The sequence below is a fragment of the Heteronotia binoei genome, chromosome 4 (genome assembly GCF_032191835.1).
Source record: "Heteronotia binoei isolate CCM8104 ecotype False Entrance Well chromosome 4, APGP_CSIRO_Hbin_v1, whole genome shotgun sequence".
In the NCBI taxonomy this organism is placed as follows: Eukaryota; Metazoa; Chordata; class Lepidosauria; order Squamata; family Gekkonidae; genus Heteronotia; species Heteronotia binoei.
The window spans coordinates 18,849,543-18,920,694 of NC_083226.1; the positions used below are offsets into that span (position 1 = coordinate 18,849,543).

The 71,152-nt window shown below is 46.6% G+C and overlaps 2 protein-coding genes across 4 annotated transcripts in view; one reads left to right on the top strand and one right to left on the bottom strand.

The window, feature by feature from the left end:
* The window catches only part of CASR (calcium sensing receptor), an 81,922-nt gene extending 65,381 nt beyond the window's left edge, over positions 1 to 16,541 (top strand). The window contains exons 5-7 of the mRNA XM_060236860.1: positions 3,616 to 3,846; positions 9,811 to 9,934; positions 14,980 to 16,541. Of these exons, the coding sequence (XP_060092843.1) occupies positions 3,616 to 3,846; positions 9,811 to 9,934; positions 14,980 to 16,421 (1,797 nt within the window). The 3' untranslated portion in view covers positions 16,422 to 16,541. The remainder of the gene's footprint in view (positions 1 to 3,615; positions 3,847 to 9,810; positions 9,935 to 14,979) is intronic.
* A 9,055-nt stretch (positions 16,542 to 25,596) lies between these two features.
* On the bottom strand, positions 25,597 to 55,696 carry PEX5 (peroxisomal biogenesis factor 5). 3 transcript variants are annotated; one of them, XM_060236882.1, is made up of 15 exons: positions 55,544 to 55,696; positions 53,117 to 53,152; positions 49,880 to 50,012; positions 49,536 to 49,670; positions 48,230 to 48,335; positions 43,972 to 44,062; positions 42,170 to 42,292; positions 41,770 to 41,862; positions 40,726 to 40,845; positions 39,397 to 39,540; positions 38,684 to 38,754; positions 35,862 to 36,077; positions 34,823 to 34,988; positions 32,320 to 32,477; positions 25,597 to 28,884 (listed from the first exon to the last, which is right to left on the bottom strand). In XM_060236882.1, exons 1-15 carry the CDS (start codon positions 55,691 to 55,693, stop codon positions 28,683 to 28,685), a joined length of 1,944 nt encoding a protein of 647 aa, XP_060092865.1. In that variant the 5' UTR covers positions 55,694 to 55,696; the 3' UTR covers positions 25,597 to 28,682. The 3 variants fall into 3 exon arrangements, with proteins under 3 accessions (XP_060092865.1, XP_060092867.1, XP_060092866.1); XM_060236884.1 differs by lacking the exon at positions 42,170 to 42,292; XM_060236883.1 differs by lacking the exon at positions 41,770 to 41,862.
* Between the last annotated feature and the right edge of the window lie 15,456 nt (positions 55,697 to 71,152).

The following is a 71,152-nucleotide window of genomic DNA, read 5'->3' on the forward strand; positions in this document are numbered from 1 at the left end:
AGTTGTTCTAGTTTTTGTGCACTGCAAGTACATTGCGAATCAGAACCGTAACTGCTGCATTAGCTGCGCTCTGATGGCAGAGTGAATCTGAACCCCATGTCCAATAAGCCACAGAAAGGAAGGTCTCTCCACTTCTACAAACATCATGTAAAATGTGCTATATAGAAATCTCCAGTTACACGAAAAAGCCATAACGATTTCTGCATTTGCTATGTTGGCATGTCATTGCTCTTTTTTTTTTTAAATCTGAATAACTGTCATAAGAGTTTACTGCATTATTTGACTCTTTGCCCTCTTCGTTTCCCATGCCTTAAATTGCAGCCGTTGATGTTTTCCCAGCCGTGAAGTGATGGGAAAATCACTCCCTACTTCATTTCTACCAGGCGGATAGCTCTTTAAGGAGCCAGTAACAAAACAAACCTGGCAAGGCTTATTGGTGGTAGTGCTCCTTAGAGGGCTGTCTTGCTGTAGTGAAGGAAGGTGTTTGCCAGATTGGGGGAGAACTCAGGAGGCCTTTTGTCTCCTAGGCTGCCTTGTCAGAGGAGTACAGCTGGAGAGAGAGAGAGCTGCTTCTACTGAACGCATTCAGGCACCTGAATTTGCTTGTACACTAGCCAGTCAGAATGGACATCCTTGATTCATTGAATTTTTTTAAAATGGAGAGTCCAAAAGATATGTTTGCCAGCCTCTTACCTACCATTGTTTTTTTGCATTGCTTTTCTGTCAGTGAATAGCTAAGTTTAAAACACACACACATATAGGGCGTGTTCACATTACACTAAGCGATGTGTTTTGCAACTGGATTTTTGCTATTCTTACACAGTAAGAATCTTTATTTAATGTAGTGTGAATGTACCCATAGTAGCGACCTGTCTTGTGGGGTTTGGCAGGATGCTCAAAAGGCATCTCAGGGCTTCTCTCCATTCAGTTTGGCTTCTTTCTCTGTGTTGTCCAGCAGCATGTGCTTCTCATTGGGTTGCCAGTCCCCAGTCCCAATGGTGGTTCCCACACTTTTGGGGCTGTGATCTGCCACCCCACCCCACTTCCAAACAGAGCTGTTGCTGTCCAATGACCCTGATTTGATGATATCACTTTCAGGTGATGTCATCACATCAGGGACATCATGTGGTAATGCTCTGGTTTTGGGGCAAACTCTTATCGTTACGAAGGAAAAAAAACACTGTAGAGTTTTGCTGAAAACTGAGAGCATCATATGATGTCATCATGTCCCACCCACTCCCAGAACGCCCCCAAACCCCCCATCACAACAGTGAGGGACGCTGGCAATCCTAGCTTCTTGGCATAGTTCTGTCCAGTTCACATTCCTGAACCTGTCCTTAGTACAGGTGATTCTTTCCCCCAGGAAGTGGGGGAGGCAACTTTGATTACTGGTTTCACTTTGCAGCCAAAGTGATAGCTCATTAATTTTCCCTTTTTTAAAATCATCACATTAGTAGAATTAAAAATCCCAGTCATGAAAAAATAAAAAGGCAACAGATAATAGCCAATGTCTTTCGTGGCAAAGAGTGTTGGGCTACTCCAGTTCTAATCCCAGGCGGAGGATGCAAAATTTGCCTACTCCGCTGCAAAGGGCTCTTCTGAATCAACAAAGCAGCTAATTGGCAGGAATGTTAAGTTTGCCTCCATCTTCAATATCACACTGAGTATTTAGTGCAGCTTTCTCACTCCGTCAGCTTTTCTCTCTCTCCTTTTCTCTTCTTAAAACAAACAATCTTTTAAAAAGAAAATGGCCCTGGTGAAATTCACCTGAAACTGAGTTATAATTGTGGCATGGCATAAATGAAATAATTAGCATGTTCCTGTGATGTGATGTTTTACAAAGATATGTAACACTAATGTCGGTAAGTTGCAAACTTTATTGTGCATTGTTGATTTTTTTAAAGAAAAGAATGTGCCTCAGTGCTCTGAAGATCCCATATCTTACATACTATCACGAGATTTCTAAAGGAAGTTGCAGAAGCCAGTGCTTGGAAAGGAGCACCATCAATGTAGTCAGGGCTCTTTTTCTGTAGCAGGAACTCCTTTTGCATATTAGGCCACTCCCCAACCCCCCGATTTAGCCAATCTTTCAAGATCTTACAGGACTCTTAGTACGGGGCCTACTGTAAGCTCCAGGAGGATTGGCTACATCAGAGGGGTGTGGCCTAATATGCAAAGGAGTTCTTGCTACAAAAAAGAAGCCCTGAACATAGTCCACATTCTTTCAGACAGTTTGGAATCAAGACTCTGTGGCTAGCAGATAGGGGATGGCCATGAATTCACTTATGAACTTAAGTTCATGACAAACTGAGCCAGTTTGTTGGTTCATGAACTGCAATTCAGGTTGTTTACAAACCACATACGTACTGCCATGGTTTTGCAGCAGTTCAGGTCTCTTTAAATGCCTTCCCTTCACTCCCTCCGCAAACCACCATGAACCTCCATTTTCCCAGTTGGTGCCTATCCCTAATAACAGATAACTGAAAGCTTCCTTTCCTGCCAATGTTCTAATCACAGTGGGCTAGAAATATCAGAGGAAACCATTATAGAATTGATTAAGTGAGGCAAATTGTCAACACAATACATGTGGTAAGTCTTTTAAACTAACAGAGACGTTATATGGAAACAGAAGTGTCCAAGTAATGACCAAGTATCTTCTAGACTGGATCTCAGATGTGGAAGACTAGTAATTCAAAAGATCTCTGCACAGTACTCCAAATGAAGATTATTATACAGTGGATTCCAAAAGGAAGTGTCATGATTTCTGAGAAGTGATCACTGTAGCAGGAGCAGCAAGTAATCTCATGTTATTCTTTTACTTCAAGTATTTTATAGCTCTTCTTCTTGGCACAGAAAGGTTTGGGATTTCCAGGAGACACAAATATCAATGATAAAAGGAAGTCCTTCTTCACCCAAAGGGTGATTAACACGTGGAATTCACTGCCACAGGAGATGGCGGCAGTTGCAAGCTTAGACAGTTTCAAGAAGGGATTGGATCAACATATGGAGCAGAGGTCCATCAGTGGCTATTAGCCACAGTGTGTTGACGGAACTCTCTGTCTGGGGCAGTGATGCTCTGTATTCTTGGTGCTTGGGGCGGGCACAGTGGGAGGGCTTCACTGGTCCCACTGATGGACCTCCTGAGGGTGCCTGGGTTTTTTTTGGCCACTGTTTGACACAGAGTGTTGGACTGGATGGGCCACTGGCCTGATCCAACATGGCTTCTCTTATGTTCTTCTGTGACACAAGAGTGTTGGACTGGATGGGCCACTGGCCTGATCCAACATGGCTTCTCTTATGTTCTTCTGTGACACAGAGTGTTGGACTGGATGGGCCACTGGCCTGATCCAACATGGCTTCTCTTATGTTCTTATGTGACACAGAGTGTTGGACTGGATGGGCCACTGGCCTGATCCAACATGGCTTCTCTTATGTTCTTCTGTGACACAGAGTGTTGGACTGGATGGGCCACTGGCCTGATCCAACATGGCTTCTCTTATGTTCTTCTGTGACACAGAGTGTTGGACTGGATGGGCCACTGGCCTGATCCAACATGGCTTCTCTTATGTTCTTATGATGGCAGGTTACAGCATGTCTGTGTCTCCTTCTCTCCAGGTACTGAAGCATCTGCGGCACTTGAACTTCACAAATAATATGGGGGAGCAAGTAGATTTTGATGAATCCGGGGGCCTGATAGGGAATTACTCCATTATCAATTGGCACCTGTCCCCAGAAGATGGTTCCATTGTCTTTGAGGAGGTCGGACACTACAATGTTTACGCCAAGAAGGGAGAAAGGCTCTTTATCAGTGAAAACAAGATCCTGTGGAGTGGATTCTCCAAGGAGGTGAGAGGTGCCTTATTGCCCTGAATTTACATTTACTGTCCTTTTCCAGAGAGGTTAGGATTGAAAAATTCTTGAAATTTGGGAATGTAGCCTGGGGAGGGCAGAATTTAGGAAGGGGAAGACATTTTTTTTTTTGGGGGGGGGGAGTCGAATGTCATAGATTCTTCCCTCCAAAGCAGCCATTTTCTCCAGGGGTAAATACGAATTCTAGCAGGAGCTCCTTTGCATATTAGGCCACACACCCCTGATGCAGCCAGTCCTCCAAGAGCTTGCAAGGCTCTTTTTTGCAAGCTCTTGGGGGGACTGGCTACATAAGGGCTGTGTGGCCTAATATGCAAAGGAGCTCTTGCTAGAATTCCACCCTTGGGAAAGTATATGAAGGGTTGCATCCCATAAACCATGAAATTACATAGAAAAATTTGCCAAGAGGGCTCTGCTTTCTTACTTCCTGACCTGTGGGAGTCAAGCAAATGCAGTCCTTTTGTGACAGTGTTTGATTAAAGTGTAGCAGCTAACAAGGCGCATGTATGTATGTGTTTGGTAAGTAGTAAAATGTAGTGGTGGGAAGGGAGAGGTCTTTGGGAGCAAAAACTGCACTGCCTACTCAGTTGTTAGATACTCCCTCAGTATCTTCCCTCACATTTCAGGATGCGAGAGATCCAAATGTCTTGACTCGAGTTGATGCTGATATTGCTGGGAAACAATATTCCCCCAGTATTCCAATGCCAGTGTGCTGTTGTTGGGAGAAACATCTATTTTCTAGGTAGCTGGTCTTTCTGTTTCTGTTACAAATGCTTTGTAGACCTGGGATTCAGGTGCCTACTGGACTTAATGTATTACCTCATTAAATACTGGTAACACAACCTTACCCTGATCTGGATGGACCAGCTTGGTGCTGTTTCATCAGATCTCACAAGCTAAGCAGGGTTTCATTTGCATAGTAAGCCACACTCCCTAACATTCCCATTGTTTCACGTGGAGCTTTTTGTCGAAAAGGCCCACCCGGAACTCATTTGCATTTTAGACCCCACCCCTTGACGACAAGCCAGCCGGAACTGCGTTCCTGCTCAATAAAGCCCTGCACACACACATACTATATTGCATGACAAATATACAGGTAATAAAACAAAGCAAAAAAAATAATAAAGTTGAATCTTCTCTGGTACTACATGTAAAAACATATAATACATAAAAAGAGTTGTCATCCTTTTGAAAGATTCTGCCAAATGGCATTTTGTAGCCTGGGCATTATGCATTCCTATGTAATGATATAATGTGAAGCACAGTTGGTTGTCACTGGTATATTTTTAATCTGAATTTGCTTTATGATTTCTCCTTCTCTAAAATCGTTTACATTACTCTTTCAGAGAAGAGGACTTTTGTTTAAAATGCACTGAGATGGTTTCATCAAAGTCTTTATTGTGCCGTTTTGGACCTCCCCCTTTCTTTGTTACCACATTTATCTATCTGTAGCCCCATGGCACAGAGTGGTAAAGCTGCAGTACTACAGTCCTAACCTCTGCTCAGAACTTGAGTTCGATCCCAGCGAAAGCTGGGTTCAGGTAGCCAGTTCAAGGTTGACTCAGCCTTCCATCCTTCTGAGGTCAGTAAAGTGAGTACCCAGCTTGCTGGGGGGAAAGTGTAGATGACTGGGGAAGGCAATGGCAAACCACCCCATAAAAAGTCTGCCGTAAAAATATTGTGAAAGCGACATCACCCCAGAGTCGGAAACAACTGGTGCTTGCACAGGGGACTACCTTTACCTTTGGCAGAGCATCTGATTTATATTTTGACTAGTGGGCAGGGCTTATTAGCTATTTTAAAACTGATAATAGCAACGCAATTATTAGGTATTTACACAATTATGTATTAGGTATTTAAAACCCAAAGCATCTAAACTAGGAAACAATCTTGATAGTGAATCTAGTTGTTGCATCTGCAGGAATGTAATTTAATCTGCCGGTATATTCTGAAACGGCACCATGGTGCGTAGTGATAACAACACTTGGTGGGCACCAAGAAAGGTAGCAGGGCTTTTTTTGTATCGGGAACTCCTTTGCATATTAGGCCACACACCCCTGATGTAGCCAATCCTCCAAGAGCTTACACGGTTCTTAGTACAGGGCCTACTGTAAACTCTTGGAGGACTGGCTACATCAGGGGTGTGTGGCCTAATATGCAAAGGAGTGCCTGCTACAAAATAAAAGCCCTGGTTGTTAGAAAGTAGGCAGGGCAAGGTGGGGCTTTTGCACAGCAAGGCTTTTGATTGGCTGTGCCAGACTTTTAAAAACATTGCTTTGGCAGCAACATTTTGAGACATTTTATAGCTGTGCCCACCTCACTGTGTCAGGATTCCAGGGGTGCCCACAGGCTCCAAAGGGTTGGGGACCTCCTTATCTAAAAGGTGTGTAAAGTCTACATTTATTTCTTGGGCATCCCACAAAAAAAAATGAACGAAAGAGAACCCAAGGATGCCAATTTAAGACTCTGTTTTGAGTGCTTCACAATCATAGTAATCCTTTCAAAGGAAGAAAGCAACATACCTTGCTCTTTGCTGATCAATGAAATGGCTTCGTTTTGTTGTACTCAGTTAATAAATTTCCACAACTTCAATCTCTTTTTGACAGCGCTAAGAATCATAGACCGCTAATTCAAGCCTGCAGCTTTGTCCTCTACTGCCACCTTGTGACGATTCAGTGTACACTCAAGATCTCACAGTAATTTTCTGGTGTCTCTTCCCTGTAAACCACAGCAGGTTTCCTAGAATAGGGCACTCCGGAGATTTTGAATGTTAGGCAGTCATTCTTTATTACAGTCATTTGACCAATCACATACAACATTTACATGTAAACAATTCAAGGTATAACAAAACCAGATAAAACAATTTAAAATTAAGATCTAATTACAATACGGTTTCTGAAACCTAAAAGCCACCGAACAGAATTTAGCTATTTGATGATGAGTAGACTTGGCATTCTTCTCAGATTAAGTCCAACTTTTTCAGTGAGATTTTGTCAAACAGTGGAGTAATAATCTCGTAATGTGCTTCTTTATAAAATGGGCATTAAAAAACTTGTGCTCAGTTGTTTCAACTTCTCTTAGCGGACAGGAGCAGAGCCTTTCCTGGTAGGGAGTTTTGTTATATCTGCCTTCCAGTACCGCAGAAGGGAGGACAAGGCACCTTGCGAGGGTGAACGCCCCCTCTGAATCCATTTAATTTAGATGTTAAATAAGCTGCCAACTTCACAATTCTTTGGAAGTTCAGCCACACACCCATTTTGTAGACTGGCAATATCAGTTTGGCATTCCATGTCCTCAGTCCTCTGTTCAGCTAATCTCTTTGCCTGATCGTAACCACAGGACAGGAGAACATGAGGAGAGAAGCCCACCCTGACGATATGGCTCTGGGCAAACTGAAGCCAATTAGATTGAAAGTTATCTCTGATTATAAATAGGAATAAACCCTGGGGGATTAAAGTGTCCCTTTAGAGAGAGAGAGAGATGATAGACAGACAGACTGACCCATGCTCCAGCTTTTTCAAACACAATAAAAATATTGTATGGATTAGTAATAGAATAGGTTGACTATTGCAGAAATAAACTATCAGGGTCCTTGCAGATCTAAAGTGACATTGGTGGTAAAGAACAATTTGTTCTTTATTTTTGCTGCAAAAATTGGAAATAGCTAACTCTCTGGAATTAAGTTACTATAGTTCCTTATTGACAGAGAGTCCGTACCCACAGCGCCAAGTCCTCATAAGTACCAAGACCACAGTTGCATTGATTCACTCAGATCCATTCAGGATTCTGAGGGGTCATTTCTGCATTGTGTGGTGAAATGACAGTGCCCCAACCCATATACAACATGTGGGGTGAAGGCTTGGCACATAAGGATCTATAGGTACACCAACTCACTTGCTATGGCCTTCATCTTTCTCCCTTCCTCTCCTTTTTTGGGGGAGAGAGAAAAACCATGGGTATCCACCCCTCGTGAGAAAGACCTCCATATGGAACTTCTTGCCTCACTGAGGACAGGGCTTTTTTTTGTAGCAGGAACTCCTTTGCATATTAGGCCACACACCGCTGATGTAGTCAATCTTCCAAGAGCTTACAGTAGGTCCTGTAATAAAAGCCCTGTAAGCTTTTGGAGGATTGGCTACATAAAAGGGGTGTGGCCTTATTAGGCCAAAGGAGTTCCTGCTACAGAAAAGCCTTGGATTCACGGAAGGAAGGGCAAAATTCCTGTCCCTCTAATGTGTGAGGAGGATCACCGTCTGGCAAACCCACATATTGAAAGTGATGCTAGAGAATAATTGAATAGTTTGCCTAGGATTGACAGTCTCTGGGTGGGCTGAAGATCTCCTGAAATCACAATGGATCCCCAGATGACAGAGATCAGCTCACTTGGAGAAAATGGCCGCTTTGGTGGGTGGAGTCTATGGCAGTATCCGTAGCTGAGGTCTCGGGGATTTCCCAAGCTAGAGGTTGGCAGCTGTAACTCTGCTTGTTTGTCATGCCCCTCCCAAGTTAACCAGGTTATTCACCTTTTTGGGGTAGTGGTTAAGTGCACGGACTCTTATCTGTAAGAATCGGGTTTGATTCTTCACTCCTCCACGTGCGCCTGCCAATGTGACCTTGAACCCGTCACAGGTTCTCGCAGAACTGTTCCTCTCAAGAGCCATTTCTGTCAGAGCTCTCTCAGCTCCACCTACCTCACAGGGTGTCTGTTGTGGAGTGATTGCAAGCCACTCTGAGACTCCTTCAGGTAGTGAACGGCAGGCTATTAATCCAATCTCTTTTCTTCCTTTCTCACAGTACAAGAACTTGTGGGTACTCAATGAAATTGCTGAGCAGTTGGGTTAGAACTGATAAAAGGAAGTACTTCAGGTTAGAACTGATAAAAGGAAGAACTGATAAAAGGAAGTACTTCTTCATCCAAAGGGTGATTAATGCATGGAATTCACTGCCAGAGGAGGTGGTGGCAGCTTCAAGCATAGATAGCTTCATAAGAACATAAGAGTAGCCATGTTAGATCAGGCCAATGGCCCATCTAGTCCAACACTCTGTGTCACACAGTGGCAAAAAAAAAATTATATATATATACACACACACACACACAGTGGCTAATAGCCACTAATGGACCTCTGCTCCATATTTTTATCTAAACCCCTCTTGAAGCTGGCTATGCTTGTGGCCGCCACCACCTCCTGTGGCAGTGAATTCCACATGTTAATCACCCTTTGGGTGAAGAAGTACTTCCTTTTATCCATTTTAACCTGTCTGCTCAGCAATTTCATCAAATGACCACGAGTTCTTGCATTGTGAGAAAGGGAGAAAAGGACTTTTCTCTCCTTTCTCCATTCCATGCATTATCTTGTAAACCTCTATCAGATCACCCTGCAGTCAACATTTCTCCAAGCTAAAGAGTCCCAAGCGTTTCAACCTTTCTTCACAGGGAAAGTGTTCCAGCCCTTTAATCATTCTAGTTGCCCTTTTCTGGACTTTCTCCAATGCTATGATATCCTTTTAGAGGTGCGGCGACCAGAACTGCACACAGTACTCCAAATGAGACCGCACCATCGATTTATACAGGGGCATTATGATACTGGCTGATTTGTTTTCAATTCCCTTCCTAATAATTCCCAGCATGGCGTTGGCCTTTTTTATTGCAAACGCACACTGTCTTGACATTTTCAGTGAGTTATCTACCACGACCCCAAGTATCCAGCTTGCTGAGGGGATTGGATAAACCTATGGAGCAGAGGTCCATCAGTAGTTATTAGCCACAGCATATTGAGGGAACTCTCTGTCTGGGGCAAGTGATGCTCTGTATTCCTGGTACTTGGGAGGGACAACAGTGTGAGGACTTCTAGTGTCCTAACCCCACTGATGGACCTCCTGATGGCATGGGCTATTGGCCTAATCCAACATGTCATCTCTTACGTTCTTATGTTCTTCTTGCAGGTGCCCTTTTCTAACTGCAGCAGAGATTGCCAGCCGGGCACGAGGAAAGGCATAATCGAGGGAGAGCCCACCTGTTGCTTTGAATGTGTAGAATGTACTGATGGGGAGATCAGCGATGAGACAGGTAATGTGGCAATGCAGGCAGAGGAAACAGCTCTGCCTTTTGCTGAGAGATGTTCCCTGAGATGGGAGACATGAATTTGTGTTCTGAGATGAGTCTGTGTTTTAAACCATTATAAATGGTGTGTGCTCTGCTCCCTCCAATACGTCATATAACAAATTCCAAACCTTGTAGATCAAAATTCTGCATAATGGGGCTGTGTATGGCTAGGAGTGTTTGCTTCTTGGGACGACAGCTATGGCAAACCTAGGCAGTATAATAAAAAGTAGAGACATCACCCTGCCAACAAAAGTCCATATAATCAAAGTGATGGTATTCCCAGTAGTAATGTATGGCTGTGAGAGCTGGACCATAAGGAAGGCCGAGCGCAGAAGAATAGATGCTTTCGAGCTGTGGTGCTGGAGAAGAACCTTGGGAGTCCCCTGGACTGCAAGAAGATCAAATCAGTCAGTCCTAAGGGAAATCAAAGTGAGCCCTGTGGTGGTAAAGCTGTGGTGGTAAAGCTGTGGTGCAGAGTGGTAAAGCTGCAGTACTGCAGTCCGAGCTCTCTGCTCACGACCTGAGTTCGATCCTGGTGGAAGCTGAGTTCAGATAGCCAGCTCAAGGTTGACTCAGTCTTCCATCCTTTCGAGGCCAGTTAAATAAGTATCCAGCTTGCTGGGGGGAAAGTGTAGATTTATTTATTTATTTATATTTATATCCTGCCCTCCCCGCCGAAGCAGGCTCAGGGCGGCTCACAGCATAAAATCCCAACAACAATTAAAACTAGTAAGTATTAAAATGACACATACAACAATAAAACAAGATATACAATAGTTAAAACAGTTAAGAACAGAATATTAGTTTGGTGCTGTATTCAGTGGCGATGACCTTCTTCCACTTCCCTTAAATACAGGCGCCGTGTCAGTTAAACGCCAGCCGAACGAGGACAGTCTTGCAGGCCCTGTGGAACTGCACGAGGTTCCGCAAGGCCCTCACTTCGTCTGGCAGATGACTGGGGAAGACAATGGCAAACCACCCCGTAAAAAAGTCTGTCATGAAAACATCGTGTTGCAATGTCACCCCAGAGTTGGAAATGACTGGTGCTTGCACAGGGGACTACCTTTAAGGGAAATCAACCCTGACTGTTCCCTGGAAGGTCAGATGCTGAAGCTGAAGCTCAGATACTTTGGCCACCAAATGAGAAGGGAGCACTCACTGGAGAAGACCCTGATGTTGGGAAAGACAGCTGGCAAAAGAAGAAGGGGATGGCAAAAGATGAGATGGCTGGGCAGCATTACTTATGTAACCAACACGAATTTGAGCAGACTTTGGAGGATGGTGGAAGACAGGAGGGCTTGGCATTACTTGGTCCATGGGGTCGCAAAGAGTTGGACTCAGCTGTGCAACTGAAGAATAAAAATGGCTAGGGGAGTTTCTGGGGGAGGGGGAGATGTAAACCTATAAAAAAAAGAATTGGGGTGGGGGTTAATTCTCCTCCAAAAGTAATGGTGCAGTCATGGGTGTGTAAATGTTGCAAGGAGGGGGGGGGGGGGGAACCCTGAAAAACAGTTTTAAAAAAGGGCGAGGAGGTAAGAAAAATTGGCCAAATTTCTGATTAGAGGATGGGGCTCAAAATAGAAGGTTGGGAGGCTGAACATGGGTGGGGAGGAAAGGAGAAACTAAAGTGGAAGAAGCAGGGACTGCCTGGGGGGATGGTTTTTTTTTCTCCTCCAGGAAGTCCTTGCAGTTCCACTCCTCTTTGATTTTTAATATTTATTGGAGTTAATTTGCAGGTTTGTCACCCAAGAAAAAAAAAACCTCTTGAAGAATCAGCCCCAGGGCAATCTCAGCCAGGCAGTCACCCTGTTTCCGAGTAGACCCATCGGAAGGACTAGAGTGTATATACAAAGCCAAAGGTAATAACCAAAACCACTGTAATGAAGCGCTAAAACTCAGATAAATTATATAAAATGCATATATTCTTTCTTTCTGTTCTATGTATGCTTATCCAGTCTACTATGAAAACCATGTGCCAGGTATAAAAATGTGTAAACTCCTACTTATAAGCATGCAGACAAAATTACATCATAATCCTCAAAAAAAAAAATCAGTTCATAGGAATCCTTTAAAAAGCCATAATCCTTAAAAACAAAAAAAAGAATCACATTAAAGAATCACTTCATAGGAAATTGTAGGGAAATAAATAATGTATAAACTCCTGCTTGTAAGCATGCAGACAAAATTACAACATAATCCTCAAAAAAAAAAGAATCAGTTCATAGGAATCCTTAAAAAGCCATAATCCTATTAAAAAAGTATCACATTAAAGAATCACTTCATAGGAAATCATAGGAATATATATAATAAAATAGAACTATAATCAATTATTCCTAACACACACATGTGATAAGAATAATTTATTATAATTACAATAATATCTATATGGTAGGAATAAAAGGAATAACAATATTATTATTATATATTATTCCTATTAGGAAAAATAGGAATAATTCCTATCATAATTGGAATTATTTCTTGTGATTCTCTGATGTGATGATTTTCCTCTTTTTTGAGGATTGTGTAATTTTGTCTGCAGACTTATAAGTCGGAGTTTATCTGTTTTTATACCTGGTACGTATGGTTTTCATAATAGACTGGATAAGCATATATACAATAGAAAGAAAAAAATACTATGCACAATATACATTTTATATAATTTATTTGAGTGTTTAGTGCTTCGTTAGAGTGGTGTTGGTTGTTACCATTTCAGATCGCAGGCTGGGGCTCCTTGCACAGAATTCTCCATATTGGGGGGAGGGGGGGATTCCCTGAAGATAGGAAACTACCATGACTGGGAGAAGAGTTATTGCTGCATCTCATCTTCTCACCAACAGGCCTGTTTTCTGTGCAGGGTGTCCTATCATATGAAACCCGCCCTGCAGATTGAACTGGTGGAACCCCATGGAACTGGAAATGTGTCTATTAAGCTGAAGCCAGCCGGCCAGTTTGGGGTGGGTGGCAGCCACCTCAAACACAGCTGGTCGGAAATAGAGCGCCCCGGAGCTTCAGGATGGCGCTTGAGGAAAGGGGTGGGCTGTGGACGGGCGGGAAGCGTCTGGAATGCTCGCACATCCTGCTTGTGGCTCCCCAGGCGCTCTTCTGGCACTCTCCGGCCTTCCAGACAGCCGGGAGCCGCCCCAGTGAAAAGGGACCACTTTTGCAGTGGTCCCTTTTTGAGCCAGGTGGATTGTCTTTGAGGACGGGGTAAGTTTGGGACAGGGGTGGCGGCAGATGTTGCCGTGTGCACGGATTTTTTTGGGTAGATTTCAGAGGTGTCTGAGTTGACCCAAAGTGCTGGTCTGTAATCAGCCTTAGAGACTCAGACTCCACCTTTGTGACCCAGAATGAGGGATCCAAACAATGATGGCATGAATGGCCTATAAAAGCTTTGAATCAGAGAAAAAAAAAATCAGCTACTCTTAAAGGTGCCGCTATCTGCATAATGAGACCATTTGCTAATTAGGGAACTCCAGCATTTGATGAAAAATCTAAAACCTATTAATATCAACTGGGGAGGGCCCTCAGTCTGAACCCCAAGCTGTAGAAGTGACGTCATGCTACGTACACAAAAAGAAATGTCAACTGAGATCTCATGATACTAGGTTGTGAGGTCGCCGGTGCCATTTTGGGGGTTGCTAGGCATCTCCAGCCACTGATGGAGGCTTGAGGATGAAGGCATATTTGTGGGGAGCCAGGATAAGAATGGGGAACTGCAAAGTCCATGGGAACAACCTTACATGTTGCTTCAGAAGAGAAGCACAGTTCCAGGCGTATTTATGAGATGGGAGTTTGTATAAAAGGGGACAAAATGGCTCTGTGTGGGTGGAAGTAGAGGTTAAAGGTGAGATGTTGTTTGCTTCTGTGAACAGGCAGGTCGTGTGGGGGAAGTGATCTGGTTCTATTAAGATCTTATAAGTTGGGGTATATATTAAATAACTGAATTATCATTTCTGGGAATCTAGGTCAGCAGGTAAGAGAATATAAGAGAAGCCATGTTGGATCAGGCCAATGGCCCATCCAGTCCAACACTCTGTGTCACAGAAGAACATAAGAGAGGCCATGTTGGATCAGGCCAGTGGCCCATCCAGTCCAACACTCTGTATCACAGAAGAACATAAGAGAGGCCATGTTGGATCAGGCCAATGGCCCATCCAGTCCAACACTCTGTATCACAGAAGAACATAAGAGAGGCCATGTTGGATCAGGCCAATGGCCCATCCAGTCCAACACTCTGTATCACATAGGAACATAAGAGAAGCCATGTTGGATCAGGCCAATGGCCCATCCAGTCCAACACTCTGTGTCACAGAAGAACATAAGAGAGGCCATGTTGGATCAGGCCAATGGCCCATCCAGTCCAACACTCTGTGTCACAGAAGAACATAAGAGAAGCCATGTTGGATCAGGCCAATGGCCCATCCAGTCCAACACTCTGTCACACAGTGGCCAAAAAACCCAGGTCTCATCAGGAGGTCCACCAGTGGGGCCAGAACACTAAAAGCCCTCCCCCTGTTGCCCCCCCAAGCACCAAGACCATCACTGCCCCAGACCATAACCATCCAGTGTTTCCCAGAGGGGACACCACAGATCCATAGCAATGGGCCCAGGAAAGTTCTGCTCTATTTTTCCTGGCATTTCAGTTCCCCATAGGAAACTTTTAACATTCCAGCCTACACTAGAAGTGCCCCTCTTATCTTAAATAATCAAATTCGCGTTGAGTAACTCAGTCATTCCAATCTGTAATTCATGTTGAGCAACATTGGCCCATTCTCCTATGTAAGCCCTATGGAAATGAATAGCTGAGCAAGGGCACTGCCTCTTGTGCAGGAGAATCCCTGGTGGATTCTTTGTGTTTACTGCCTGGCTGCTGACTGAACCCTGCTGGCTTGCATCTTTAAAATCAGTCAGTCCAGAACACATTGTATGCAGAAGGGTGCTGAAAGAGACATGTCGCCCTCCAGACCTCACCTTCTCCTCCTCTGACCAAATGTCTTGTCTCCTTGCAGATGCCAGCGCTTGTGAGAAGTGTCCTGAAAACTTCTGGTCCAATGAAAACCACACATTTTGCACTCCCAAGCAAATAGAGTTCCTGTCTTGGACAGAACCGTTCGGGATAGCCCTCACCCTGTTCGCTGTGCTCGGCATCTTCCTGACCTCCTTCGTCCTGGGCGTCTTCACCAGATTCCGCAACACCCCCATCGTCAAGGCCACGAACCGCGAACTCTCTTACCTCCTCCTCTTCTCCTTGTTGTGCTGCTTCTCCAGCTCCCTTTTCTTCATCGGCGAGCCCCAGGACTGGAACTGCCGCTTGCGGCAACCCGCCTTCGGCATCAGTTTTGTCCTCTGCATCTCCTGTATCCTGGTCAAGACCAATCGCGTCCTCCTGGTCTTTGAGGCCAAGATCCCCACCAGCCTCCATCGCAAATGGTGGGGCCTCAACCTCCAGTTCCTCCTGGTCTTCTTGAGCACGTTTGTTCAGATCGTCATCTGCGTCATTTGGCTCTACACGGCTCCCCCGTCCAGCTTTCGGAACCACGAGCTGGAGGATGAGATCATCTTCATCACCTGCAACGAAGGCTCCCTGATGGCTCTGGGCTTCCTGATTGGCTACACCTGCCTCCTGGCTGCCATCTGCTTTTTCTTCGCTTTCAAATCCCGCAAGCTGCCTGAGAACTTCAACGAAGCCAAATTCATCACCTTCAGCATGCTGATCTTCTTCATCGTCTGGATCTCTTTCATCCCAGCCTACGCCAGCACTTACGGCAAGTTTGTCTCGGCCGTGGAGGTGATAGCCATCCTGGCAGCCAGCTTCGGCCTTTTGGCTTGCATCTTCTTCAACAAGGTCTACATCATCCTCTTCAAGCCCTCCCGCAACACCATTGAGGAGGTGCGTTGCAGCACCGCCGCCCATGCCTTCAAGGTGGCGGCCAGAGCCACCCTGCGGCGCAGCAACGTGTCCCGCAAGCGGTCCAACAGTCTCGGAGGCTCCACAGGCTCCACCCCCTCCTCGTCCATCAGCAGCAAAAGCAACCACGAAGAGCCCTTTGCCCTAGCGGCTCCCGCTGAGCAGTCACAGCAACACGGGTGCAAGCAGAAAATGAGTTTCGGTGGCGGGACTGTCACCTTCTCCCTGAGCTTTGAGGAGCACCAGAAGAACGCGGTGGCCAGCCGAAACGCAAAGCACAGGAACTCCTTGGAAGCCCAGAACAGCGATGACAGCCTCATGAGACACAAGGCTCTGCTTCCGCTCCGGTCCAACGACCCACTAGTCCTCGAGCCCAACGCCCAGACCCTCTCTGGTCCAGATGCCAATGCACAGGAGTCAGTTGTGGAAGAAACCCAACAAGAACCACCAGGCTTAGAAGAGGGGCAGCCTCCTTTGTCGGCGACATATTTGCGGGATTTTGTAGGCAGTGACTCCGTCATAGAGAACACCATCCATTCATAATCAAAGAAAGAGGACTCTGTCCCCCCTGCTTTTCTCCTGAGCAGGGGAAAGAACTGGAGACATCCATCCATGAAAACAGCCCTCCGCTTTCTAAAATCAGCAGGGTAAAGTCACCTCCAAAGAAATGCTGGTGGTGGTGTGGGGGGAAGGTTTCTAGAAGCATCTGTCTAGCGATCCTTCTAGTGAAACTCTGTGGTGGTCATCAACAAATGGAAAGAGAAGACCATCTCTGGACTTTTTCCCAGCTGGGCTTTAGCAGAAACGGTGTGCTGTTGCCATCCCACGATCAGGGTCCAGACCTCCAGTTCCCCGGTGAAGGAACGTACCAGGATGGTTCCCATAAACTTGCTCTGCTCTTACGTTGATGTATAGTACCCCTTTTCTTTTGTGATGTATAATAGTTCCCCTTGAAACGTAAAACTGCTTATCCACACATTACAACGAGGGAAAAAAAAGAAAACTTGCTGCTTTACTGCAAACCCTCCCCCCCCCACACACACGCAAAAGCCAGAAAACCAGGATATGTGGTTTGACTTGTGGGAGGCTGATCGTCCAGTCCCCATGGAAACTTGCGCAATAAATAGCACTTGTACAGCTAGTGCCCTGAACTTGTAAAGTATTTAAAGCGACAGGTACTGCGCCCTGTATATACATGAAAAAGTAGACCAGAGCTTTGCTGCTCCCGATGCCCCCTGATAGGAGGAATAATAAAGACGACGAACGCTGCAGTCTTCGAGTCACTTCTATACTACACCGAGCACCTTTTTTTCTACCGCAGATTGGCCTGTGCTAATTCCCTTTGTAGGCAGGAAGGAAAGGCAATTTGCACTCAGTGAGGTGTGCCCAAGATTTCCGTTCCTAGCTATGTCTGCTCTTGTGGCTGCTGTGCCCAAAATGGCTCACATCTGACCAAGTTAAAACAAATGTTTGCTAATAAAAAAAAATGTCTTCAGTTGGCCGGGGGACGAGAATCAGCCATGTTTGCGCGTTCAGTATCATCTTGGAGAAGAGAACCTGGGAAGCTGCTGCAGGTTATACATATTTTAATGATTAAATACGTTCTTGTCTGCACTGAAAGCTACTAATACGAAAGCAATTTGTATTTATTTACTTCATTTATATCCAAATGAAGAAGAAGAAGAAGAAGATATTGGATTTATACCCCGCCCTCCACTCCGAAGAGTCTCAGAGCGGCTCACAATCTCCTTTACCTTCCTCCCCCACAACAGACACCCTGTGAGGTGGGTGGGGCTGGAGAGGGCTCTCACAGCAGCTGCCCTTTCAAGGACAACCTCTGCCAGAGCTATGGCTGACCCAAGGCCATTCCAGCAGGTGCAGGTGCAGTGGAGAAATGGGGAATCAAACCCGGTTCTCCCAGATAAGAGTCCGCACACTTAACCATTACACCAAACTGGCTCTCCAGATGCTTTTTTGGGGACCCACAATGGTAGCTCTCCAGATGCTTTTTTGCCTACAACTCCCATCAACCCCAGGCAGCATGGCCAATGGCTGGGGCTGATGGGAGTTGTAGGCAAAAAACATCTGAAGAGCTACCGTTGGCCACTCCTGGCTTATACCCTTCTCCATTCTGTACTCACAACAACCCTGTGAGGTAGCATAGACAGAGAGTATGTGACTGGCACAAGTGAACTTCAGTGGCAGAGGATTTGATTATGCTGGGACGATTCAGTGCTTAGTTCTTGTGGCCTTTCCTTGCACACTCAGGGAAATGCTGACCATCACATTGGGGTCGGGAAGCAATTTTTCTTCAGGCCAGTTTGGACAGGAATCCTGGACAGTGTTCCCTCTAAGCGGAGTTTCCTAGCTGCCAGCTCACACATTTTTGTCTTCGCTCGGGAACAGTGGCTCCAGAGCAAACTAATTGATGCAGTCGCTCACAACTTTAATGTCGCCAGTAGCTCACAAAGTAGAATTTTTGCTCACAAGACTCCACAGCTTAGAGGGAGTATTAATCCTGGAGGGTTTTTTGGCCATCTTCCAGGCATGGAACATGGGGCCACTGGCGGTGCGTGAGGGGGAGGTATTTGTGAATTTCTTGCATTGTGCAGGGAGTTGGACTAGAAAACCCTGGAGGTCCCTTCCAACTCTATGATTCTATGATCCTGGGTCCTCCCAGATCTTAGTAAACAGTACACCACTCGGGCTCTCTAAATATAGCCAGTTTCCCAAAGAACAGGTGTCATGTCTTTAATGCAACCGGACAGATGGATAATCTGGAACGCACAACTGGAAACTCTTCGGTATTTAGAAAGGAAGTGACTAGTAAATGAGAGGCGTGGCTAATGTGATGGGCTGTCCATTTATGTTCCCATGAATCGGTTGAGTTGGAATGGAGGTCACAAATCTCACTTGTAGCAACCACTGCGATTGCTGGAGCTCCAAAATGCACCTTCCAGGTTGCAGAACTTGTGGAAGTTGAGAGCCACGGGCTCTCCCCACAGAAAGGGGACCCCTGCAAGTGTAAAGATAAAACCAGGAGAAATTATGGCACGGGCCCGATGAGATAATTCTGACGAGTGGGACCTTAAAAAGGTCCCTATATTTGCAGAGCCTTAAAGGCAAAATAGTTGTACCTGAAACATCATTCTATGTGGCAGTTGAGAGCGACAGTTCATCAAGTCATTGGTAGTCCCGAAAACATGGCACTGAAGGAATGAGATAAAGAACAGATCTTGAATAGCTGCTGAGAGATGCAACGGAAAATGCATGCTGCTATGCCTCTCTGTCCAACGTAATAACAGGAGACTATGTTAAAGTCTGTTGTGTTGTAAGCACGGATAGGAAGGCCATCTCTCTGCTCAATAAACTTGTTTCATCCACCTGGAATGGGTGGCCTGTGATAGCTCTGAGGTCAAACAGGTGATGAAGGCTACTGACCGTTGTGGAATAACCCTCTGTAACAGGTTTCTTACAGAGTGTGCTTTAATGCTTTGGAACTCCCTGACAACTTCATTACTCAGGTTGGACCGTCTGCAGTTCTTCTAAACCCACCATTTGCTGTTGGATGTGAATTTCCATTTAAGCCAGGGGTGTCAAACATGCACCCCGGGGGCCGAATCAAGTCCCCAGAGGACTCCTATCAGCCCCTGAGCAACTGGCTGTCCTCTGCTTCCTTCTCTCTCTTCCTTGCTTTGCAAGGCTTTCTCAATTGCACAGCAGCTACAGAGCAAAACCTCTATTTTCTCAATTGGCCGAGGCTCCTCCCTTGGGGAGGAAGGGTGGGGGAGGCAAGACTTACTTTGCCAGATTCTCTCAATTGCATAGCAGAGCTACTGAGCAAGGCTCTCTTCATTCTATTGGCTGAGGCTCCTCCCCTTCCTGGTCCCCTAGGGAAGGAAGGAAAGAGCCAGAGCTTCCTTTGCCCAGCTCCCTGGATCACACAGGAGAGATACAAAGAAAGCACCTTTAAGACCAATGAATGCTAATACTTCAAGGGTTTTTTAAATCTTTAATTGTATATCTGTGTCCTTTATATCTCTGCTACCTAATCTTGAATAGGTACACGCATGGCCCTGCCCGACAAGGTCTCATTTATGTCAGATCCGTCCCTCATAGCAAATGAGTTTGGCATCCCTGATTTAAGCCAAGGGCTGACTTGGAGTCCATGACAATGGCAAGACTTTTGAGAAAATGAGAGTAGAGACAGTGGGACTGATTTTAGGGATATCTCATAGCACCGGCTATCATTGTTAAGAAGGAAGCAAAAATTATCATCTTCTCGAGAGAAGGTGTATCCACCCAGCATAGTTCTTCATGGAGCAAAGATTTACCTGATCATACCAAGTTGCAATGTTTCAAGCGGAGAAGTGCAAGTGATACACAGAATCTATTACACGCTGACAGCATTATCGGAAGTATACATTTCTTTTCCTCCCCATTTCATTACCCTGAAACAGTGCACTCTCCTGCCTATTGAGCGGACCATGTCACTTAGAAGTGATGCCTCATATTGAGGCTAAAGAATATCACAAAACTGAACCGAGCACTCTTACCTTTAAATTCTTGCCCTAATTCTCCATTTCTTCACCAGGGTACTCGAGGTTCCAAATTTGATTTTGGAAATAATTTTATGCCAGGATGGCTCTGACAACTTGCAGTATTACACATAATGTGTGAGGAGAATATACCTGATCCACTGGGAATAGCAGTGGAAAGTTATTTGAAAATTCATCAATTCAGTTGTCTGTACACAAGTGACGCTCTGAAAGATGGCAGACACGGTGCCTTTGAACCTAATAGTCTCTGTTTGAAGGATGCCCACCCTCTATTGCTGACACTAAACCATGAGAAAGGATTTATTCCAATACATGAAAGCTGAAGCCCAATATTACTCTCCCCTGCACAGCTTAATTCAAGGGTGTCAAACTCATTTGTTATGAGGGCCGGATTTGACATAAATGAGACCTTGCTGGGCAGGGCCATGCGTGTCATGAAATGTAATGCCAGGTAGCAGAGAGATAAACTTTTTAAAGGACAGAAACACTAAGATTTTTTAAAAAATTTAAAATAAAACATGCTTAAAACATTAGCACTTGTTGGTCTTAAAGGTGCTTCCTTTGTATCTCTTCTGTTCAATCCAGGCTCTCTCAATCGCACAGCAGAGCTACTGAGCCCAGCCTCTCTTCTTTTTATTGGCTGAGACTCCTTCCCCTTCTGGTCCCCTGGGGAAGGATGGAAAAAGCCAGAGCTTCCTTTGAAGAAAGCTATCGCTCCCCCCCCCTTTTCCCTGGGGGAGGAGCCTCAGCCAATGGAGAAAATAAAGGCTTTGCTCTGTAGCTCCTGTGCTATTGAGCAAGCTTGGCAAAGCAAGCTGTGATTCAAGAGGAAGCAAGAAGACGACTACAGATTTATACCCTGCCCTTCTCTCTGAATCAGAGTCTCAGAGTGGCTCACAATCTCCTTTATCTTCTTCCCCCACACAGACACCCTGTGAGGAAGGTGGGGTTGAGATGGCTCTCCCAGAAGCTGCCCTTTCAAGGACAACTCTTGTGAGAGCTATGGCTGACCCAAGGCTATTCCAGCAACTGCAGGTGGAGGAGTGGGGAATCAAACCCCATATAAAGAGTCCACACACGTAACCACTACACCAAACTGGCTGAGAAAGAAGAGGGGGAAGGAAGCAGGTGACATCCAGTTGCTTGGGGGGCTGTTCAGAGCCCTCTGGGGGCTCCAGGCCACGTTTGACACCTCTGGCTTAATCAGTACCCTCATCCATTAGGTTCATTAGCAGCAAACAAGATGATCAAAGGGGCTGACAGCTGATTATTCACGTAGATAGGAAGTTGGCAGAATGGATCCAGTCACTGTGAAGCACTTGCAGTCTTTTTGCCCATGTGGCCAACTTTTTTGGCAACTCGAGTGATTGCGGGGTAAATTAAGAGATTACGCCGCCACATACGGAACACCCCGCAGATTTGCTCAGCTTGTATGCTCACCAGGCCCATTAGTATCACGCCCTTGGCAGCAGGAAGCCCACGGAGAAAGACAGGCAGAGACTGAATGGTTTGTCTTCGCTTTTATGCACAGCTTCAAATCTCCCTTTGCCTAATCGCTTAACCCCGCTTCGTCGGCATCCCCTAATTCAAGAACGGCTGGACTTGCAGGCAAGGCCGGCTTCGTGTTTTCCCAGGTACTCATTAGCAAGAGCCCAGGGTGTGTGCCCCAGGAGGTCTTGGGGTCTTTTGGTTTTATGCTGCAAATCAGCATCTGCCTGCAGCGGTTGCGTCTCTGCCAGCCGTTATTGGTGTACGGTTAAATGTATATATGCAGGCTAGCTTACCATTATATGGTCCAGCGCAGCACTATATTGGTGTAATCGTCGCAGCTTCTCTGTTCTCCCAATAGTCTCCGTAATAAAGTTGTCACCGGCTAGCAGTACCAGTTCCTGGGTTTGCAGCATTTGTGTGTCACAGCCAGATCGCCCTCACACCCGCATTTTTGTGTTCAGGTTGAAACGCTTGGGGCTCTTTAGCTTGGAGAAACGTCGACTGCGGGGGTGACATGATAGAGGTTTACAAGATAATGCATGGGATGGAGAAAGTAGAGAAAGAGGTACTTTTCTCCCTTTCTCACAATACAAGAACTCGTGGGCATTCGATGAAATTGCTGAGCAGACAGGTTAAAACGGATAAAAGGAACTACTTCTTCACCCAAAGGGTGATTAACATGTGGAATTCACTGCCACAGGAGGTGGCGGCGGCCACAAGTATAGCCACCTTCAAGAGGGGTTTAGATAAAACTATGGAGCACAGGTCCATCAGTGACTATTAGCCACAGTGTGTGTGTATATATAAATTTTTTTGCTACTGTGTGACACAGAGTGTTGGACTGGATGGGCCGTTGGCCTGATCCAACATGGCTTCTCTTATGTTCTTATTGATCAATGTCCGTGTACCTTGTGACATACAAAATCCAAGGAGATTATTTCAAGTGTCTATTTCAGCACCTCTAACAGGAATAAACATAAGAGAAGCCATGTTGGATCAGGCCAGTGACCCATCCAGTCCACTACTGTCACACAGGGGCCAAAACAAAAATATGCAGTCCACCAATGAGGCCAGGACCCTGGAAGCCCTCCCACTGTTGCCCCCCACCAAGCACCCAGAATACAGAGCATCACTGCCCAGAGAAGTGTTCCATCTATATGGAATAGCCACTGATGGACCTCTGCTCCATGTTTATCCTATCCCCTCTTGAAGCCTCTGCTGAATGCCTCTAGTGCAGGGGTGGCCAACGGTAGCTCTCCAGATGTTTTTTGCCTACAACTCCCATCAGCCCCAGCCAGCTTGGCCAATGGCTGGGGCTGATGGGAGTTGTAGGCAAAAAACACCTGGAGAACTACCGTTGGCCATCCCTGCCTAGTGAATAGGTTTTGCCTTGGTAGATCAAAGTCCCAATTAACTTGATGGTCTCAGCAGTGGCCATCTCACATCATGAACAGTATTCTTCTAGCTAATATGTGGATGACCTTATCTCTAGGCCAAGGGTGGCCAACGGTAGCTCCCCAGATGTTCTTTTGCCTACAACTCCCATCAGCCCCAGCCAGCATGGCCAATGGCTGGGGCTGATGGGAGTTGTAGGCAAAAAAACATCCGGAGAGCTACGGTTGGCCACTCCTGCTCTAGACCATGAACAGCGCAGAACCTCTGGGACATGTATTCATCCTACAGGTCCTCTATATCCACAGGTCCATGGTTTCACCAGAAGGGCATCATCCATCTGAGGATGTCAATCCTGCCCCTTCCCCCCAAAAAATCACTTCAGTTTCAGGGCAGCAATAACAATGTAAGAGAAGCCCTGTTGGATCAAGCCAATGACCTGTCCATGGTGTCACACAGTGGTCCATCAGGAGGCCCATCAGCAGGGCCAGAACTCTAGAAGCCCTCCCATTTACCCCCAAGCACCAAGAATACAAAGCATTGCTGCCCCAGACAGAGGCTAATAGCTACAGATGGACCTCTGCTTCCCCCTTGAAGCTGCCTATGCTTGTAGCTGCCTGGCACCGTTTCTTGTGGCAGTGAATTCCCCGTGTTAATTGCTCGTTGGGTGTAGAAGTACTCCCCTCTGACATGTGATATCTGAAGATGTGATGGCCCTGGTGCAAGTACTGGGGTTTCATGATCTGCCCAGTAACTGTGCCATGCTTCCGATTACACTCCTCTCACCTTTAATGGCCCCAGAAACGTTTTTATGGGACGACCTTCAGCACCACCAGAGGGAACACAACTATTATTTCCTAACGCATGCTGCTCCGTAAGTCAGCAGCTCCAGGACTTCTGGATGCTAAGAGGTGCCCCCGAAACCTTTTGAGTAGAAACCACCATGGATTCCAGTCTGTGTATGCTGCCATCACCTAGTCAACCCCCCCAAAAGGGCTCATAGAAAGAAGGCAGAGAGAGAGATCTCACTTGTGCTACTCTCTTGCCGTCATCCTCACCAATGAGTGATAAACATCCAGTCAGCCATCAGGAAGCCATGAGGTCTTTCCCCCAACAGAAAGCAGCTCTTCCACTTCAGTGGGCCAAAGGCCCCATCTTCCCATCAGTGAACTCAACATTTTACAACAGGGGTGTCAAAACTCATTTGCTATGAGAACCGGATCTTGACCTTGTCAGCCAGGTCACGTGTGTCCTAAAATGTAAAATAAAGGACATACACAAACACACACTCAGCCTAATCCATCTCACTGGCTTGGTGAGCTTCGGCCAACAGAAGGAAGAGAGGCTTGGCTCAGTAGCTCTGCTGTGCAATTGAGAGCCTGGCAAAGCTAGCTCTCCTTCCCCCACTTCCTCCCCAAGGGAGGACCTTTGCTCTGCAGCTCCTGTGTGATTGAGCAAGCTTGAAAAAGAAAGCAGCGATGCAGAAGGAAGCAAGAGAGAGAGGGCAAAGGAAGCAGATGACAGTGAGTTACTCGCAGGCCTGACAGGAGCCCTCCTGGGGCCTGATGCAGCCCCTGGGCCGTATGTTTGACACCCCTGTTTTAAAGTGCCAGAAAACTCCCCAAAAGGAGAACAAAGCCATAAGAAACATATTCTGAGCTCCAAAATGGGGTAGTTTTTTCCCTAAAAAGAACACTTAAAACCCCCAACAGGGGTCACCCATGGGCAGAGAGAGTTTTAAATGAAACATTCACCCAGCCTAAGCAGGTCAGGGGGTAGCTGTGTCACCCTTCAGCAACCAGCCCTGAAAAGCTGGTGCAAAGATTTGCAAAGAGAGAGAAAAGGGGTGGGCAGCATATGCTGGTGTCCAACTTCTGCCACAGAGTAGTCCAGAGTAGCATTTCCCAACAGGAGGGTCCCCACCACAAATGGGTCACAATATACTGGCCACAGGCTGTTAATAAATCTAAATGGGTCACGTGACCCCTGTGGAAGTAGGTCTGAAGTATTTGCAGTTTTATTGCTGTGTGCATGCTCTCCCTCCCCAAGGGGGATGCCATACCAAAGAGTTTGAAAACTGCTGGTTCAGACTGCAAAGGTTGCCATTGAATAGAAAGAGCAGATCAGAAGGATGCCAAAATCAATGGCAAACAGGGTATATTTGAAGCCGCCTGGAGGGGAGGGGGTTTGAGGGAGAGCCCCCAAATTTGCAGGGGACTCTCCCCTACAACCCCCCCAAGAGCAGATCAGAAGGATGCCAACACTTGAGCAACATCGATGCACCAAGTGAAACGTTTATTTTGGCAGGTTTTAATTCTTTTATACAAAATATTTTACAATTTAAAAACATTTCCCCCCCCCCCAAACGACAAAAAAAAATCATATACATATATTTATAAGAGCCAATTACACAAGAGGGGCAATCATATGCACAGAGAAACCCCGACCCACCTCCCCTCTTTACAAGAACAAAATGGCCAAAGGATCATTAATTAGGGGGGTACCTTCAGCTACCTCTGAACTACATTTTCACAGATCTCAGGGGGGAGGCTGCAGGGGGAACCGGGCAGGGAGCAAGCACCAATAATGGGGCGTTTACCCTGTTCTCAGCTACTGACACGGATCAGTCATTTACAACCACTCAGCTGGTGCGGTGCAGCAGCGCTGGAGAGATCCCCCCATCCCCCCCAAAACTGCTGCTTAGCTAAGCCCCCCCTTTGCCCGTGTCCCACACTACTTTTCTGCAACTTAAGGCTAATCAGACCGGCCTCAGAGGTAAGAACTACCAAGACCGCAGTAACGTGGAGGTGTTCCAATTACAAGGAACACGTCAACTACCTACCTATCGGAAAGAACTTTCAGCAGCTGCTTAAAAATCAGCAAAAACCACAAGAGACCACGCAAGAGGGGCTTGTTAGGAGTTAAACTAAAGAGCAGAGGGCAGGTGGCTTTCCTAAGGCCTCCTTCCTGTTGTTTATAGGGGGGGGGGGGAGAATCACACACAGGTTTAGAAAGCCAGTTACATGGAGGAAGAGAACTGTATGCAAAGGGGTGGGTGGCAGTTCCCCTTTGACTTGACAGAGCAGCCGAAAGGATTATTAGCCAGAAACACATGTGATTCACCGCTGCATCAATAACCCTAAACCAAAGTTGGGAGGTACGATCATGTTCTATGCAAGGCATCTAATTGCAATGGAAGGATTATAAGCCTAACAGGCAGCCACAGGGATCAGGTAGGAGGGGTGCAGAAATGGAACGCCTGAGGGAAGAAAACAGAACAGGCTTGGGAGAGCGGTCTTGGGTGCAGAGCAGGCCGGGCATGGGCTGAGAGGCCTACCTCCACCTGGAAGCCTCTGCACTCAGTTTGCACCTTCCCTACCTGGCTGCAGAGTAGTGAAGCCAGTCTGTCCCCTCCAAGGACAGCTTCCGTTGCTGCAAGCATGAATGACGGTTTCTAATTTTAGTCCGCCTGCTTAACAGCATCAAATGTCGGTCTGCACATTCCGCATACAAATCAGAACCTTTTCAAGAGCTAGGGATGTTCCAGGATCTCTACTGGCTTGGGTAAGTGCTCTGCTCGCTCACTGTGATGCGACCTCTCTCCCCACCCCAAATTGGGCTCTTTGAAACAGGCCTGATACCTACTCGTGGGGCTCTCCTTCACATGCTAGAAGAGCTCAGCGTAAGACAGCAATCAGGATTTCTCTCTCCCCAAGAGACCCATGATCACTGCTCATTACAAAGACACCCTTAAAACTGTACCTGAATTGACTGTATCCAGGGCTGGAATTCTAGCAGGAGCTGCTTTGCATATTAGGCCACACACCGTTGATGTAGCCAATCCTCCAAGAGCTTACAAAAAAGAGCCTTGTAAGCTCTTGGAGGATTGGCTACATTAGGGGCGTGCGGCCTAATATGCAAAGCAGCTCCTGCTAGAATTCCACCCCTGACTGTATCAATGCTCTCCTAAACACAAATACCGCCTAAGCTGAATCGCATAGGCTTTAAAACGGCAGCTAATCATTTTGGAGGGGGGGGGGGGGGATCTTTTGTTTTAAGAAGTTCTTGTTTGTATGTGGGATATGTAAAGGGGGGGGGACACTTTTCAAATTACTGGGCCTGATACCTTCCACTGCATAAATATTCCTAAATCCTGTATTATTCCTACATTTAAAAAGAGTATCTGCATACAAATGCTGGTCAAATATTTGGCAGCGTGATGTGTTTCAGCACCTGCGTTTGTGGTATTGCTCCTGCCCTGGGTTCCTCTTTTTTTTTTAAGTTACTAACAAGGATAATTAAGACATCGTAGTCAATGCTCTGAACTTCAACAATGCTCTGGTTAACTCACAGCTGGCTCCTCTCACTCCCCTCTCTTCACTGTCACCGAGAGGATGCTATGGCCGGCGCTTCCTGAAACACTTGTAATTGCTTTGTGTCGTACCTGTAAGGTTAGCAGCGCTCCGGAAGACGGAAGCCCAAAATTCCACTTCATGATTCATCTCTCGGGAAAAGTGAGAAACGCCCAGGGCACCACCACCACACCCACATGACCGGGACCAGGGCATTTTAGCACAGAGACCCAGACGGCTACCCTTCTGCCAAGGGGCCCCACTCCACCCCAACCTGGAGGCCGCTGCAAGCACAGGGCTTTTAAGGGAGCAGCTTTGCCATTCTAAAAAGCATGGGCTTTTTTTTTGTAGCAGGAACTCCTTTGCGTATTAGGCCATGCCGCCCTAATATAGCCAATCCTCCAAGAGCTTACAGGGCTCTTAGTACAGGGCCTACTGTAAGCTCCAGGAGGATTGGCTACATCAGGGGCGTGGCCTAATATGCAAAGGAACTCCTGCTAGAATTCCATCCCTGGGCCACGCCCCCCCCCGATGTAGCCAATCCTCCAAGAGCTTACAGGGCTCTTAGTACAGGGCCTACTGTGAGCTCCAGAAGGACTGGCTACATCAAGGGTGTGTGGCCTAATATGCAAAGGAGTTCCTGCTACAACAAAAAGCCCTCCTAAAAAGGGTGTCCCGGGAGCCGACGATCCGTAACAGAATGCTTTCCCGATCGGCGGGATTTACTCCCCTTGTAAAGTGCAAACTTGGGAGCTGCTCAAGACCCATCAGCGGCTTCCGTGGGACACAACCAAGGTGAGAGGAAGTGAGCCTCTCCGGTGGGGTCCCACACAAAACAAGGGGAAGTTTGCCTTGTGCGGAAATAAGACGCTGAGTGCGAACGTCGCAAGCAGTGGGGGTGGGAAAGGCTGCCTGACCGTGTATGTGTGCGTGTGACCCGAGAGGCGGGGAGAGGAAGATCAGCACGGGTAAGGGCTCATCCTGCACTCGCAAGGGAGCCCGTCCCAGAGTCATTGCTGGAGGCCAAAAGCCTGCAGCAAGGTCGGGAGGTCTCGGGCGTCCGCCGCCGCATACAGATCACTCTGGCCCAGCATGGAGAGGGCCATGCGGAGGGTGCTCCAGATGTTGTCGGACATGGCGCCCTGCTGCCCTCGCGGTCCTCGGCTCTTCTGCTGCATGTGCAAGGCCTCGAGGAAGTGTTCCACAGCTTCTCTGCGGAGACAGCAAAGAAGAAGAAGAAGGTATTGGATGTATATCCTGCCCTATAATCCGAATCTCAGAGTCTCAGAGCAGTCACAGTCTCCATTGCCTCCCCTCCCTGTGAAAACAGACACCCTGTGAGGTGGGTGGGGCTGAGAGAGCTCTCCCAGAAGCTGTCCTTTCAAAGACTAGTCCTACAAGAGCTATGGCTGACCCAAGGCCATTCCAGAAGCTGCAAAGTGGAGGAGTGGGGAATCAAATCCGGTTCTCTCAGATAAGAGTCTGTGCACTTAACCACAACACCAAACTGGCTCTCCAAAGGAAGGCGATTGGTGGTGGAGGCGAGGTCCAGAGACAGAGCAAAGAAGTGAGCAGCAACTCACAAAAGCTCATCGCCTCTCACAAATGTTGCTAGTCTTTAAGATGCTACTGGACTCTGCCACTTTTCTAGTGCCCCAAAGTTTGACACAGATAAGTGAAGGTAACACTCCCAAGCCTTCCAGCCTCACTCAGCACCAAGCCTTTTTTTTTTCTTGGTAGAAAAAGCCCAACAGGAGCTCATTAGCGTATTAGGCCACACCCCCTGACACCACCATTGTTTCGCATAGCGCTTTTTTGGTACAAAAAGTCCAGCAGGAACTCATTTGCATATTAGGCCATACCCCCTGACCAATGTTCCCTCTAAGCTGCAGAGTCTTGTGAGCAAAAATGCTACTTTGTGAGCTGCTGGCATGAAAGCGGTGAGCTCCTGCATACATTAGTGTGCTCTGGGGCCATCCTTCCTGAGCTCAGACAAAAATGTGTGAGCTGGAGGCTAAAAATCTGTGAGCTAGCTCACGCTAATTCAGCTAATTCAGAGGGAACACTGCCCCTGATGCCAAGGCAGCCGGTGCCCTTGGTGCCCTCTGTTGTCCTCCAGGCCTCTACAACTCAAGACACACCTGTAGCTGCAGAACTGTTTGTAGCTAACATACTCAATAACCAAAAGCAATACTGTACATAAAATCCAAAATATTACAGACAAATTAATGTACACTACAGTTCTGTATGCTCAAAGAGACTGGTACCCTACAGAAATTATAACAAATTTTCTTCAAAGAACGTAAGGAAGGAGTGTGGTATTTCCAAACCACGCTATTAGTCACAACTCCTTAAACGTTCAATTTTAGTCCACAATTTTTTCTTTCTTTCTTCACCATACAGATCTCCCTTCTTTCTCTGATGTGAATACTAGCTTATTCTAAACATGTTTCCCAGATGCTTTCTCAAAGGACAGATCTGACTGGCTTTTGTTCCAGGCAGACTTTCTGTAACAGTTTGTATAATATCTATACAGTACGGTCTTTCTGAACATACAGAACTGCAGTGTACATTCATTTGCCTGTAATGAGGAGCCCTGTGGAGCAGTATGGTAAAGCTGCAAGTACCGCAGCCCGAGCTCTCTACTCACGACCTGAGTCTGATCCCGGTGGAAGCTGCGTTCAGGTAGCCAGCTCAAGGTTGATTCAGCCTTCCATCCTTCCGAGGTCGGTAAAATGAGTCCCCAGCTTGCTGGGTGGAAAAGTGTAGATGACTGGGGAAGGCAATGGCAAACCACCCCGTAAAAAGTCTGCTGTGAAAACACCATGATGTGACGCCACCCCAGAGTCGAAAACAACTGGTGCTTGCACAGGGGACTACCGTTTTTTTTTTTTTAAATAAGGTAATATTTTGGATTTTATTTACAATATTGGTTCACAGTTCTTTTGATTTATTTATTATTTTATTTTATTTAGATCCCGCCCTCCCCACCGAAGGCAGGCTCAGGGCGGCTCACAGGTTGGGGTCAGATAAAAACATCGATAAAACATAGGAGATAAAAACATCGATAAAGCATAGGCGCATAAAACAATTATAAAACATCAATTATAAAGCAACATATTGGTAGACGCTAGTGCATTAATTCATGAAACAGTTAACTTTGATGGTAGCAGTATAACTGAATGATCAGTATTAGGTGTCCCAAAGGGACCCCAGATCGCCATAGCGTGGTAGGAAGTCCAGAGTGGTGTTAAATTTCCGGTTTATGGGTCTAATCCATTGCTGTAGAACAGGGGTGGCCAACGGTGGTTCTCCAGATGTTTTTTTGCCTACAACTCTCATCAGCCGCAGCAAGCGTGGCCGACGGCTGGGGCTGATGGGAGTTGTAGGCAAAACACATCTGGAGAGCTACCGTTGGCCACCCCTGCCGAAGAAGTTGCCATTATGGGAAAGTAAGGTGGAAGAGTGCAGTTTTTACAGGCCCTGTGGAACTGTGGGAGCTCTCGCAGGGCCCTAACGTCCTCCAGCTTATTGTTACTGTGTAGCTCATCTTTGTGTTGCTGTTGGGCTAATGTGCTGGCAACAGGGGCTGCTGCAATGGCTCGCCACACTTTCACCAAAGAAGCCATGAAGCCAGAGCAGAGAGCACAGGGAGTGGGGGATGCTCCTGAGCAGCGTGGAGCTTCAGGAGCAAGAGAGGATCCGGAGAGGATACACATTGACCACCAAACAAGGTCCTTAGACATTCATACACATGTAGGTTAGCAGCTATGACCAGCGGAGACTAATCTGGAGAACTGGGTTTCATTCCCCACTCCTCCCCATGAAGCCAGCTGGCGGGGCCGGTGCTAGGCTTTCCGGCACCCTAGGCGAATCACTTAATTTACTGATTTTTTTTAATTTTAATTTTTTTTTAAAAATGTGATAAGTTATTTTTAAAAAGTGAGAAGAAGGGCTTGTCAGCCATGCCAGGAAAGAGGATGACAGGACAGGATGAGGTGGGGGACCAAGTCGCACTCTGGAGAGAGGGGGATGGCATGGCTTTGTTGAGGGCAGCTTGGTGATGGGAGAGGACAAGGGGACAGTGGTCAGGAGCCCGAGTCATGCATTGGGAGGCGGTGCACAGCGGTGCCCCCTAGGCCAGGGGGCGCCCTAGGCAACTGCCTACTTCACCTACTCCCAAGGGTGACCTTGGGTCAGTCACAGATCTCTCAGCCCCACGTACCTCACAGAGTGTCTGCTGTTGGGAAAGGAAGGGTAGGCGATTGTAAGCCACTCCGAGACTCCTTCGGATAGGGAAGAGTGGGGTAAAGAAAACCAACTCCCTCCCAGCCATTCTTCAACTCATTTCTCAGGCCTATGTGGGCTCAAAGGGGGCTGCCTTTAGCTCGATCCATCCCCGACCCCCAAAACTTCCAAATGGAACTCTGCAGGTCAGTGGGCGCCAGCATTCTGACAGAGCAGCGGCTGAGCAAATCCCTCTCCTGTGGTGTGGGGCGACTCCTCCAACCACCAACACAAGCGGGGCCAACCCAAAAAAGAACTGGCGGGGGTGGTTCCACCACAGCACACACTTTGCGAGAAGGGGACCAAACGCTCGGAGAGGGGAGCGGCCGCCTAGCTCACCTCTCACCGACTCCCCCTCACCTGTGAGCGCCGAGGTTGATACAGCTGATGCCCAGGTTGTACCGAGAGCGAATGTAGCCTGGCTGTAGCTCCAAGGCCCGCCTGTAAGCCGCAACAGCTTCCTCGCTCCGGTTCCCATTGGCCAAAGTGGCACCCAGCTTGTTCCACAGGAGGTAATCCTAGAGGGGGGGGAGGGAAAAAGCCAAGGCCAGATTTTACAAAGTGATTTGTTCCAGTGCGACTTCCTGCCCCACGCTACAGGCCCTGAACATAGGAAGTTGCCTTCTATGAAGACAGATTGCTGGTTTACCAAGCTCAGTATCAACTCTCCTCTTGTGGGTCTCAGATGAACATAAGAACATAAGAGAAGCCATGTTGGATCAGGCCAGTGGTCCCTCCAGTCCAGCACTGTGTCACAAAGTGGCCAAAAAACCCCAGGTGCCATCAGGAGGTCCATCAGTGTGGCCAGGACACTAGAAGCCCTCCCACTGTAGCCCCTCCAAGCACCAAGAATACAGAGCATCACTGCCCCAGACATAAGGACATAAGAGAAGCCATGTTGGATCAGGCCAATGGCCCATCCAGTCCAACACTCTGTGTCATACAGTGGCCCAAAAAACCAGGTGCCATCAAGAGGTCCATCAGTGGGGCCAGGACACTAGAAGATGTGAAGGTCTTTCACATCTCCTGCTACCCAATTCTGTTAATCAGTGATGGCAGAGATTGAACCTGGGACCTTCCGCATGCAAAGCAGATGCTCTTCCACTGAGCCACAGCCCCGCCTCTGAACCACACAGTCCCTTAGACTTTTGCTCCATTTCTCCTTTTTTAAACAAAGCACACTAGAAGTGGAAGAGCATATTGCTGCCAACAGTAGAACCTGTTCAATTCTCTTTCCCATTTTGAGCACACAATGTGGTTTAAGGCAAAATGCTCTCCCTCTCTGCTCTTCCTCAAGGCATGGGAGCTATAATACCAACCTCCTTACAGGTTTATCATAAAAAAATGACTGAAATATATAAAAGTCACCCTCAAAAAGCATTACATAAAACATCTGTAGGGTCAGGTTTTGGGGTCTACAGATCACCGAGCTGTGTTGATCTTATGTCTGGGCTGTACCACTTCAGCCTGTTAAACTGTTGCTTTAAATAAACCAGTCCTGGGTTTGTTTAAAGTGGAAAAAGCAAGGATTATAGAAGTGAAAAAGTTTTTTTGTGGGGGGATGTATTTTATGAGCATGAGTGTGAGTGTGTGTGTTAATACTCCCTCTAAACTGTGGAGTCTTGTGAGCAAAAATTCTACTTTGTGACTTACTGGCATAAAGCTGTGAGCTACTGATAAATTAGTTTGCTCAGGTTCATTTTTCCTGAGCTAAGACAAAAAGGTGTGAGCCGGAGGCTAGAAAACTGAGCTAGCTCACACTAGCTTAGAGGGAATATGGGTGTGTGCACCTAGAAATCATGGCAAAATCTGATGAGTGACCCCTACTGGGGGTCTGAAGGATATTCAGAGGTGGCTGAATAGAGCCTGCCCCCACCTCCCACCTCTGGTATTTCAAGGAGGTCTCCCATCCAAGTACTTGCCAAAGTCAGATGCCGAGATCTGATGAGATCAGGCTTGCCTGGACTATCCAGGTCAGGGCAGAACTGAAAGTTCTGAACACACCTAAGTGAGCAATACCATATACTGAGTAGGCTCAAACTCAGAGAAATAGGAGAAGCAGAAAGTGTCCTGGCATAGTTAGCACTGAGATATAATGCCCAGCAAGGTCTTGCTCCTCTTTACATGCAAGCAATTTTTCCTCACAGAACCATTAAAAGTGCATCAACGCTGCAGAACAAAAAGGCCCACACCAGAAGATGGCCGTTTTCCTGCCAACTGCCTTTCTCACTGCTTCACAGACCACTTTCTCTGGAATTCCTTCTTCCAAAGAAAATGCTCTGTCTCAAGAAACACACTCTCTCTTGGAGTTCATCCTCTTTTTCTTGCTCTGTGGCCATACAACCTTTCACCCAGACTAGGCATTCCCTCTCACTACAGGGCACTGTTACCAGAATGGGATCCAGTGCTGAAGAAAAGGGCACAAATATTCTTATATTTTTAAACGGCTTACTCACATACAAGTCACAGCTTTATCTTCCTCTTCCTCTAACAAGTTCAAAACAGTGTACGCCGTTCTCTCCTCAAGCCATTTTATCCTCACAACAACTCTGAGAAGCTGACAGTCTATAACTGGCCCAAACCTCAGGGAAAAGTGAGGATTTGACCTAGCCTAGAATACAAACCACTGCACCACTCTGGCTTTTGAAGAGAAAAACTAGCCTTTTGCTTGACACGCTAATTTTCTCTGAGGGGGGATTTTGGCGGTTAGTCTAAAGGAACATTCAGTCACACAAGGGCACCTGGCATTGAAGTGGTAAAGGCCTAGGCACAGTAAGACCATGTCTGAGAGAACTAGCCAAACTTCACAGACCTTGCCTCCTCCCCCACTTCTTTCCCATCCAGCCTGCTCCTCCCCCCTTACATTTGGGCGGGCACTCAGGGCAGCGGTGAAGCAATCCACGGCCTTCTCGTACTCGCCACTCAGGTTGAAGAGAACCCCCAGACCACACTGCACATCCGGGTCCACAGTGGCGGTGTTGCTTCTCACAGCAGCCAAGAACAGCTCCTTCACTTCGACAAAGAGTGAACTGGGGGTGGAAAGAACAAAGAAGAAGAGTTACATTTATGCCTCACCCTTCACTCGGAGTATCAGATGTCCTTCCCCTCCCCAGACCAGACACCCTGTGAGGTAGGTGGGGCTGAGAGAACTCTGACAGAAACTGTTCTTGAGTGGAACAGGTCTGAGAGAAATGTGACTGTCCCAAGGTCACCCAGCTGACTGCATGTGGAGGACTGGAGAATCAAACCCAGTTCTCCAGATTAAAGTCCGCTGCTCTTAACCATTACACCAAACTGGCTCTCCAGTGCCTAGAGCACTGCCCCCACACATATGTATTTCACCACTGCCAAACCAAACCTAGGAAATTCCTGGAGATTTGGCAGGTAATGCTTGGGGAGGGTGGAGGAAGAGGGAGAGAAGGAGGAAGAAGAAGAAGAAGATGATGATGATATAGGATTTATATCCTGCCCTCCACTCCAAATCTTAGAGTGGCTCACAATCTCCTTTATCTTCCTCTTCCACAACGGACACCCTGTGAGGTGGGTGGGGCTGAGAGGACTCTCACGACAGCTGCCCTTTCAAGGACAACCTCTGCCAGAGCAATGGCTAACTCAAGGTCATTCCAGCAGGTGCAAGTGGGGAATCAAACCCAGTTCTCCCAGATAAGAGTCCACACACTTAACCACTACACCAAACTGGCTCTACTGGAGACCAGGAGGAGCTAGGAAGTCATTCTAGGACTTCCATTTCTCATAGACTCTATGGTATACCACAGAGTCCACCTTCCAAATTTGCCTCCAGAACTGCAGCCTGGATATCAGTTGTAATTTGAGAGAACTCCAGACCTCGTTCTAAAGCTGACAAGCCTAACTGCCACTCCCTTGGTTTTCCCCAGACTTACTCTGTTAAGAGGGAACCCAGGATACGTCTGGAAGACCCGAGGCCCGGGCTAGGGCTGTCTTCTGTAGGCTCCTTCCCCAGCAGGTGAGCATACTCTGGTTTGTGGCGCAGCCAGTCACGGAGAGTTTCACAGGCTTGCTTCTGTAGTGACTCGTTGGTGAAGCTGACGGCCAGAGCCATGAGTGCCGTGAGGTTTTTAGGGCTCAGCTCTAGACACCTACAAGGCAGACAGAGACACTGAGGGAAAGGGTTGGCACATAAGCACAAGAGTAATCTTTTCTGAGACGAGCACTTTATCTGTGAGAGTCTGTAGGTCACAGGGAAGTTTTTCCAAACTCTCCCTCCTCTTCCCGTTAGAAATTAAAAAGCAAACGAGCAAAAGAAACACCACTTTTCCCAGATGGTAGATCTGCAGTAAACCTGCCAGCTTTAGGGAGTTGTGTATCACAGATAAGGATGAAAATGTCCGGCAGGGAAAGATTTAAAAATTGGGGGGAAGAAGCTTTTCCCTTCTTTTGTTGTCTGATGACTTTTCCACCCCAATTTTTCCAGGGGGTGAAAACTGAGAAATTTTGGAGAACGCTGAAGGAAAAAACCCTCATAAGACTTTTTTTTTGCTTTTGAAATGAGTGGAATATTTTTCAAGACAGGGTTTTGTTCACTCAGAATGAGCAGCATGAAAAATTTTAGGCAACACAACCTACGGTATTAGACACCAATAAACACCATTGAAGACATGTGCAATGGATATATTTATAATTTTGACAACAGTAAATATGCTGTAGTATGTCTGGTTACTATGAAAGATAATTAAAGAACTGTGTTTTTAATGTTATAAAGTGTCACCTGATATCCAAATATGCTGGTAGCCCTACCTGTTGTGAAATGTATGAGACTCCTTCTGTCCAAATAATATACTCCCTTCTATAACGTTAATGTTCCATTCAGTTGGCAAAAATTATATGTGCCCAGCTGTGCAGAGTAGCAATTTACAGCTCCCTCTTCAATATTAGGTGCATTTGCAGTTTTGCTGGTAGAAAACCATGGCATTTATACTTTTACATTCCATAAATATGTCAACTGGAACAATTTCATATGCTATGGTTATATCAGATATGTATTTTGGGTCACGAAAAACATCACGATGTTTAATGGGTCTGCTAAGAAAGCACGTATTATATATGTAACCAGGGCTTTTTTTGTAGCAGGAACTCCTTTGCATAATAGGCCACACACCCCTGATGTAGCCAATCCCCCTGGAGTTTACAGTAGGCCCTGTACTAAGAGCCCTGTAAGTTCTCGGAGGATTGGCTACATCAAGAGTGTGTGGCCTAATATTTAAAGGAGTTCTTGCCACCCAAAAAGTCCTTTATGTACCCCTTTTTGCCTTAAAAGGGTGAGGTTAGCTGTCACAGCATTGCAAATGCCCCATTCATAACCTGAACAATGGCTACTTCACACACAGCCTGCATTTTAAAGGCAGGAGAAAGAAGGAACATTGAATTGGAAGTTTTGAACCAAGAAGTGTAATTAAATAAGCTATACTGAGACGTCACAGAGTCAGGGAGAAAGGAAGCACCGCTGGCCTCAAACAATCCAGGGAATTGTGCATTTTCAATGAGGGCTCCCTTCTTTACTTCTCCTCACAGGCTCAAAAGCAAACACACCGACAGTGTGAGGGAGGAAAGGCCTGTTTCAGAAAATGGCCGCTCTTCCGTTTTTCTCACTGCTCCACAGACTACCTTTTCTAGAATTTCTTTTCCTCAGGGGGAAAAAAACACACCTCATCTCTCACCGACTTCTTTTCTTGTCCTGTTGCCAAGCAACCTGTTATCCAGCTGGCACAGAAATCATCTCCCTCTACAGGGCACTGTTCCCAAAGCAGGACCCAGTGTACAGAAAAAAATTGGGTCACGGATCCTCTTTTAATTTATTTCAAAGGTTTATGCATATATAGAAGGAAGTGTGTCAGCGGATGAATGTAAGCAAACCCCGCGTGCTTTCCCTGCGTGCTGCCAAACTGGAGGCACGTTCTTCCCCTGAGGACTCTCACCACTATCATTTTCATCTCTTTGAAGCTCCCCCCCCCACTTTGGGGTTAACAATAGACTGGAATCTCCATGGGACAAGCAGCTGCCCTGTTATCATCACTCAATAACAAGCCTCCCCCAACCTTTTTTGAGCCTGAGGGGACATTTGGAATTCAACATAAGGCATTGGGTGCAACCACAACATGGCTGCCAGGAAAGGCAGAGCCACACACAAAAAGTCCAGGTCAGGGAATGAAAGGAGAAGGCTTTTTTTTTTTTGTAGCAGGAACTCCTTTGCATATTAGGCCACACACCCCTGATGTAGCCATCAGGGTTCTTAGTACAAGGCCTCCTGTATGCTCCAGGAAGATTGCATATTAGGCCACACCCCTGATGTAGCCAAAGGAGTTCCTGATGTAGCCAAAGGAGTTCCAGCTACAGGAAAAAGTCCTAGAGAGGAGTAATTTTTAAAAATACACAGGGAAAGGGCAGTGAGAAAGAGAATAAAGCCAACACTGTAGTAATAGTTTGCACAGCCGATCAGATCTTCAGTGGCCAATCAGAAGCCTGCTGGACAGGTGCCCCACCAGGTCACACCTGCTGTCTAAAAACACTTGGGAGGCGCCAGGAAAGGCGGCACTGGCTGCCATGGCACTCACGGGCACCATTTTGGGATTTCGCCTTGAGTCACTGGCCAAATGGAGGCATTACATTTTCAGTCAAAGATGGCAGTCAAAGAAAGGCACAATGCCACGGCTGCCCTAAGCCAGCCCATCCTCAGGAGACGACTCACCGCCTGAGCGCACTGATCGCGGCAAGTTCTTGCTCATTCTCTGCTTGCGTCGTTCCCAGGTACTGCCAGGCCTAAGACATAGGGGGGTGGGGGGAGGAGATAGGCTTCTTTTTAATCTGGACAAACAGTGGGCAAACTGACATTACGCGGAGAGCACCTAGCATTTTCGCAATCTAGTGTCCCACCAGCTAGTGTCAAGAGGGGAAGTGGGGAACAGAACCCAGTTCTCCAAATTAAGAAACCACCACTCTTAACAGAAGCTACCCTTCCAAGGACAACTCCTGTGAGAGCTATGGCTGAGCCAAGGCCATTCCAGCAGCTGCAAGTGGGGAAGTGGGGAATCAAACCCAATTCTCCCAGATAAGAGTCCACACACTTAACCACCATACCAAACTGGCTCTCTATTAGAGCTATGGCTGACCCAAGGCCATTCCAGCAGCTGCAAATGGGGAAGTGGGAAATCAACCCCGGTTCTCCCAGATAAGAGTCCGCGCACTTAACCACCACACCAAACTGGCTCTCACTATACCAAACTGCTCCAGGACAGAGACTTCACCAGCTGGTGGCTTATTCAGAATACTATGTAGCTGGGCATAGTTGGCATATTGATAACCATCCACTCCAAACTTTGCCATCATCGCATCTTCCTGATGAATGGGGGGGTGCAGAAAGGCAGAGGAACAAAAGGGACCCACCTCCCCTCCTTCACTCACCTCCATGTGATCAGGATTCTGTTGCACTGCAGCCTCAAAGAACTGCACGGCGTTGGGAAGGTCCCCTTGCTCCAGACACTTCAGCCCTTCCTCAAAAGCATGCGGGTGGTCGCGGACAGGGTTATCCTCCTCGAACTGGTATCCCTGTCAGGGAAGGCAGGCAACGGTTTGTATCTTATTTTCCTAAATACATCAGGGAACAGCCCGATCATCAGTAGAGAATGATCCCCCCGCCCCCCCATACATAACAGCAGGAGGGAAGGGAAGGTAGAATAAAGCCGACACTGTAATAATAGTTTGCACAGCCGATCAGGTCTTCAGTGGCCAATCAGAAGCCTGATTGTGTGCCCCACCAGGCCACACCTGCTTTCTAAAAACACTTGGAGGTGCCAGGAAAGGTGGCACTGGCTGCCGTGGCACTCATGAGCACCATTTTGGGATTTTGACTTGAGTCACTGGACAAATGGAGGCATTACATTTTCAGTCAAAGATGGCAGAGGAAGGAAGGAAGGAAGGAAGGAAGGAAGGAAGGAAGGAAGGAAGGAAGGAAGGAAGGAAGGAAGGAAGGAAGGAAGGAAGGAGGGAAGGAGGGAAGGAGGGAAGGAGGGAAGGAGGGAAGGAGGGAAGGAGGGAAGGAGGGAGGGAAGGAAGGAGGGAAGGAAGGAGGGAAGGAAGGAGGGAAGGAAGGAGGGAAGGAAGGAGGGAAGGAAGGAGGGAAGGAAGGAGGGAAGGAAGGAGGGAAGGAGGGAAGGAAGGAGGGAAGGAAGGAGGGAAGGAGGGAAGGAGGGAAGGAGGGAAGGAAGGAGGGAAGGAAGGAGGGAAGGAAGGAAGGAAGGAGGGAAGGAAGGAAGGAAGGAAGGAAGGAGGGAAGGAGGGAAGGAGGGAAGGAGGGAAGGAGGGAAGGAAGGAGGGAAGGAAGGAGGGAAGGAAGGAGGGAAGGAAGGAGGGAAGGAAGGAGGGAAGGAAGGAAGGAAGGAGGGAAGGAGGGAAGGAAGGAGGGAAGGAGGGAAGGAGGGAAGGAAGGAGGGAAGGAAGGAAGGAAGGAAGGAAGGAAGGAAGGAAGGAAGGAAGGAAGGAAGGAAGGAAGGAAGGAAGGAAGGAAGGAAGGAAGGAAGGAAGGAAGGAAGGAAGGAAGGAAGGAAACTTTAACTTTAAATGCCTTCTCCAAGCTGCTGGTTGGCTAAGCTTGCAGAAGTGATTTAAAGAAACAAATGCCTTCTTCCAAGCTGACCAATGGAGTGGTGGGGGCTTTGAGAGCCACAAAATATAGTCACAGTTGTTCCACCTGCCCTCCAGCCTCATGGACAGGATGCTCAGGGCCACTGGTACCTTGTCGTAAGAGGAGCTGGAGAGATCCTCGTAATCCGTCAGCCAAGGATGGGCCTCCGCATCCCGCTTGGCCATCTCCTCCCACTCGGCCTGTAGTTTGTCCCAGAAATCCACATCCGACTGAAGGAAAAACAAAACAGAAGTGTCAGGAAGGCGCCCCCAACCTCATATTTCCAAAATTCATAGAACGGACACCTCCCCATGAGGAAGAAAGGTGGGGAGATCCTCCCTGGTCTTCACTGAAGAGAAGCCAAATTCCTTCACCACAGAGACTGCTGGCTCCCATTCAACCACAGCCTCCCCTCTTGCATGCAGCTCCATTGTGATCAGAGAATTCTTTGGGGCGGCTGGAGCGGGGTAGGGGACGAGACGCCACACCCCCTTGTCCCTTCCGTAACAAACCAGCTATTTCCCCTGCGCTCCCTGCCCTCTTCTCCTATCACAGAGCCCGATCTTGCCTAGGAAGGTGAGACATGCCCCACAGGCCCATAGCCAGAAAATTTGGGTTGTGGGGGGCCCAGGGGATAAAATTATTGGTGAGGGGGCCGCAGGGCTTGGCTGCTTCTTCCCTCCAGTGGCCAGCCCTGCCCAGCCCCAGCTCTCTCTTGCAGTCGCTCTCTCTCTCTCTCTTTCTCATGCTCTCTCTCTCTCCCCCTCTCTTTTCCTGTTGCTGGCCGCATGAATTAGAGCATATTGGAGGCAGTGTTCCCTCTAAGCTGAGTTAGTGTAAGCTAGCACATGGTTTTATAGCCTACACCTCACACATTTTTGTCTAAGCTCAGGAAAAATGGCCCCAGAGCAAACTAATTTATGCAGTAGCTCGCAACTTTAATGCCGCCAGTAGCTCACGAAGTAGAATTTTTGCTCACAAGACTCCACAGCTTAGAGGGAACAGTGACTGGAGGCCCTCCAATGCAGGGGTTCTACAGAGGGAAGGGGAGCAAACAGAGTGGCCTGTCCCCCTCAGGCCCCACCATAGCTACAGGCTTGGTGCCCCACCTTTGGAGAGGTTTCATGTGACCCGCCTGCCCGAGAGCAAATTACCTCCACGGCCATCTTGGCTTTCTCAAACTCAGCCTCCAGACCGGACGTGACCCCAGCATGCGAGAACTGGTCCACCCAGGCTTCAGATGCATTCTACCAGGAGAACACAGCACAGAGAGAGAGAGATCAGAAGTTTCAAGACCAAATAATGGACAACTTTCTGTTCCGGCTTTTGGTGAGCAACGCACGGGCTGTACGCACGCCTATGGAAACCTGGACTCAGGACATTTGCACAGACAGCTGTGGGAAAGTTTGTGCCACGGCAGGTTCTACTCTGCTCCTAGAACTGCACTGCACAGGTTCACAGTTCTCGACCCCCGACACACTGCCTTCCCCACTTGAATGGGCACTGCCAAGGTACTAAGATTATTTTTTTTGCCACACAGCCTGGGAATCATACCTGCTGCTGTATAAACTCAGTTGCCCATTGTTCTGCCTGATCCTGGTCTCTGGGGGCAATGGTCACTTGATTTGCCTCGATGGACACCCTCCCGTCTCCAATCTGGCGAACAAACTTTAGGAACTGCGTGAAGAAAGGAGAGACCTTCACCAGTCAAACTGTGATGCTCTCGCTGCTCTCAGGTCAAGCCTCCACCCCAGACTGGGTAGAGCTAACTGGAGCAGTGATACGCTGTATTCTTGGTGCTTGGGGGGCAACAGTGAGAGGATTCTGGAGTTCTGGCTCTGCTGGTGGACCTCCTGATGGAACCTGCATTTTGGCCACTGCGTGACACAGAATGCTGGACTGGATGGGCCATTGGCCTGATCCAATATGGCTTCTCATGTTCTGTATTCCTGGCGCTTGGGGGGCCACAGTGGGAGGGCTTCTGGAGCTCTGGCCCTGCTGGTGGACCTCCTGATGGCACCTGCATTTTGGCCACTGTGTGACACAGAATGTTGGACTGGATGGGCCATTGGCCTGATCCAACATGGCTTCCCTCATGTTCTTGTGAAGAAGAGACACAGGCGAACTGGGACAGAAGGAACACAGGAGTGAGTGATGGGTTTTTAAAGGCATATGGTCATGAGTTCGAGTTTTGGGATGTTTGGTGTGCAGTCAGGGTGGAGACTGATTTCAGAAGTGGCCTCCAAGTGACCATTCTCATCTTGGCTACTATTTCCCTGTCTCCCTCCAGTGTTGACAAGATGACCCAGTGGTCTCTGATTTCTATTTGCTAACCCATATTACCCATCCTTCCATGAAGGGTCGGCCTGGATCTAAACAGGCTTTCTGCTGATGTAAAAGTGAGGAAGAGATCAATTTGATCACCAAAAAGGCTACAGTGGGGATCATAGGACCAGCATGGATAAACACCATATGGGACCCAAGAGGAAAACTGGACAGGACTGAGTGAAAAACCTGGCTGGATCCAACCCAATGCATGTCTGCCTATCTCAGATTCTCTACTGGGGGTTGAAAGCCTGTAAGGTGAGAAGTTCCCAATGTACAAAGGGCCAGATTTCTAACACACATTTCCTTCCTCCAAGGAAGATGGGGTAGCCATATATTTATCCTCGTGAACTCATGGGAGTGCCTAGCTGCGCAGTGAAACTTCCCGGTTGAGTTTGAAAATTTGAACTCAGGCCTTCTTGCTCCAAGGCCAGCCCTCTGCTGCTTCCCTCTGGCTCTGTGACAACAATCTAGCGCCCCCGCTGAAGTAAATCTGGACCTTCAACTGAAGCTCTCAGTCCAGACTGAGAAGTTTCTTTTCACTATCAGTCCAAACTATTGGCATCCTTCTCAAGGTATCATTTTTAATGAAATCCTTAAAATACCATTTATAATTAAAAGATTTTAAAAATGGAAACATGCAGTACAGTTACTGTAGGATTTCCCCCCCTACACAAATAGGCCTGAGTGCCTATGAGAGAGGGGGGGGGGAACACCTTCAAGGGGAAAAAGCCACTTGAAAATTATCACTTTGGTTTTTAAAGCTTTTTAAAAATCATTATTCTGTGGGGTATGTGGTTTTTTCTCTCTGCCTACAGGAAATCGCCACCGGAGACAGGCCCTCGCTCAAAAGAAAATAACCAGTGGGACTGGGCAGGCTACCAAATTCCATAACACAGGAGTAAGGGAATGCCATCTTCTCACACACAACATTTGTTCACACACTCAGCACATCAACTTAATAAGTAGGCCCACTTTCCCATAAAAAAAACACTGGTTACTACTACTACTACTACTACTACTTTTTTTACCTCAGAGTTATTCAATTTGGGGTCATCCACTTTTGCCAGAAAATCATTGGCTGTTTTCTTAAGGTCATCTTCAGGCTGATATTCCTCATACCTAAAATGAGGAAGCACAAACTTGGTTCAGGAAGAAGGTGAGAAGATTCTGTTTCTAGTGAGGAACAAAAAAATCTTAAGACTTTATTAGGAACATTAGACAACTACCCAAATCCTGTCAACCGACCGTTTACTTGCTTTAACATTAGGGCAGGAAAAACGGAAACTTTTATCAAATACCAAAAAGCAAGTCCCCACCAAGAATGACAGGAAACAAAATAAAACATTATGATACTCATTTTTAGCAAGAGAGATGGAGCTGCTTGCTCCCCTCATCTGACCACAGTCAGGGACTAGGGTTGCCAACTCTGGGGTGGGAAATCCTGGAGATTTGGGTGGTGCAACCTGGGTACAGGAAGGACCTCAGCAGGGTATGTTGCTATACAGACCACCCTCCAAACAAGCCATTTTATCCAGGGAAAACTGAACTCGTAGTCTGGAGATCAGATGCAATTCTGGGAGGCCTCCAGGACTCATCTGGAGGCTCCCAAACAGCATAGTCTCAGCTAATCACTGCAAATGAATCAACAATTTGCAATCTAGACAGAACAAGTTACCATTATTTTCATGGTTCAAGTTATTATAGCAATATATCATTTGCAATCTCTCTCATTCGTTTCATAATTACCAAAACCTGCCTTATAAATTACCTGTCAATAAAAGGTAAATCACTGGATATCACATTTGCAAACATCCATTTTAAGGAAGCTTGTAGACTCCACAGTATTTATACAGACAACAGTTCTTGAAGAAGCCTGTGAACTCTGCAGTAAATATTAAAGTGTCCACAGCAACACTTAGAAAAAGTGTTGTGATTAATTTTATTGCACTTGGAGGCACTCAAATAGAGACAGACCAGATAATTGTAGATCCTAGGTATTGTATCTTACATATCCTCCAGAAATCGTGATGTACAAGGCTCCTCAGACTATTCTCAGTGTCTGAAAATTGGCTCTAGCATATGAAGGAATATAGAGAGACACTTATCCATTTTACTCTGATAAAGGTTTGAAATGTGAGATACAACACCAAGGATCTGTGTTAGAGCACAACAGAGCACAACTATAGAGTTCAAACTAAACTGACACTAAATTGTTCAGGGTGGTGAGAACCAGAGAGGATTTTGAGGAACTCCAAAGGGATCTGTTGAGGCTGGGTGAGTGGGCGTCAACGTGGCAGATGCGGTTCAATGTGGCCAAGTGCAAAGTAATGCACATTGGGGCCAAGAATCCCAGCTGCAAATACAAGTTGATGGGGTGTGAACTGGCGGAGACTGACCAAGAGACAAATCTTGGGGTCATGGTAGATAATTCACTGAAAATGTCAAGACAGTGTGCGTTTGCAATAAAAAAGGCCAACGCCATGGTGGGAATTATTAGGAAGGGAATTGAAAACAAATCAGCCAGTATCATAATGCTCCTGTATAAATCGATGGTGTGGTCTCATTTGGAGTACTGTGTGCAGTTCTGGTCGCCGCACCTAAAAAAGAATATTATAGCATTGGAGAAAGTCCAGAAAAGGGCAACTAGAATGATTAAAGGGCTGGAACACTTTCCCTATGAAGAAAGGTTGAAACGCTTGGGACTCTTTAGCTTGGAGAAACGTCGACTGCGGGGTGACATGATAGAGGTTTACAAGATAATGCATGGGATGGAGAAAGTAGAGAAAGAAGTACTTTTCTCCCTTTCTCACAATACAAGAACTCGTGGGCATTCGATGAAATTGGTGAGCAGACAGGTTAAAACGGATAAGAGGAAGTACTTCTTCACCCAAAGGGTGATTAACATGTGGAATTCACTGCCACAGGAGGTGGTGGCGGCCACAAGCATAGCCACCTTCAAGAGGGGTTTAGATAAAAATATGGAGCAGAGGTCCATCAGTGGCTATTAGCCACAGTGTGTGTGTGTATGTGTATATATATATAAAAAATTTTTTGCCACTGTGTGATGCAGAGTGTTGGACTGGATGGGCCATTGGCCTGATCCAGCAGGGCTTCTCTTATGTTCTTATGTGACACAGAGTGTTGGACTGGATGGGCCATTGGCCTGATCCAGCAGGGCTTCTCTTATGTTCTTATGTGACACAGAGTGTTGGACTGGATGGGCCATTGGCCTGATCCAACATGGCTTCTCTTATGTTCTTATGTGACACAGAGTGTTGGACTGGATGGGCCATTGGCCTGATCCAACATGGCTTCTCTTATGTTCTTATGTTCAAACTTCATTTGTCTCAGCAAAGCACAGCTTTAATCAAGCTGTTTGGTTTATCTGGCCTGTCTCTACCGGAGAATGTCTCCAGGCACAATGAAATTCATCAACACAACACTTTTTCCAAGTTTGGGGCAACGGATTATAATGAATGCTGTGGACACTTTAAATAATATTTACTGTGGAATATTTACAAGCTTCTTCAAGAACTGTTGTCTGTATAAATACTTCCTGTAGAGTCTACAGGCTTCTCTGAAATGGACATCCATGTGATATCTAGATATTTAACTTTAATTGACAGATAATTAGTAAGGTAGATTATGGTAATTATGAAATGAAGAGAGATTGCAAATGATTGTATTACTAAAGTAACTGGGAAAAACTTTATTAAAATAATTGTAACTTGTTCTGTATAGACTGCAAATGGTTGATTCTTTTGCTGTGATTAGCTGAGGCTATAATGCTTGGGTTACTGATTCTCTGTACTCCCTTCTACTTTACATTGTACCTACCTGGAGGTTTGGTTTACCCCAGCTCAGGGACAAACCTGTCAGCATCACAAAACTTCTCCTACTGGCCAGCTGTTCTAACTGACAGCATCTCAGAACACATTTTTAATAGACACTGTTCCTTTTTAGTTCTGGGCACTGAAGGGTTCCCAGTTTCTCTTTCTTAAAAGATCTATTTACCAATCCTAGAGAAGCCCCATGGGTGCAGAGTGGTAAGCTGCAGTACTGCAGTCCAAGCTCTGCTCACGACCTGAGTTCGATCCCAACAGAAGCTGGGTGGGTTGATTCAGCCTTCCATCCTTCTGAGATCGGTAAAATGAGCACCCAGCTTGCTGGGGGGAAAGTGTAGATGACTGGGGAAGGCAATGGCAAACCACCCCGTAAACAGTCTGGCAAGAAAACGTCTTGATGTGACATCACCCTATGAGTCAGTAAAATCCCAGTGCTTGCACAGGGGACTACCTTTACCTCGCCTGCTGACTGCACCACCTTTACAGGTGGGCATTCGGCCGGTGCTCCGCAATCTGCACCGGCTGCCCATTGAGTACTGGATCCACTTCAAGGTTTTGGTTCTAATGTTTAAAGCCTTACGTGGCCTGGGACCAACATACCTGCGGGACTGTCTCCTTCCATATATGCCCAGGAGGTCATTACGTTCGGCCTCCCAACATCTGTTGGCCGTCCCCGGCCCAAGAGACATCTGCCTTGCCTCAACTAGGGCCAGGGCTTTTTCGGTCCTGGCCCTGACCTGGTGGAATCAGCTCCCTACAGAGATCCGGGCCCTACCTGGCTTATTAGCCTTCTGTAGGGCCTGAAAACGGAGCTATTCTGCCAGGCTTTTAGTTGAGGCTATGGGCGTCTATTCTTGATCTGGTTAGCCTCCCCTATCAGCACTGTCACCTGTGAGATATCATGACGTGAGATGGCCAGGCTGGGTAACTTCTGAGTGCTGTTGAGCTGTCTGTTTTTAAAATGTTTTTATTGGAGGGATTGTTTTTATATGGAGGGAGGGACGGTGACTCAGTGGTAGAGCATCTGCTTGGTAAGCAGAAGGTCCCAGGATCAATTCCCGGCATCTCCAACTAAAAAGGGTCCAGGCAAATAGGCGTGGAAAACCTCAGCTTGAGACCCTGGAGAGCCGCTGCCAGTCTGAGTAGACAATACTGACTTTGATGGACCGAGGGTCTGATGCAGTAGAAGGCAGCTTCATATGTTCATATTATGTTCCATATTGTATTTTATTGTTTTATCATATGCTGTACTCCTCCCTAAACCTTACGAGGAATGGGCGGAATAGAAATATACTAAAATAAAAATAAAATAAAATAAATTTTTACCAATTCTAGACCCCAGTTGGTGGGGGGAGAAGAAAGAGAACTGCTTTAGAATCAGAATGAGATTCTGTCACATTTAAAATTCACCATACTGGTGTGAAGAAACCAAAGAACTTACCATTTATCAGCCAGTGTTTGGTCTTCTGACTCTCCCAACCACAGCTTCTCCTCTGACTGTTCCAAATATTCCTCAGCCCACTTGGCAGGGGACTCCGATAAGGGGTCTTTGCAGAAACAGAGAATAATTGAAACGGAGGGAAGGAAGCACTTGTGCGTTTCTCAATAACCCAAAGAAGGAGGGAAGGGGGTGAGCTATCTACTATCAATCACAGAGAAACCATGGTGGTTTGCAACTGTAAGTCTGAGAACAATGTCCAGCTATTATCACTTTTTAAACTGTCATTGTTGATATACTAATTTAACGTTATTATTACAGGATTTTAATTGTTACGTTATTTTAAATACTGGATAAGGTCACTGTGTTGTTGTAACCCGCCCTCAGCTTGCTTGCAGGGGAGGGCGTGAGCTAGAAGTCAAAGTAAATTGCTATTTTTACAGACTTCAACAAAAACAGTGGCCTGGACCCATTCCGAGTTCACTAGGGTTTAAAGTTCCATTCCAAATAGAATGTCAGCAGTAACTCAACAAAGCCAGCTATTCCAGTGTGCCTTTTTTTGCCAGCAGCTGGGTCAAAGGACAGCAAATGCAAAACCCAGCACAGAATAGTGCAACTCCAAAAGGGCTGGTTTAACCCACCCCCTGACATAACTGTGCCCCCGCTTGGCTTCTCAGATTTTCAGACCCACGAACAGCCACTGGAATGGAAGTCGCAGTAAAGCAAAAAAGATCAAAAGGACACGGAACGCAAGGTCAAAGATCGTGAAGGATACCGCCCGACCAACACTAAGGCAAGAACACACTGGCTATCGGGCCTTTGAGAAGATCATCAAAGATGACTTTGAGAAGACTATCCAAAATAAAGAAAGTAACTCTTGGCTGCAGGGAGCCAAGAAAGAACAAGAAACAACTGGTTTCAATTGTATTCACAGACGGAGGTGGGATACTGGGGGGGGGGGGGGAAGGGGGGTGTACAAGAGTTCCAAAAGGCTGAGAAATGAAGCCAGACTGTATCCCTGAACATGCCAAATGTTCTAAAAGGTGCTGTCAAAGCAGGGCTTTTTTTGTAGCAGGAACTCCTTTGAATATTAGGCCACACCCTCCTGATGTAGCCAATCCTCCTGGAGCTTACAGTAGGCCGTGTACTAAGAGCCCTGCAAGCTCCTGGAGGATTGGCTACATCTGGGGTATGGCCTAATATGCAAAAGAGTCGGACCTACAATGCTTCCCAAGTCCACTGAAGTCAATGCGCTTAACTCTAGCATGGTAACAACTTCAGGCTGGATAGCACACAACCCCAGCCTCACCTGTAACCTCTGCAATAAATTCCTGGGACCAGTCAGCTTCGTTATAGTCCGTCGCAATGTCAACCGTACTATCAGCAGCGTCAAGGAATTCCTGCGTCCAGTTCTCAGACAGAGCCAGGGCCGCCACCCCTGGAGCTGAGGAACAGGAGACAAAGACAGGTGTGTTAGAGAACAAACGACCCTTGACCTGCCAAGATGAGGAAATGCAGCATCGCACAGGAGAACCTACTTCTCTGACCTTCCTTCCCAAATCCATTAATCCCCCCCGCCATTGAAAGACACGCATGTCTCAATAAGAAATAACAACAATGTGGCTAACTGCTGATCTTGTACTAAGTTCTCACCTCTTTGAGGGGCTTGCCGGAAACTGGACTGCTCAATTTCCTGCATCTCGGCCAATAGATCATCCATCTTGAATGTCTGTGGGGCGCGGGATAGCAGAGGGCCATTCTGCTCTTGAAGAAACTCTGCCACCAGCTACGAGGGAAGTATTGATTGATTACTGTTTGCCTTGATATTTTAAATCACGTATTCGATATTTACTTCTTCCTAAAGTGCTGAATGTTCTTTTTCCCCCTCGTGTATTTTAATTATCGTTATATTATTTTGTCTAAAAGCCTATGTGCTGTGTAGAAGAAGAAAAGATTGGATTTATACCCCACCCTTCGCTAGATGGATAGAGGATGGATGGGTGGATGGATGGATGGGAGTCTCAGAGCAGCTTACAAATCACCTTTCCCTTCCTCTACCCACAACAGACACCCTGTGAGGGAAGTGGGGATAAGAGAGCTCTCACAGAACTGCTCTTGAGCAGAACAGCCTTGAGAGAACTTGCAGCTGACCCAAGGTCACATCAGAAGGCTGCAGGCAGATGAGTGGGGAATCAAACCCGGTTCTCCCAGGTAAAAGTCCGCGCACATAACCACTACACCAAACTGGCTCTCTATATGAATGAATGATTACTGTTGTCAAGTGTTGACACTCTGCTTTCTCTCCAAGCTCAAAGAGGCTTACAAAACATACACTGTAGAATGTTTAACAATTCAAGCCAGCATCATATGTAGGAATGAAATCAATAGTAACCAGTTTGTCAATCCCAACAGGAGAAAATCTTTGCCTCAATAAACGCAATACATCTTTGCAGCCTCCAGCCTTGACCAAGAACAAATCCTTCGACAAAGAAGCACACTAAACAGCAAGGAGGCTATTTTAAAAGATATCAGGGGGGCCATTTTAGAGGTTCAGGACCACTACAATGACCTGGCCAAGGAAGAGGGCACCTCTTGGAAAGACGTCACCAAAGGAAGATGCTGGAGAGATGAGTGCAGTGGCTCATGGGTTCATATATGAAGAAGAGGGTCTTTAAAAGGAAGAACCAGCAACCTGACCTGAACCAGAAGCAAATGGATAACCTCACAACACATGCAATATATTCATAATGGGTTGCCCTAGCAAGAAGGCCTGCCAATACCACAACTTCTGTGAAAGAGCAGCTCCAGGTTGAGCACGTTACAGCAGTCAAATCTAGAAGCTGGAGATCTGTGCGGCCAGAAGGAAGGCCAAGCTCTCCTAGCAAAAGCACCAACCAGCTTAGTCCTCAAAATCTGCAAGTGAGACTCAATCCAAGCTCAGCAAATTCCATTCAATCTGGGCTCACTCGATCCGGGTTTGGCAAATCCATCCCATGTAGAACAGAGGCCATTCAACCAATATGACATCCATCTTGCCTTGATTTAACTTCACTTTATTCCAAACACTCTTTGTTCATAATGAGTAAACGGCAACTTCTGGAAGTTTAGTTCAAAAAGTATATACCAGGGGTAGCCAAACTTGTTGAACTTAAGAGCCACATAGAATAAATGTCAGATGTTTGAGAGCCATAAGACGTTAATGTCAGATTTTTGAGAAGGAAGGAAGGAAGATTGTTAGCCGCCCTGAGTCTGCTTGCGGAGAGGGCGAGATAGAAACTAGGAAGGAAGTGGGGGGAGAGAGAGGGAAAGAGAGAGAGGGAAAGAGAGAAAGAGAGGGAAAGAGAGAGAGAGGGGGAAAGAGAGAGAGAGGGGGAAAGAGAGAGAGAGGGAAAGAGAGAGAGAGAAAGAGAGAGAGAGAGAGAGAGAGAGAGAGGAGAGAGAAGAGAGAGAGAGAGAGAGAGAGAGAAAGAAAGAAAGAAAGAAAGAAGAAAGAAAGAAAGAAAGAAAGAAAGAAAGAAAGAAAGAGAAGAAAGAAAGAAAGAAAGAAAAGAAAGAAAGAAAGAAAGAAAGAAAGAAAAGGAGGGAGAAGGAAAAGGGAGGGAGAAAGGAGACGAAAGAAGAAAGGAAGGAATATTGGGGGAGAGGTGGAAAGAAAGCAACTTTAAATACATTATCTAAGGCACCAGCTGGTTTCACTTGTAGAAGTGGTTTAAAGAGAGAAATATCTTCTCCAAGCCAGCCGATGGGCAAGTGGGGGCTTTGAGAGCCACACAAGCCACAGTTTGGCCACCCCTGGTATTATACTTATGTAAGAAACTGGTTATCATCAGCATATTGATGGCACTTAGTTGCAAAGCTGTGGATGACCTCAATCGGTGGCCTGATGTAAATGCTGGAAAACACTGAATCCTACTGAATTCCACAAGGGAAATCCTAGGCAACTATCCAACTACTCATCCCTGATGGAAACTCCTTGCATCTTATCAGACAAAAAAAGTCAAAACTGTTGAAGTGTTGTTCCCTCTTTCGTTCTCACCCAGTGTTCTGAAAGCTCCAGGGCAATTGGTCAGACACTGGATAAAACAGGATGCTGGACCAGGTGGATCACTGGTCTGATCCAACAGAACACCTCTTGTGCTCTCACAATCTACTCTGTCAAAAGCTACAGGATGTCTGAGGAGGCTCCCGAAGATACATTTCCCTTATCTTCTGGTAAGAAGAGATCATCCACCAGAGCAACGAAAGCTGTCTCAGTCCCCAACACAGACTGAGAGATGTCCCCAGTAGACCTGCCCTTCAGGAGTACCTTTATATTGTCTGTCACCACTTCCTCAATAACTTTTCAGGAAAGGAAATTAAGAACCAGCCTTCTTCTTCTGCTAAAGACAGTTTCTTTAGAGATTGCCTAGCAACGGCTTCCTGCAAGGATCCAAGGAAACTTTGCAACACCAATAACATATTCAAAACTTTAGTCAAAGGCAGCTTTGCTTCTTAATCAGCCAAGATGGGCAAGGATCCAATTAGCAAGTCACGCTTCACAACCTCAAGAACTCTGTTCACTTCAGTCAAGGGGATCAATCAAGATAAAATAGGTCACAGGATCTACTTCCAAGCCGTCGTCCAATTGGATTTGAGGGGGACTTTATCAGCAAAGAATCTACCAAAGTCATCACAGAATCTTTCAAAGTCATCACAGCTAACTGCCACAGGGATCAGCCTGGATTTTAGCAAATCCCCAAAACATCTTCAGGGACATACAAGAGAGAGACAGAAAAGAGGAAGAAAGAGGGAATGTCTACACACACAAGATGGCAGCCAGAGTCAATACAGAATATGTCAGGGGGAGGGGGAAAAAGCTCAAAAGAGCGGACACAAAGTACAAAATCTTACTTCATCTTCTGATGCTCTTCCAAGAGGTTTAGACACCTACGAAAGAGAAAGGACTGTTAGCAGACGTGAAGACAGCCATCCCAAAGGACAGAGAGACAACTTTCTGTTCCCCATGACACTCCATCCTGTCTGAAATTGCTTTCGCACATCTCCTCTAGCTCCCCGTCCTGCCAGATTTACAACAGCACTAACACCAAAAAGAGGCCCAAATCATACAATCTGCTTTCTCGCCTATTATGCAACTCCTTGGCTGCATGTACACAGCAGAATGGGGGGGGGGGGGCAGGGGGAATGGCTTACAGAAAGTCCAGGGTTCAATCCTTGGCCTCTCTAGTTAAAAGAATCAGGTTGCGTGTGATGGGGGGAGGGGCAGGGAAGGAGAGAAACCTTTGCAAGGGGACTAGACTTCTGATGAGAGACTTTACTCCGGGCCCAAAGACACACAGAAATCCTTTGCCCTTCTTTCAAATCTACAAAAAACAGGGAAGAAGGCTACATATAGAGTACACAAATAACAACTGACATTATAACTCCAAATTACTATAAACACTCAAAAATATATCACAGATTTTTTTTTTAGATCAATCTTGCCTCTAAGCTGTGGAGTCTTGTGAGCAAAATTCTACTGTGTGAGCTACTGGCATTAAAGTTGTAAGCTGCTGCATAAATTAGTTCCCTCTAGAGCCATTTTTCCAGAGCAGAAACAAAAATGTGTGAGCTGGTGTCTAAAAAATTGTGAGCTAGCTCACACTAACTCAGCTTAGAGGGAACACTGGTGGTAATATAAAAACAAACCCTACTAAATACAAACAATAGAAGTATCAAGTCTCTCGGTGAGTGTGCACAAGTATACAATGAAAGATATTCAATAAGATATTGGCATAAGCCCCTCCAGGGGTTACAAAGATTTTCCAGGTGCACTGTGTGGATTCAAAAGGCTGAAATAGCAAGTCCAAGGGTCCCAAAGAATCCAGAAGACTTGGTCTCAACTACAAGTCTTTACATGGCTTGTAAACTTCCTCAAGGCTGGGAATAGCAACATTATCACAATTCCATATGAATACACAGTAGGCAAAGATTTACAAAAGGCATGCACGCCCAAGTGTCAATCATACCTTGTCGATATTACCACTAAAACATTTTTGTGATGTATTTTTGAATGTTTATAGCAATTTGGGGTCATGATCAGGGCTCCCCCTAAGCTGAGTTAGAGTGAGCTCGCTCACAGATTTTTAGCCTCCAGCTCACACATTTTTGCCTTAGCTCAGGAAGGATGGCCCCAGAGCACACTAATTCATGCAGTAGCTCACCACTTTAAGGCCAAAGAATAGCTCACAAAGTAGAATTTTTGCTCACAAAACTCAGCAGCTTAGATGGAACATTGGTCATGATACCATTTGGCATTCCTTTGTCTGCTTTCAAATCTGGCAGACAACCCAGCCCACAATACAAAAAGTACCCATTCCCTAAAGGAACAATTGCTAACTTTGTCGGACTAAATTTTGAGTCCAGTGGCCCTTTTAAGACCAGCAAAAGTTTATCCAAGGTATGAGCTTTCGTGTACAGGAATGCTTCCTCGGGTACAGGTACATAAGCATACAGCTTAACAGCTAATTTGCTGTTCACCTGCGCAGAGGCATCTGCCTACATATATATATACACACACACACACACACACACACACATATATACCGGTATATGAACAGTTAAATCCAGAGTGAGCAGCCGTGTTGGCCTGAAGCACCAGAACCAAGTTTGAGTTCAGTGGCACCCTTAAGACCACCGAAGTCTTATTCAAAGTATGAGTTTTTGCATACAAGCACACTTCGTCATTGTATCTGAAGAAGTGAGCTTGCACACAAAAGCTCATACCTTGACTAGAACTTGGTTGGTCTCAAAGGAGCCAAAGGGACTCTAACTTTGTTCTATGAACTGTCAACTTCCATTTCAGTATATCTGAGGAAGTGTGCGTCCACACGAACGCTCATTCCATTCCATTCCATCTTATTTTTTGCAGCTTTGCAAATCCAGCATTGCTTCCTGCTTCAGCCTGCAAAGAGAAGGAAGAAGAAGCTGGGAACTCTGCAGCCTCCAAGCTTCAAAGGGGAGGGGAGAGAGGGAGAAAAGAGTCCCACTGGCCTCATTAAAGCTCTGGGTGGGCCGATTCTGGCCCGCAGGCTGGACGTTCGACATCCCTGGATTAGATGATGGGAAAGACCTTAAAGGTGATATGAAAGGGGACCCATAGAGTAGACAGGAGGACTGTCTGATTCAGTAACAGGTAGCTTCACACGCCGTACCCTCCTGAGGTAAATACTGAAAAGCAGTGGCAAACAGAACACTCCTCTGGAAGTACCACCACCTATTACTGGGCTAGCACCCAGGTTCTCTCAGGCCACAAAAGCTCTCCAGCCTAGTTCCACTTACCCCTTCAGGAGTTGGCACCGTGGGAGGCCAAGCCAAGGGGCCCCGGAGCCCCTCCTGTTGCAGGCCTTTGTCTTGGGTGAAGTGGCCGGCTAGCTTCATCAGGGGGTTGGAGCCCCCGCACTCTGCTTCCACCAGGTCCCTCATTGCCATCGTGGGGGGTGGCAGGAGGAACGTCGCGTGGGACCCCCCTTCACCCTGCCCAGAGAAAAGCCAATACAGGGTCATTCACATCAATAGTTGCATCAGTTCTTAGTTCTTGTGGCCCTTTCATAGAACCACAGAATCATAGAGTTGGAAGGGACCTCCAGGGACATTTAGTCCAACCCCCTGCACAATGCAGGAAATTCACAACTACTGCCCCCTAAATTCACAGGATCCTCATTGCTGTCAGCTGGCCATCTAGCCTCTGTTTAAATGCCTCCAAGGAAGGAGAGCCCACCACCTCCCGAGGAAGCCCTGTTCCACTGAGGAACCACTCTAACGGTCAGGAAGTTCTTCCTAATGTTGAGCCGGAAGCTCTTTTGATTTAATTTCAACCCATCGGTTCTGGTCCTACCTTCTGGGGCCAGAGAAAACAAATCCACCCCATCCTATATGACAGCCCTTCAAGGACTTGAAGATGGTGATCATATCACCTCTCAACCGCCTCCTCTCCAGCCTAAACGTGTCCAGCTCCTTCAACCTTTCTTTAACCTTTCTTCTTACACACCCAAGGAAATGCTGATTGACACTTTGGGGGTCAGGCAGCAATTTTTCTCCATGCTAGTTTGGCAAGGGATCCTTGAGGTTTTTGCCATCTACTGGGCATGGAGCAGGTTCCTGGGGATCTATGTGTGGGGGAGAGCTAGTTGCAAATTTCCTGCATTGTGCAGGGGGTTGGGACTAGATGACCCTGGAGGTTCCTTCCAACTCTAGGATTCTATGCTGCACCTCTCCCAAGCCATCCAGAATACCGTCGCTCTTTTCTTTTTCTTTTTTTACCCACTGGGTAAGGCAAGCTGGCCTAACAAGTTTCTCCTCCAACCAACAGTAGGGCAGATTTCCAAAAGGCGATAAGGGAGCCCACAGACAAATGGGGGGAGGCGAAAACTGGCACTCGCTTCCCTTGTGACTGAGTACTGCTGCTCAATTCAATCAGTGAATTAATCCAGAACAACCACACCTCCGCACTCCACGGCCACAACTGCTCAGGCCTGCAGCTAGTTTCCTAAGGAATGTGGGAAAAGCAAAGTAATGTAAATCTGTAAAATGTTAAGTTAAAGCGGTTCCTCAGTGGAGCAGGGCTTCCTCGGGAGGTGGTGGGCTCTCCTTCCTTGGAGGTTTTTAAACAGAGGCTAGACGGCTGTCTGACAACAGTGCTAATCCTGTGAACTTAGGGGATGGTATTGTGAATTGCCTGCATTGTGCAGGGGGCTGGACTAGATGACCCTGGGGGGTCCCTTCCAACTCTATGATTTTATCTATCCCATGTTTTCTCTAAGGAGCGCAGGGCGCAATTACTGGGTCCCCTCTCCAGTGTTTTATCTTCTCAAATAACCCAGTCTGGTAGGCTAAACCGGAAGGGGAAAAGCAAGGGTGGTCTAGCAGTTGAACTAGGAGCAGGGAGAGCTGAGTTCAAGTCCCCCTTTCAACCAAAGGTCTTTGGTGTTCTCAGGCTGGTCTTTCTCTCATGATGTAGCCTACCTCAAAGGGGTTGCGGGGATCATAAAAAAAAAGATGAGATCCACCCCAAACTATCTTGAACTCCAGGGGGAAAGTGGTTTTTTTTTTGCTTTGTTTTGTTTTTTTAAAAAAGCACCTAGTAAAGAGAACTGCTCTAAAGCATTCGGTGAACTTCACGGCAGACTGGGAGGTTAATAATGCAATCCGAAAAACGCTTTCCTGGTAGTAAGCCCCGTTGAACAGGCTTAAATTCTGAGCAGAGCTTCTTAGAATCGTGGTCTTTCCCCAGTCACACCCCAAGAGCGCAGCCAGACTAACCCCACGAGCTCCCCGGCCAAGAAGAACCCAGCCCGAGCGCAACAGGGCATTTCTGAACGCGCCCTCCCTCCCCCAGGGCGAGAGCAAAGGGCAACTCTGTGCATGCTCACCGGGGCTTCCTCGGGATCGGCTGCCTGGCACGAAAGCGCTGCAAAAACGGAGTCCCGGGGCTGAGCCGTGAGCTGCAGCCGAGCAAGCCCACCTTCTGCAGCATGCACGGGGAAGGAGCAGAATGCAACCCTTGGATGGGGGACCGCGTCCCCCTCCACCCACCTGGGCTCCTCCTGCACACCCACGACCGGCCAGCCAGGCAGCCCGGCCGCTGGGGAAGCCAACCGAGGCAACTCAACAAGCTCGCAAGGCGCTTCTCCTCCTCCTGCAGCCGCGGAGCCCCGCCCGCCCGCCGAGCGCCTTCCCTTGCCTTCCCCAACCGGCCGCCCGGGGAACCGGGCTCCCGCGGCCCTGCAATGGCGCCAGCGGGGAGCAGCGCGATGACTCCGCCTCTCTCCTGCCTGGATCTCACAAGGGCAGAGGTGCCGGGGCGGAGCCGGCCTTAAAGGGCCCAGCGTCGGGCAGAGCGCATGCCAGAACTCTCCTTGAAGAGCCGAGCAGCCCGATCTTGCCCTAGAGTTGCCAATCCCCAGTTGGGAGCAGGAGATCTCCCGGTTTGGAGGTCCTCCTCCCGCTTCAGGGTCATCAGAAAGCAATGGGGTGGCGGGGAAGGAAATGCTTGCTGGGCACTCGATTATTCCCTATGGAGACCGATTCCCATAGGGTATAATGGAGAATTGGTCCCTGGGTTTCTAGGGCTCCAGAGGGGCTGTTGTTTGAGACAGAGGCACCAAAATTTCAGCATAGCATCAAATGCCTCTCCTCAAAACACCGCCCAGGTTTCAAAAAGTTTGGACCGGGGGGGGGGGGGGTGTCCAATTCTATGAGCCCCCAAAGCAGGTGCTCCTATCCTCCGTTATTTTCTGTGAAAGCAAGACATTGAAAAGAAGCACGGTTCCTTTAAATGTGATTGTCACACCCTTGCTCCTGGCTCCACCCCCAAAGTCGCCAGATATTTCTTGAGTTGGGCTTGGCCACCCTATCCTGCTGGGTGGCCGGGCAGCACAGCTAGCTTGGAAGCCCAAGCCGGGGGTCACGCAATGCAGTTCCCTGATGATCGGGATGGCTGCCTTGCATTGGAGAAAGGCCCATTCTGGGCTGCACAGGGGCTGTCTTTAGAAAACAAAACAGGCTTGCGGGAAAGGGAGGGATATAAATCTAAAAATTTGTTAGATTAACTGCACACTTGAGAGGAGACGTGACAGCAGGGTCTTATAATCACTCTTAACCAGGGGTCATTTGTAGAAAAGAGGTGCTGGAGCTCATTAGCACAACTCATTTGCATATGCCACCCACCCCTGACATCACCAGAAGGCGTACTAAATTATATCAGCGCAGCATCTACCTTTAAATGCTTCTTGAATTAGAATTGCCTAAATCAAACCTTACTTCCCCTCATAACTTTTAAAATGACTTTCTCCTGTGTGACCACAGTGAGATGATGAAGGTTTTCATCTGTCTGCTTGATAGGTTTTGGTTATTTTCCCATTTTGTGTGTGTGTGGGATATTAGAAAGTTTGTTAAATCTTACAGTTTAGCAGAATTCTCACAGGGGGTTTGAACAATGGAACCCAAAAGCGAATATTGGGGGGGGGGGGGGGGGTTGTAAGAAAGAAAGAGTGCAATAAAATTTAGAAGTTTCAGAGCTCTCCTCCTGTGACCTGCCCAAAATGAGGCCTGTTATAACATTTCATTGTATCGTATGCTGATTTTAATGTAACTGATTATATATATATATATATATATATATGTATTTTTAATGTTGTACATCAAATGTAAATGATGATGATGATGATATGCTGTCTTTGTCACATTGCTTCAGACCAGCATGGCTGTCCACCTGGATCTAACTGCAGGAGATGTGAAAATGATACGTGTGACTTGCAAGCTCTTTTTACAGCAGGAGCTCCTTTGCATATTAGGCTACACCCCCCTGATGTAGCCCAGGGTTTCCCAAACTCCCCCCCCCCCCACGGCCTGGTTATTTTTACACTTCTCCTTTGTGGCCCACTAAAATTCGGGGGTGGAACCAGGAGATTTTGGGGGTGGAGCCAGGAGACAGGAATTATGTCATTTCCTGTTGTGTCACTTCCAGGTCAAGGGCCAAGTGATGTCACTTCTGAGGCACACTGAACCAAAACTCCACCTCTTACTGTGATGTCCCCCAAACCTGCCTCTTCTTCTGAAGTAACTTCGTTTTCAGAAAAATCTCTCTAAAACTCATGCTGAGCCAAAATGGAGGTGGAAAGTGGGCGCTCTGCAACTTTTTCATACATTCCCAGCAGCCTCTCTTTCCACCCCCACACCTCCATGCACCTATCTGTTTGTGTGTTCTTCTCGTTTGAAAGCACTCCTAATGCCCATGTTCAATTGCCTGCACCACTTACACACCCATTACTCAACAGCACTGGCCAGTGTATGCAGTTGGGAGTGCTGTTGCCATTGCCATCAGGAATGCCAGCACTGTGTACCACCCACACTGGGCCCTGGCAGCTGCTCTATCTTTAAATATGCTGACACATTTAGTAGGCCCTTCCTTCAGCTGCTGCTACTGGAACCCTGCCTCAAGCTACAACCAAGTTTTCTTGGTTTCAAGACAATCCTTTGACAGTTATTTTTCATCTTTTCCTTGGCTGAAACGCTGTGAAATTGCTGTGAAAGGTAGCAGAGAATTGTACTGCAATTAATGAATTAATTTCAAATTATATAAAGTTCATCCAAGTTTTTCTGCTGTTATCCCAAAAAGGATATTTATGAGGGGCTTGCAGCTTTTTACTGGCTGTGTTTTCCCATGTCTTTAAAAGCATCCTGTTGTGCAGATATTTAGCCAGTGAACTTCTTTCATCTTTTTTAATATCCACAGGAGGAGTTTAATTTTGGTGTCAGACAGCTATTAAAAGTAGGACCAGTAAAATGGTGCCAAGTTCATGGTACCATCACTTCCAGTGCTGTTGAGATATACAGCAGTAATTTCCAATAATCTCTTCCTGCCCCACACCTCTCACTCTTACTCAGTCACACAGAAATCTCATCAAAAAGCAGCTGGTTACAACCGGGGGTGCCAATTTTTCATTGGTAGAGCTCCTATGTCTGCAACAACAGTATGATGAACGGAAAAGTTTCATCCAGTAAAAATGGAATGAAAGAAAGAAAGAGAAAGGGAAAGAATGAAATGGAAGGAAAGGAAAAGAAAGACATGGAAAGAAAGAACATAAGAGAAGGTGTGTTGGATCAGGCCAGTGAACTATCCCACGCAAAATTATCTCACACAATCCCCAAAAAGCAACAGAATGTCCACCAGTGGGGGCCAGGGCACTAGAATTCCTCCCACTGTTGCTTCCCCTGCCCCAGCACCAAGAATACAGACAGAGCATCACTTACAGGGAAAGAAAGAAAGAAAGAAAGAAAGAAAGAAAGAAAGAAAGAAAGAAAGAAAGAAAGAAAGAAAGAAAGAAAGAAAGAAAGAAAGAGGGGACAAAGAAGAAAAAAAGCTTTACTCACCATCAGATGACCCCAACCAGCAATAATTTTGCCCAGGGGTCATTTGGTTTTAAAAAAAAAAGCTACTGGAATGCCCACTCCCCACCCCTCCTGGCTGAAAAAAAGAATCCCCTCCTTTGCCGCCCAGGCCTCCTGGGGAAATCTCCCCAAAAGAACATACACAAGGCACATGAAAGCTCATACCTTGAAGAACATTTCATGGGTCTAAAGTGCCAGCAGACTCCAGCTTTTCTCTCAAACACTGGGAGGGAGGGAGAAGGAAGGAGAGGCAGTTAAGCTCCTCTCTGCACAACACAGAGTTGGGGGGATGGAAGGAAGCAATATGGAGTTCAGGCTTTGCAGCCTGTGCCAGTCTTCAAGCCTAGCTTTTATCTACATAACACAGAGATGGAGGAAGGAAGGAAGCAAAATGGGGCTCAGGCTTTGTAGCCTTTGTCAATCTTTAAGCCTAGCTTTTCTCTGCACAACACAGAGACGGGAGAAGGAAGGAATGAAAACAAAGCTCAGGCTTTGCAGCCTGTGTCAGTCTTCAGGGCTAGCTTTTCTCTGCACAACACAGACGGGGGGAAGGAAGCAGAGCTCATGCTTTGCTGGGGGCGGGGCTAGCTTTGACTTTTCTTGTGACGCAGTACTGTGGTTTCATTGACCCGGTACCGGGTCACGACCCTGCAGATGGGAAACACCGATGCAGCCAATCATCCAAGAGCTTGCAATAGGCCTGTCATGATCCTGGACCTAGTGAGGCCTGCAGGCCCCAGGGAAGCCTGCTTAGGAGTTACTGGGAAGAACCTACATTTCCCAGAATTCCTCCTGTCCCTCTGATTGGGTGGCAAGGTTTTGGAGGGAAACTGGCCCAGAGAAAGGTGGGGCAAGATAAAAGGGCCAAGCCTAGGAAGGGGGTGTTCTTTCCCTGGAAGAAGTATGGAATGGCAAGCAGTCCTAAATATAAAGAAAGTGGGCAGTGAGTGAGTATGTAGAGTCATGGAAATGTTTTTTAGCATATTAAAAGAGTCACAAGTTGGGGTCTGGTGTTTGTTAGTTTATGTTAGCTGGGCTGAAACAACAACGAAGGGTAATTAAGTTGGAATAGCAGATTGATGTCCGTATACTAAACCCAATAAGTATCCTGGGTGTGAAGTGCATTAAATGAGAGTCTGTTGTAACGTTAGCTCTGGGTTAAAATGAGGGCATAGGTTTCTCAGAGGTTTGATTTAAACTTGTAGCACACATATAAACATGATTCTAGTTTGCCATTAGAAAAAAAGAATACGTTAAAATATAGTGGAAGATGGGTTTGTATATGTCAGGGGCGGCCAACGGTAGCTCTCCAGATGTTTTTTGCCTACAACTCCCATGCTGGCTGGGGCTTATGGGAGTTGTAGGCAGAAAACATCTGGAGAGCTACTGTTGGCCACCCCTGGAATATGTAATGAGATAAACAGCCAGTATCCCTATTTGACTGTGTCAATACAAAAAACATTATTTTGATACACTATTCTAAAAGAGAAATACATTGGAATATTGTAGATATATAGCTCTACTTGGTGAAAGTGGGTTTAGTATATGTAATGAGATTAGAAACCCCCGAATATCCCTGTTCAGTCCTGGGGAGCTGTAACTGATTATAATGTAATTGTATTTGTATAGTAAAGTTGAAGTTATAAAATGGAGAGATGGAATGAATATAGGAGGCGAGTTCCTGTGTTAAGTGACTTGTAAGCTGTACTTTGGGAAGAACTATTTTCTGGTGTGTTTTAACTCTTTAAAATATGATGATAATTTTGGCTCAATGATATTACAGACTTTGTTATAATAATTTGTACTTCAGCAATTTCCTTTTCCATTCTGTTCTTGAAGTTCTTTTGCAGCAAAACAGCAACTTTGAGGTCACCCATTGAATGTTCTGGAAGGTTAAAATGTTCCAGGAGAAACTGCAATCTGATCTACTTAAGGAAAAGACCGGATGAGGACTGGTAATAAACAAATGTTTTGAGCTCTGGATTCTTCTTCATGTTCTGATGTCATTCAGAAAATCATTATGAGAAACTGGCACATTGTAAAACGTATTCCTGGTTGGGGAACCCCACTCTTCATTGGTAGGAGGAAAGTTAAGAGCATGAGAGTTATTTTAATACACTGTGATATTCTTCCCTCTTTGAAAAAGACCTTGCCTAAGAAGATGATATTGGATTTGTACCCCGCCCTCCACTCCAAATCTCAGAGCGGCTTACAATCTCCTTTCCCTTCCTCCCTCACAACAGACACCCTGTGAGGTAGGTGGAGCTGAGAGTTTTCACAGAAGCTGCTCTTTCAAGGACAGCTCTGCGAGAGCTATGGCTGACCCAAGGCCATTCCAGCAGCTGCAAGTGGAGGAGTTAGGAATCAATCCTGGTTCTCCCAGATAACAGCTGGCATACTTAAACCAATCTGGCTAATAGGAAACATTTCCCCTTGTCAGAGTATACAGTCATCAGACCACGGCTAGAGCTGCAATGATCTACAGGACAGTTGACAGCTGGTAGTCCTCCAGATTGCATCAGCTAGAATGATGTAAGGGGGAAGAGTATAATGACTCAGTGCTAAGCTGATTGGATAATGAACTGTGCTGAACTGTATAAATGTAATGTAGCCCAGTGCTATGTGTTGTGGTGGTGGATGGATGGTGGTTGTATATGCGGAGCACTTTGTTAGTCTGTGTAAATATCTGTAAATAAATATAGTATATAGTTTGCCTAACAGCAGCTGTGTGCAGACTTTATTCCTTCGAGTCTCAAGAGACCACACACTAGGGAGGGACGGTGGCTCAGTGGTAGAGCATCTGCTTGGGAAGCAGAAGGTCCCAGGTTCAATCCCTGGCATCTCCAAAAAAGGGGTCCAGGCAAATAGGTTGTGAAAAAACCTCAGCTTGAGACCCTGGAGAGCCGCTGCCAGTCTGAGAAGACAATACTGACTTTGATGGACCAAAGGTCTGGTTCAGTATAAGGCAGCTTCATATGTTCATATGTTCACTAAACGCCAACACCCCTATGATCATGTTCAGTGTGTCCACAATCCTGGAATACTAAAAATGACCCAACCAAATTTTGTGAAGGTGTTAGCCCAGTATACCAATTTTGCCTCCTCAGGAGTTAATTTACCTGATACGATGTTCACACCCCTTCTGTACATTGGATCCACCATGTGTCAAATCAGACACATTCAGAACACAAATCATGTTTGAAATGGGGAATCTCTGACGTCCCTTTAGTTAGTCATTTTCAGGAGAAAAAAACATTATAGTGATTTTAAATTCATAGTTTTGGAAAAAAAGAGGAAACACATTTGTACAATGTAATTAATATACGAAAAGAGTTGTTAAAAAGGGAAAGATTAGATTTTCCATCTTAAATACACTGGAGCCCAATGGACTAAATCAATCATTGGACTTTTCATGCTCTTTATAATTATGAATGTTATGGTTACAGAGTATGAGGGTCCCTTTAAAATTTAAACCTAAGTGAATGAGCAGCTGTAACTGATTATAATGTAATGGTATTTGTATAGTAAAGTTGAAGTTATAAAATGGAGAGACTGTGTGAATACAGGAGGCGAGTTCCTGTGTTAAGTGACTTGTAAGCTGTGCTTTGGGAAGAACTATTTTCTGGTGCGTTTTAACTCTTTTTTAAAATATGATGATAATTTTGGCTCAATGATATTACAGACTTTGTTATATACTCATTTATAGACCCATATGAGAATTGGTTCCATTTCTTTGAGTGGCTCCTTGACTTCATTTTCAGCAAGCCTACAGGCACCAGCCGATGAAGGCATTGCTGCTGAAAACATCAACAAGCGAATCCGTACACGACCATTCTGGACTTTGCCAGGAGTATGACAGTTTTTTCAAGAAAGTAAGAACACTGTATTGTGAGTGGACTGAAACACTGTGTGTATATATAACGTTGGACTTTGCACCTAGAAGAATTTTCAGACGACTGTGGATTTAAATATTGAGCTTTACATATATATATTTGTTGGTATGTATATTATATATTCCTCCACCCTTTCCTTCTATAGTTCCTCCAAACCTGCGGAAGTTCTGCACTTTATTTTCAACCTCCCTAATTTATGAGTTTACCCATTATCACCATTAAAGTCCCATATACCCCTTCCCATCCTAAACTTTCAATAATAATGTTAATCTTCCTCGCTATCCCCGCTTTATGGAATTTGCATCCGTAGAAGCGTCCCTCTCAACAGAGGCTGTTAGGGAGACTTTATTCCAGAAAAAAAATGACATATTCCATTCCCTCAAACCCTCTACGCTCTCCTTCTACAGTTCCTACTAACCTGTGGAACTTTACCACTTTATTTCCCACCCCCTAATAACCTAATTTTTAGCTCTACCCATTATTACCACTACAATCCCTTCTACCCTGTCCTTTACTAAACTTTCAGCAATTATTTAAATTATTATTAGGGTTTGTAGAATCTTTCGGGCTCAAGTGCCGTGTTCTACTGGAGAAAGTTTTTCTTCCAGACGTTTTTCTTCCAGACGTTTCGTTTTCAGCTGCGGAGAACATCCTCAGTGGCGTTGCAGCTCTGACCTTCTTGGCTGCTGTGCAATTATTTAAATGTTCCTAGATTTCCGCATTTTAAGGAAATGGTGTCCGTAGAGGCCTCCCCCCCACCAATGGAGGCTGCGAGGGAAACTTTGTTCCAAAAAAATCACTTTACCCACCCACTACAACTCTCCCCCCTTTCCTTCTACACTTCCCACTACCAGGACCGGATCTACATGTATTTTTGAGGGGGGGGGCAAAATTAAAAAATGATGCCCCCTTATGGGCCCATTCTATCTCATGGACCCATAGAATAGAATGGACTCCATACCCAATTTGGCACCCCTCCCCCTCCAGCGACGCCCAGGGCAAGTGCCGCCTCTGCCCCACCCAGCCATCCTTCTGTTGACACCTAGATCCGGGCCTGCCCACTACCCGGTGGGAACTATCCACTTTATTGACCACACCTAATATCCTAATTTTGGGGTCTATCCATTTTCACCACTGCAATCACATCTACCCCTTTCCTTCATAACATTTAATAATAATTTAAATCCTCCATTCTTTGGAATATCTGTTCCTAGAAGACTCCGCCCACCCACAGAGGCTGCTAGGCAGAGTTTATGCCAAAAAATGCCCTTTCCCACCCTCTGGATCCCTGCACTACACTGCCTAAACCATGGTGGAATTGTCCACCTTCTTTCCCAGCCCTCTAAGATGCTGTTTGTCTATATACCTGTTCCCACACTAGGAAGCCTATCTTCCTTTTCCACTCCTAAACGTCTGATAATATTTATTTATCCGAATAGCGATCCCCATTCTTTGGAATTTCTGTTCCTAGAAACCTCTCCCCACCCACAGAGGCTGCTAGGCAGAGTTTATTCAAAAAATGCCCTTTCCCACCTGCTGGATCCCTCCACCCATTCCAAAACATGAATCCCCCGCCTTGCAAACTCCGCAGCGTTTTCTTCTCAATTGCCCTGTAATGTCTTTTTTTATGTATCCCAGCAATTTTATGTTATCCCTTCCTATCTGAATTCTTCCTTTTCATACCTTTCCCTTTTTATATCCTGCCTCTTTGTGTTTTTTTTTTAAAATAATTACCTTTTTTATTCCTATCTGCCCTCTCTCTTACTTTTTTCCAGCAGTGATACAATTCTTCTTGAGTCTGCACATATTAATTTTTTAAATTTAATTTGATTTTGAGACTTATACCCCACCCAGGGCGGCTTACAACATTTAAAACATTGCGATAACAATAAATTAAAACATATCCAATTAATTACAAATTTAAAACTCATAAATACATAAAATAGAGGATGACTCCAGTAATAATACAGCCTGAAGCCATATTAGTTTTTTGTGTGCTTTGAAGCCCTAGCAGTGTTTAATTCCCTTGAGACTGTTAGGGAGACTTTCTGGCTATTTCAACTCACAAACTTTCCCACCCTGTGGAACCCGCCACCTTTTCCTTCCACTGTTGGCTATAATGGGAATCTGTCAAGCGAAGGGATGCACTGCATTGTTATACATGGGTAGGAAGGCCCACCGGCCATCCTTCTGTTGACACCTGTCCTGCTGTTCTAGCATAGCCCTGGTTCTTCTCTCTAACCATCCGATTGGTGATGATGAGCCAATGAGATACGTACTCAGGTTTCGAACAGGGAGTGTAACGCTTGCCAGGAATGATACGTCCACTATATACGATGTCTGATATTAGGTTTTTTGGGTAGCTCGTGGAGTCAGAAGATGTTCTACAGGTATAGCTGAGCAGTTTAAGAAGCTGTGGGAAGGACCATGTATGGGATTCAATGGGGTATTTTAGTGAGAAGATTCACAGTTACTAGGATTCTTGTGTATCCGCTTGATAACTTGTTAATCAAGTCCATTGATGAGGCCTGACGGGGTCGGGAAGAGATGTATCAGACTTGCTGGCTTGCCAGATTGGTGCTTGGCTTCTCAGGGACATCGTGAGAGCTAACATCATGAAGTACGTGTGCCTTCACCCAGGGCCGTCAGAATTGTCAGGCAAGCAAGTGGAGAGTCTTGGATTGCCCCAAAGGCCTGGGTGGCTGGGAGCTGAGGATAAAGACAGAACTTCCATTCTTATAGGTCCAGACAAGACAACAAGTCAGCCCTGATGAGTAAGCATCCCCCATTGCTCTGCATAGGCCGTTGGTGTTTTTTGCTTAGCATCTCGAAGGCTGTAGAGCTTTTCTTGTTCCCAAATGTCAGCATGTTGCCTTTTTGCATTCTTTCTCCAAGTTGAGGAAAAGGCAGCAAAGACCTCAGGTGGCAGGACTGTGGACAGGAGTTACTGCTGAGTTGGGGAGTCAGCGGGTTCTTCAGAGCAGAGCATCTGCTCACTTGTTCTGGGAACGGGACACGTATGTCACAGTGACAGGAAACCTAGAAGGTCCCTTCCAGTTCTGTGATTCTATGAAAAGGGACCACCGGATCTGCCTTTTGGTTCAGCTGGTGGGCCATTTGCAAATGTTCAGAGTTGTGTCCCCTTCAGTCATTCTAGCAGTTCCAGGACTAAAACTAAAGGATAACAATCTGGCACAGGGATCTCATTAAGAGGCTGTCCCGCCCAGCCCGGGCGAGGACTACGCAAGAGGGACCCCCGGCTCCTGCCAGCCACTCCCGGCCCCCGCCGCCGCCCCGAGAGCCTCCCACACCTTCCAAGCCCCCGCGGCGGCCCCACCCCTCACCTGGGCTGACGGAGTGCCAACAGCCGCCCGAACGGCGCCTCTCAGCCACCGCGCCCGTCTCCGGGTCCGAGGAGCCTGGCCAGAGCGAGACGTCGGGGAGCATGAGGGAGAAGCTGAGCCCAGCGCTGGGCAGAGAGGAGGAGAGCCGCCTGACCCGTGGTGGCGAGAGACGCCACACCCCAGCACGCTGCAGAAGTCCGAGACGCCCGAGGCACGCCCAGGCAGCCCAGCCCCGGCGCGCCTCTCCCGGGCGTCTGGGGCTTTGAAGGGGGGGAGGAGCCAGAGAGGGCAGAACCCAGGAGGGGGGGAGGACTGAGATGGGGGGGGGATAAAGGGAGGGAAGGAGGAGGTCGGGGAGGAAGCTGGCAAGTGCACAGTGGGGCTGCCTCCTGAGAGAGAGAAAGGAGTCCGTGCACAGCCAGAGGGAACGGGGGGCCTGAGGTGAAGTAACATGGCTCCCACCCCTGTTTCTGAGACCTCCGGGGAACGCCCCAGAGTGCATATAAAACCCTGCTGCAAGCTTCTGATCCTGACGTCCCTTAGTGCTTCCCATTCTGACTCTGAAGAAGAATGGAACCAACCAACAGGCAAGGGATTACCTGGCACTAAGCTTTCCCTCAAAGACATCCTGGACGTCGGCATATGCTGTGGGCAGAATTGATGGGGTCAGGGATCCGTGGCCCCCAACACAGTGGACTTGAGTTCACAGGGGGGTTTCTTACCGGCTCCACTCATGCACTGACTTATCTACATTCCTAACGCCAAAGGGAACTGAGAAATACAGGCAGTGTCCAAGCAAAGTTGTTCCTGGTGATGCGGGACAAACATAAGCAAAGGTTGGATTTCTGGTGAAACTGAGCCCGATCTCAAAGGCTGTCCGAGCTCATTAACATCTGTTGGAAGAGATGAATTTGGTGCTGGTTTTTTGACTCAGCCTCCAGAGGAAGGGTTACAAGAGAATCAGATAGACCAACTGGGAAAAGAGCATGTTCTTGCGATCAAAAGTCCGTTGAAGACCGACCTCATGCTATATTTTATTGCGTAAAACATGAAGCTGAACAAAGTAGGTTTTTATGTCCCATTATATCTCACCTTTCTAAAAAAAAAAACAGACCAAGAGAAATTGGTCTTTCTACTGTCAGATAGGGGAAAATATATCAGTATCCAAGCGGCTAAATTTGCCGCTGCTGTTATAGGAACAGTGGAGAAAAAAGAAAAAACATTAATGCGACATTTAACCTGCTTCTGTTAATTTTTAAATTGTTTTTTAAAAAAAGTGTACCGATTTCATTACAATTTCATCGTTGATATATAAATTTTACTGAATATATAAATTTACTGATGTAATGATGCTTATACTTGTATTCTACGTTTTTGGAATTACCCAATTTTTAATTGTTTTGCTGGTTTGATTACTTGCTTTGGCTCTTATTGCTAATGCAATAAAGTTTATGTATATTTTCAAGGGCCGTCCATCAATAGCTTCAACCTATATGGGTGTCACTTTGCATCGCAGCTCCTGCAAGCTTCTCACCCTTTATTCGGGTAAAGAGTCCCAAACCAAACTTTGAATGGCATAACAGTCGCAAATGAAAATACACAGGATGCAAAAAAGTTTAAACGTTGGAGATTTGAAAGAAAGAAAAGAAAGAAAGAAAGAGAAAGAAAGAAAGAGAAAGAAAGAGAAAGAAAGAGAGAGAGAGAAAGAGAGAGAGAGAGAAAGAGAGAGAGAGGGAAAGAGAGAGAGAGGGAAAGAGAGAGAGAGGGAAAGAGAGAGAGAGGGAAAGAGAGAGAGAAAGAAAGAGAGAGAGAGAGAAAGAGAGAGAGAGGGAAAGAGAGAGAGAGGGAAAGAGAGAGAGAGGGAAAGAGAGAGAGAGGGAAAGAGAGAGAGAAAGAAAGAGAGAGAGAGAGAAAGAGAGAGAGAGGAAAGAGAGAGAGAGAGAAAGAGAGAGAGAGAGAAAGAGAGAGAGAGGGAAAGAGAGAGAGAGGGAAAGAGAGAGAGAGGGAAAGAGAGAGAGAGGGAAAGAGAGAGAGAAAGAAAGAGAGAGAAAGAAGAAAGAAAGAAAGAAAGAAAGAGAAGAAAGAAAAGAAAGAAAGAAAGAAAGAAAGAAAGAAAGAAAGAAGAAAGAAAGAAAGAAAGAAAGAAAGAGATTACATAAGCTTTCACACATGGTCAGATTTAGATTTAAGCACATCTGCCAAAATTTTTGCCACAACCCCAGTAACCTCCTACTCACGGCTTTTTTGTAGCAGGAACTCCTCTGCATATTAGGTCACACACCCCTGATGTCAGGGCCGGATCTACATTTTTTTTGGGGGGGGGGACCAAAAAATGGCACCCCCACTCAAAAAATGGGAGGCAGGTGATCTGCCTTCCCCCCATTTAAACACCCCCAGTGCGGTGTTCAAAAGGGAAGCCATGGGGTTTGCCTTTGCCGTCTCCCCGTGATTTGCCTCCCCTCCCCATTTAAACACCGCCTTGGGTCCTTACATGAGGAGATAAGCTGGGGCGGGGGGGCCTTGCCTTTGCCGCCTCCTGGCCTCGCTGGGGGGCAGCAAAGACAGGCGATCTGCCTCTCCCTCCCATTTAAACACCCCATCGAGTCTTTACGTGGGGAGGGGGGCTTGCCTTTGCAACCTCCCAGAGAGACGGCAAAGGCAAGTGATCTGCCTCCCCCTGCCCATGTAAACACCCTGTTAGGTGTTTACATGGGGAGGGAAGCTGAGGGGGGCTGGCCTTTGCCGCCTCCCAACCTTGCAGG

What these genes read in the sequence shown, in the direction of transcription:
- PEX5 (XM_060236882.1), bottom strand. Translation starts at nt 55,693, where the DNA reads ATGGCAATGAGGGACCTGGTGGAAGCAGAGTGCGGGGGCTCCAACCCC. An exon ending in CCGGCAAGCCCCTCAAAGAG is followed by an intron (nt 49,671 to 49,879) that starts GTGAGAACTTAG and finishes CCTGTTCCTCAG; the next exon opens with CTCCAGGGGTGGCGGCCCTG. An exon ending in AGAATCCTGATCACATGGAG is followed by an intron (nt 38,755 to 39,396) that starts GTGAGTGAAGGA and finishes CCTATGTCTTAG; the next exon opens with GCCTGGCAGTACCTGGGAAC.